This window comes from Pelodiscus sinensis, chromosome 22 (genome assembly GCF_052426305.1).
Source record: "Pelodiscus sinensis isolate ZL-2025 chromosome 22, ASM5242630v1, whole genome shotgun sequence".
In the NCBI taxonomy this organism is placed as follows: domain Eukaryota; kingdom Metazoa; phylum Chordata; order Testudines; family Trionychidae; genus Pelodiscus; species Pelodiscus sinensis.
In genome coordinates this window covers 19,866,903-19,937,626 of record NC_143073.1, presented here as the reverse complement: position 1 = coordinate 19,937,626, position 70,724 = coordinate 19,866,903, and the positions used below count along the sequence as shown (strand labels likewise).

The 70,724-nt window shown below is 50.8% G+C and overlaps 1 protein-coding gene and 1 long non-coding RNA gene across 3 annotated transcripts; one reads left to right on the top strand and one right to left on the bottom strand.

Moving 5' to 3' along the window:
* The first annotated feature begins 24,074 nt into the window (after positions 1-24,074).
* LOC102455943 (IgGFc-binding protein-like) lies at positions 24,075-64,860 on the top strand. The gene is made up of 15 exons (XM_075907488.2): positions 24,075-24,248; positions 29,405-29,481; positions 30,567-31,835; positions 37,904-38,232; positions 41,740-42,304; positions 43,392-43,990; positions 45,033-45,597; positions 48,020-48,615; positions 55,848-56,418; positions 57,246-57,445; positions 58,387-58,552; positions 61,133-61,263; positions 61,742-62,023; positions 62,707-62,844; positions 63,235-64,860. The coding sequence occupies exons 2-15, from the start codon at positions 29,427-29,429 to the stop codon at positions 63,430-63,432; spliced, it is 5,664 nt and encodes a 1,887-aa protein (XP_075763603.2). The 5' UTR covers positions 24,075-24,248; positions 29,405-29,426; the 3' UTR covers positions 63,433-64,860.
* Positions 41,066-51,552, bottom strand: LOC142819554 (uncharacterized). Of its 2 annotated transcripts, none has more exons than XR_016347756.1 (3): positions 51,147-51,552; positions 44,241-48,585; positions 41,066-44,206 (listed from the first exon to the last, which is right to left on the bottom strand). It is a non-coding gene; the product is annotated as an uncharacterized LOC142819554 (long non-coding RNA). The 2 variants fall into 2 exon arrangements; XR_012897459.2 differs by having other exon boundaries at positions 41,066-44,104; positions 45,019-48,585; positions 51,147-51,531.
* Positions 64,861-70,724: the final 5,864 nt, after the last annotated feature.

Genomic DNA, 70,724 nt, shown 5'->3' with positions numbered 1-70,724 from the left:
TGTGGGACAGTGGTCAGGATCTCAGGAGGGAGACTGACCCTGCCACACCTTATATTTAGAATCATAACCCCCTGTCCAAAGCAGGACCAACCCCAACTAAATCAACCCAGCCAGGGCTTTGTCAAGATGGGACTTAAACACCTCTAGGGATGGAGATTCCACCCCCTCTCTAGGGATACCATCCCAAAGCTTTCCCCACTCTCCTACAGAAACAGTTTTTCCTAATATCCAACCTAGACCTCCCCCGCCTCCCTCCCCTGTAACTTGAGACCATTGCTCCTTGTTCTGCTATCTGTCACCACTTAGAACAGCCTCTCTCCATCCTCTTTGGAACCGCCCTTTAGGAAGTTGAAGGCTGCTATCAAATTCCCCCCTAACTCTTCTCTTCTGCAGATTAAACAAGCTCAGATCCCTCAGTCTCTCCTCGTAGATCATGTTCTCCAGCCCCCTAATCATTTTGGTTGGCCTCCACTGGACCCTCTCCAATGTCTCCACATCCTTTCTGTAGTGTGTGTATGGGGGAAGAAGGGGGAGCAGAATGCAATACCCCAGATGTGACCTCACCAGTGCCAAATAAAGGGGAATAATCACTTCTCTAGATCTGCTGGCAATGTTCCTACTAATACACCCCAATATGCCGTTAGTCTTCTTGGTACATTAAATATTGATGGTACATAATGTATATGCAATGTGTAATGTATGAATAAATGTTTCATTCAGGCATCTGGGATCTGATGGAGCAGTTATTGCTTGCCCCTGCCTCCTCCTCAGATGAGTGTCACCATAGAACACTGGCTGCCTTCTCAAGCTGTTCCCTGTGTGCTTGGGCATTGGGCTAGCCAGGTGCGTGGGGCTGGTGAGCACAATCTTGTCCTTTCCCTATTGAAGCAAAGCTGCTTAGCTTGCAGGGTGATGGGAGTGTACAAATACCACAGCTACACAGGTGGTGTGGGGATGGGGAGATAGGTAGATAGAGGGGTATGAATGGGGATAGCTAGCTAGATAAATGTGACTGAAAATGGGTAGAAGGGTGTATTTGGTGATAGAATGTGTGTAGGGCACAGACAAATGTGACTGGAGATAAAGACGTGACCAGGGATGGATGGATGGATGGATGGATGGATAGATAGATGTGAGGATATGAGGATAGAAAGATGCTGTAAACAATACAGGTGTATTGGTCACAGGATATTAGAGACAAGGCAGGTGAGCTTGGTGGATGGGATCAGCAATTTTTTGGGGCTACATAGTTTGAAAGGTTGATTTTCACCCACAGAAATTGGTCCAGTAAAGGACTTCTTTCCCTCAGAGAGATGGATGCATCAATACCTACCATGCACAGCCTTCTGCTTTGCATAGGAGGCTGGATTTCAGACACAATAATCTAATGCTGGTTTGTTTCAAATTCTTCTCTTGTATTTATTCAGGAATGGTGTGAGGTTTACAGCAGGAAGGGCTGGAGTCAGGATTCCTTTATTCAGCACTGGTGAGGCCACATCTGCGTTGTCTCCAGTTTTGGACCCCACACTATAGAAAGGATGTGGATGCATTGGAGAGAGTCCAGCAGAGGAAAATGAAAATGAGTAGGGAGCGGGAACACATGACTGATAAGGAGAGACTGAGGGATATGGACTTGTTGATTTACCATAAGAGTGAGGGATGATTTGATAACAGCCCTCAACTACCTGAAAGAGTTCTCCAAAGAGGATGGAGAGAAGCTGTCCAGTGGTGACAATGGGCTCAAGTTGCAGTGAGGGAGGTCTAGGTTTGATATTAGGACAAACTGTTTCCGTGGTAGGGTGGGGAAGCACTGGGAAGGGTTCCCTAGGGAGTGGGTGGAATCTCCATTCCTGGAGGCTTTACCAAGTCTTGACTGGGATGATTTCATTGGGGTGGGGTCCTGCTTTAGGCAGGGAATTGGACTCGATGCTGTTACGCTTAAATGAAGCACACGAGACCTTTATAGGGGAAAAGGCAGTACACGACATTTATTGGGAATTCAACAGTTGCGTATGCTTTTAAAAAACAACAACAAACGGTCTGCTAGCACTTTATAGACTAACAAAACATGTAGACGGTATCATGAGCGGATTATAAAAACAGGGTACTTTACTCCGATATTTTGGGTTCGTCTTACCACCAACAAGAAAATATATACTTACCTAAGGGTATGTCTACACTACAACGCTAATTCGAACTCACTTAGTTCGAATTAGTTAATTCGAACTAAGCTAATTCGAACTAACGGATCTAGACTAAAAAACTAGTTTGAATTAGCATTTTGCTAATTCGAACTAGCATGTCCACATTAAGTGGACCCTGAACCGGGCTTAAGGATGGCCGGAAGCAGTGCCGGCAGGGCATCAGAGGAGGACTTAGAGCGTGGAGATGCTGTCTCAGGCTAGCTGAGGGCTGCGCTTAAAGGGTCCCGACCCCCACCCCGGACAGACAGTTCTCGGGGTGCCCCGCTTGCAAAGCAGTCCTGGCTTGGATTGCCCGGAGTACCCACACTGGGCACATCACACCACTCGGCCATCAGCCCGGCTGCACTTGCCGCAGGCTGCCATCTGGGGAGAGGGGGCAATTGGGGGGCTGCAGGAGAGCTTCCACCCTCAGAAGCCTGCAGAGCCAGCCCAGTCCTCCCCATCGGAGACTCGTACCCCATTCCTCCCTCACCTCCTTCCACTTACCCTTCCCTAGCCCCTTTTCTTGATGTACAAAATAAAGGACAATTGTGTTCAAAAATGGAATCTGTCTTAATTGAACAAAACTGGGGGAGACTGGGAAAAGGAGGTGGGAGAGGGGAAGAGAGGCTGGGAGAGGGGAGGGCAACTAAAATGATCAGGGGTTGGGAACAGGTCCCATATGAAGAGAGGCTACAGAGACTGGGACTTCTCAGCTTAGAAAAGAGGAGATGGAGGGGGGACAGGATAGAGGTCTCTAAAAGCAGGAGTTGGGTGGAGAGGGTGCATACAGAAAAGTTCTTCATTAGTTCCCATAAAGAAGGACTAGAGGACACCACAGGAAAGGAATGGGCAGCAGGCTTCAAACTAGTAACAGAAAGTTGTTCTTCACAAAGCAAAGAGTCAACCTGTGGAACTCCTTGCTGCAGGAGGCTGTGAAGGCTACAACTAGAACAGAGTTTAAAGGGAAGTGAGATCAAGTCATGGAGGCTGGGTCCATGGAGTGGTATTAGCCAGGGGGTAGGAGTGGTGTCCCTGCCCAAAGTTTGTGGGAGGCTGGAGAGGGATGGCACGAAACAAATGGCTTGGTCACTGTCTTCGGTCCATCCCCTCCAGGGTCCCTAGGGTTGGCCGCTGTCGGCAGACAGGCTACTGGGCTAGATGGACCTTTGGTCTGACCCAGGACGGCCATTGTAAGCTTAGGGTCGGGGGTCTCAGTGGACCCCCTTGATTCTCTTGCACACCTGCTCCTGGGTGGCCAGGCTGGCAGCTCTCCTGCTCTAGCCGGCCACTTTCCTGTGCCTAGTGCGGAGATCATGGACGAGGTCCATGATGTCCGCACTAGACCAGGCGGGTGCCCCCCTCTTGCGGTCCCTGGGCAAGCTCCCGGGAGCTGCCAGCCTGGTCCCGGGAAGAGGGGGAGGGCTGGGGGGCATCGGGTGGGTGGCTCGATCCGTGCAGGGTCTGCTGGCTGGGTGCTGGCAGGCTTGCACCTGGCACGGGCACCGTAGCCAGCCCGTGCCCCTTTAAGGAGTCCGGGGCCAGGAGGGGGGCAGAAGAGTTTCCCTGGTGTTGGCCAGAGTGGCCACCAGGGAAACCTGGAGAGGGCTAGCTTCCCACTAGTTCGAATTAAGGGTCCACACAGCCCTTAATTCGAACTAGTAATTTCGAACTAGGCTTAATCCTCGTACAATGAGGTTTACCTAGTTCGAACTAAGCGCTCCGTTAGTTCAAATTAAATTCGAACTAACGGAGCGCTAGTGTAGCGCCTATGAAAGTTAGTTCGAACTAATGTCCGTTAGTTCGAACTAACTTTGTAGTGTAGACATACCCTAAAGGATGTGAGTTAATACAGTATTAAATATGGTAATATATTACCTTACATTGCTACATTACCAAAACTAAAATACAAATATAAAAAGAATAAAACTTTCAATCCCAACATATCCCTCTTTTGCGCCTCAAGAACAATTCTTGAGTGGATCATCATATATATATATATAGTAGACCAGTGTCTGTGAGTCTGTAATGCTGAAATGCTGGCTGTTCCCTCTGAGCAGCCTGTGCTGCATGAGGAGCGCAGGGCCTAAATGGCCACTTGCTCCTCTGCGGCTGTTATGCGCAGAAGTGACGTGCGGCATGACAGCAGCTCCAGGCCCCGCCTCCTGGCCATGAACGTCACTGTCCCACCCCCCCTTTGCCTTCCACTGTGGCACTCAGCTGACTTCTGAGCCACTCAGCCAGGCCGCCGCGTGGGAGCAAATGGTGCAAGCAACCGTGGGAGGGGAGAGAGAGAGACCGACTGACCGACCCCGGAGAGAAGACCGACATGAAGGAGAGACCTGAAAATCCCATCTTATGACGGGCTAATTGTCTAGTATCTTATATAATTGTCTCATTGCTATATATTGGGAGGCAATCTGAGCTCGTGTTTGCAATTTAACAAACATTCTTTTTGTCCAGCAACACAAATATCATTCCAATTAGGGAAATGCAAGACAATATCAACATAATCATCAGTGGGTGAAGCACAAATGACAATATACTTTTAGACGTGGGAGACCACCCTGTAAAAACATCAAACCAGTGGTAAGCAGTAAGTTCTTTTTCAGCACCAGTAATTTTAATTGTCCCCATTTGCATGTGTTATTTCGAGAACTCACTTTCCCACATTCTTCTGAGTTCCTTGTAAGAACTGCATCACTGTTTTTGATTGTATCCCTTTGGTATATTTGGTCATGCCGCTTTTCTTTCACAATTTTATCTGAGGAAGTGGGTCTGGCCCATGACAGCTCATCACCTAATAAACCATCTTGTTAGTCTTTAAAGTGCTGCATAGTCCTGTCTTTTGTTTCAGCCAGACCAGACTAACACGGCTGCATCTCTATTACTCATTGAGATAGGCAAGCAAGCAGGGAAAGCTAACAACCGGCTGTCCGGGGGGAGGGGGGAGCAGTCCCTTTAAGCACAGGCCTCAGTCTCAGGCAGCAGCCACACAAAGTAACTCCTGACCTGATGCCCTCCTGTACCTGGTTCCAGCCAGCCTTAAGTACGATTCAGCGTCCACTCAGTGTGGCTATTTCAGAATGCAATTTGTGCATAGAGGTTTTATTTTGAAATAGTTAATTCAAAATAAGATATTTTGAAATAACGCTGTTGTGTAGATATACCCATCGTGATTTCCCTTTACTTAGCACTAAGTATTTACCAGTTACCATTTCAGCAAGCCTAGAAGGCTTTCTCTTTCTGAAAGAGTATACTAAAATTATAATGTTGCAGGGTTACTTAACACTAAATGTATTCCCATATTAAACAGTAACATTGACATCAAATCTCTTACAAGTGGGTACTTATAAATATCTCACTATATCCCAGGCCTTGTATTTGGACAATTTACTACAAAGGACAGTGCATGTTATACTCTCTTTAAATCTGTGAATAGCAGACTCCTTCTATTACAGCCAGGCCTGCATTCACACACAATTTTCTGGTTTCTTTCATATCTTTTCATTTTTAAGTTTTCTTTTTTAAAGATTACTCTAATAAGGAAGGCAAAGAAATCCAGAAACCATCCTTATTTGGGGGTTTTGGCCGTCCCAAATATTAGCTACAACTTGGTCTGTAACAAGATTTTTGAACCTTATAAAGCATTGAGGGTTAAATGCCAGATTCAAAAAGTTCAGCAACACTAGTCAACAACATCTGTCAAAAGTGTCTTGTCCGTTTTGCAACTCTAAATAAAAGGGCATTCTCCAAAACAAAACCAAATTAATTCAATTAAGCATGCAGAACAGAATTTCATAAACATCCAAAAACACTGGATAGCTCCTAGAAACCTCACATATGTACGCAATATATACAAATATGTACATGCACACACTCTTAACTTCTATTTACACTATTCCCTCATAGCTATACAAAACTAAATTCTCTTATGCTCTTTTAGAAAATTCCACTAAAGTGTCCATGGTTAAATTATTTAAATCAGATTATCTTTTTGCCTGGATTCTTTAGACATTCCTTTGGGAAAAGGACCCATTTTTCTTCCAGAAAGGCTGCAAAGAAACAAAGGATTCTTCTCCTAGGGGGGCTGTGTCTACATTGGCAAGATTTTGCTGCCTCTCTACACTGGCCATGAGTTTTTGCACAAGAACACTGACGTTCTAATGTAAGAAATCAGTGCTTCTTGCGCAAATACTCTGATGCTCCCACTCAGGAATGTGCAAGTGTTCTTGTGCAAGAGGCAAGTGTAGACAGGCTGTCATGGCTCCTTCCCCACTCTGGCATGATAAATGCAGAAGTGGGGGCCAGCAAGTGTACTCCAAAGCCTTATCTACCAGGCTTTGGTATAAAACTTCCCGCCAAGATCTTAAAAACCTAGATCTTGGGAATAAAACTTCCGCTGCCACCACCCAAATGTTGATAAAGAAATCAGGGGAAAGATCATTTGGGAAATCTTACCCCCAAAATAAAAATCAAGGCACACAATTAACCACTGCCAGGTTAATAAAAAGAAAAGAAAGAACTTTTATTATTACAACAATATTCCTGTTGCAAACATAATGACGAGATAGGGAGGTAACAAAATATACTCATGGAGAAACTCCATGGGCCTAGCACTTAGTTACAAAGAAAAGCCAAAACATCTTTTAAGCAGTGCCAGATCTCAGATCCCATACCCAATCCTTAAAACAATAAAACCTAACGAAACTGCCTAAACTTTACCCTACTTACAGAAAATGAAGAATGGTGTCTTGGAGAGAGAGAGAGACATGCTTGTCCCTCTCTGTAGTTGCAGAGAACTCTCTGTCAGAGAGACAAAAAGGAGAAAAGAAAAAACCCAAATTCCTTTGTCCCAGTTTGAAAAGTCCCACCTACATTCTTATTGGTCACTCCACCTGGCTAGGTGTAGTTAACCCCTTAATCCCCAGGCTGCTGGCTAACCCTCATAATCATGACACAGGCAGCCAAGATATTTTGTGCCAAAGCAGTCTAAACTAGTGGCTGCTTGGATGCTCCATCCCTGCAGGCAGCTCCGGACTTCCTGGTAACCTGAGCCCCCTTAAAAGCAGACGCAGCCTGCAGAGGCCACGAGGCACAAGCCTTTATTGCTGCCTCTGCCCAGAGCTCTGCCACGTGGCTCCTGGCATCCCCAACAGCCACCAGAGCAGGATGGCAGGACCAGGGGGGGAACAGCCACCTGCATCCCCAGCGCAGGAGGCCCCAAAATTGAAGGTGTCCATCCTGGTCTGCGACGGAGCTGGAGGCCCTACTGGACCTGTGGAAGGAGGAGGAGGCCCTCTACGACACCTGCTCCCATCGCTGCAACGCAGAGATCTTCGACCACATGGCCCAGGCGCTCTTGCACCAGGGACATCCAGCCCAGACCCTTGAGCAGGTCCAGGCTAAGGTGAAAGAGCTGCATCTGGGCTATGTCCAGGCCAGTGAGGGCCAGGGGGCAGGAGCCGATAACTGCCCCCACTACCAGCGGCTCCACTGCATCCTGGGCCATGCACCACCCCAGGGACCGTCTGTCCCTGTGGACACCTGCAGGCGCCCAACTCCCACTCCATCACGAGGACCAGTGAGGTGGGGGAGGAAGATGAGCAGCACTGCGACCCTCCAGGCAGAGACCCCTTCCGGCAGCCCTGATGTCTCCCGTGCATCCTTGGAGGCCGGGGAAGGATCCACCGGTGAGTGTTGCACTTTACACTCATAAGGATGGGGGGGAGCCAGATGCCCGGAGGGGGGAGTGCGTCACTCAGGCCGCGTGAGCTGCATGCTGTTTAGCATTAGCAGAATGCAAGACGTGCAACCACATGAGACTGGTGGGATGTGGGTTGCATCCAGGACTCCCCTGCAGTTGGGAGCAGGACATCATTGATGGTGTGGACGACCTGCAGAAGGGTGCAGAGAAACACAGGGGAACACATCACATAAGGCAGGGTGAGTGTGTGCTCAGTTGGCCCCCCCTCCCGTGACACCCTCTGTCCTCACAAACACACACACACACACACACACACACACACACACACACACCAGGGCTCCCTTGCCCCACGGACCCCCACCCCACCAGCAGGCCTGTGCAAGGGAGGGATGGCCCAAGCCCCTGGGTGACCCAGCCTGGAGTCTTGCCTGCCCCTGGACATGGAGTGCAGCACCCCCTCCCCCCCACACACACACACACTCCCCCTGGGACTTACCTGCATGACGACAGCACCGATGGTCGATCTGCCCACCCCGAACTGGTGTGCCACCGATCGGTATTTATCTGGGGTGGCCAGCTTCCATAGTGCGATGGCGACCCTCTTGTCCACGGGGATGGGTGCCCGCAGCCGGGTGGTGGTTCTCTGGAGCGCAGGGGCAAGCCAGGCACATAGCTCCAGGAATGTCTGCTTTCGCATGCGGAAGTTCTGGAGCCATTGCTGGTCGTCCCATTGCCCCAGGACCAGCCGGTTCCACCAGTCGGTACTGGTGTCCAGTCTCCACAATAGCCTCTCCATGGTGGGGTGGGGATGGCACAGGTGAGGGAATCCAGAGCGATCTGTGCCTCGAGGTCCTGGACGAGGAGTGCAGCAGTCTGGAGCAGCAGCTGCAGGAACTCCAAAATGGCTGGAAGGGGCCAGAGCAGGCACAAGGCCACTCCTGGCTCCATGGCACAAGAAACAAGCTGAGCTGAGCTACAAAAATCAGCCAAAGGCACTAAAAGGCACTAAAAGGCACTAAAAGGCAGTGGTGTCCAAAAAGGCAGAGGGCAACCACAAATAGAACTGCTATGGCTGTCAGTCCCTGCAAGAGGTCCTATAGCACACAGCAGGAGAGAAACGGCTGCCCAGGAAGATCCCTTTAAGCACGTGTCTCAAAGGAGCCCCAGCCCCTGCCCCCAAAAAGGGCTGGTGACCTTTTGCCCTCTTCAAAATGGTTCCGGGCTTCAGCTTCTGTGCAAAAGCGTCCCGCCAATGTAGACGCGCTTTTGCACAAAAGCGCATCGTTCTTACAATGAGTCCCGGACTCAGTTAGCAAGAAGGATGGGCTTCTTAATTAGCCATCATACCTTCTGATTCCTTTACTTGGGAAAAATCCAAATATTTATTTTTGCAGTCGGCTAATAATAATTTTTAAACTCTCAGTACAGGTTTTTCATAACAGCCAGACAACAGCAGTATTTTTTTATACATGATTAAAGGTTTTTAAACCAATAAATATTTCACCAATTTACTTATAAGGTTTTGGGCTTCTTTTGGGCTTGTCCCTCATATAATTGTGGTTGCAGTGCAGTGGACTCCATTTAATCTTTTAAATTTGCCAGGGCCACCTTTTCTATTTCTGTCCCCGCTCTTCAGGCACTGTAAAAGTGCTTGCAGAATGTTGTTTACAACAGGGGACAGTGCTTCATTCGTTTTCCAGGTTTTTAACAGTTTCCTTGTTTAATTTCTCATTTTCCTGCTTCACTTGTTCAAGCAAATCATATGTTTGGACAGACTGTTACTCTGCCTGCAAAGCAGCTTTCCAGTGCTTGACAGTCTGTGTTGTTTCCTCTATTTTTCTATTTCTTTTTCATGTATTTAGGAAGCTAGTATTGTGGAATGCTGTTTCAGCCATGTTATATTAATTGCAAATTCTAGCTTCTTTACTTTTATTCCTTTTTAAATCTCCGCTGGATCTTCTTTCCACCACCCTAGCACCAGGCAGGCAAGTCAGCATATGGTTCTCCTAGTCATCACAAACCCAGCTCTCTGTGTTTCTAATGATCGAATCCCCCATTACTAACACCTTCCTTTTCCTAATGACTGGAGTTCCCTCCCCTGGAGAGGTAGCCTCAGTGCAAGAAGATACCATAGTATCCTCTGGAAGGAGGGTCCCAACTGTGGGATCATTTCCCTCTGCTCCAGTTGGATGTTCTCCTGAGCCTTTCGCCTTCCTCTGACGGGATGTGGGATTGCAGCCCTGTATCCTGGAAACTCATCTATATACCTCTCTACCTTCCTTAGTTCCTCCAATTCAGCCGCCTTGGCCTCCAAAATCTAAAAAGGTCCATGGGAATTTGCATATTTTCTTCCAGAGCTTTCGAAATTGGAAGTCGTTTAGACATGGCTTTTTCAGCGAACCTCGCCCCCCTCTTTGTCGAAAAGCTGTGTAAACCTCATTTTTTGAGGAAGAGCTCCACTTCCGAAAGTGAGATCCTCTAGCGTAGTCTAGATGAACCCTTCACTGCAACCATGCACTTCCCTGGGCTACTTGTTTGAGGGCTAGCGGGAGGAGGAGCGGGGAAGATGGTCATATGGCCACTTGACTTTTGCTGCAAGGATGGTACATTCCCCAGTCTCCCTAGCTCCATCTCTGAGGACATCAATTGACAGGGGTCCGAGAACCCAGACCTCGTCTGCCAAACTTGCTCCCATGCAATGTGGGGATGTGTGCGCAAACATGGCTACAGCATCAATGGTGTGTGGCTCACATGGCTGTGTCTAGACTACATGCCTCTGTCGTCAGAGGCATGTAGATTAGACACATAGGCAAAGGCAAATGAAGCCGCGATTTAAATGATCGCGGCTTCATTTACATTTACATGGCTGCCGCGCTGAGCCGACAAACAGCTGATCAGCTGTTTGTCGGCTCAACGCTCTAGTCTGGACGCTCCCCTGCTGAAATCAAAGCCCTTTGTTGGCGGCCCCGTTATTCCTTGTGGGATGAGGTTTACCGGGGCTGCCGACAAAGGGCTTTGAGGTCGGCAGGGGAGCGTCCAGACTAGCCCGCTGAGCGGACAAACAGCCGATCAGCTGTTTGTCGGCTCAGCGCGGCAGCCATGTAAATGTAAATGAAGCCGCGATCATTTAAATCGCCACTTCATTTGCCTTTGCCAAAGCAACAAATCTACATGGCTCCGTTGACGGAGCCATGTAGTCTAGACGTACCCTCAGTGACAACAGTCGAAGCCATGTGCTCTACCTTGGGGAGGGAGTGTGCATAGTGCAGTGCAGACACACAAGAATGTAAGAATGACCAGACTGGGTCAGACCCAAGGTCCATCCAGCTCAATATCCTCTCTGCCAACAGGGGCCAGTACTAGGTACCTCAGAATCATAGAGCTGGAAGAGACCTCAGGAGGTCATCAAGGCCAGCCCCCTGCCTAAGGCAGGACCAATCCCAACTAAATCAACCCAGCCAGGGCTTTGTCAAGACAAGACTTGAAAACCTCTAGGGATGGAGATTCCATCCCCTCCCTAGGGAACCCATTCCAGTGCTTCATCACCCTCACAGGGTATGTCTAGACTACATGGGTCCATCGACGGAGCCCTGTAAACTAGTTTACCGGCATAGGCAAAGAAGCAGGGATTTAAATAATCCCCACTTCATTAAAATAAACATGGCCACCACGCTGTGCCGACGATCAGCTGACCTGGCACAGCGCAGTAGTCTAGACACAGATCGGCTGGCTGGGGAAGCCTTTGCCAATTGATCCTTATGCCTCCATGTTTATTTTAATGAAGTGGGGATTATTTAAATCCCTGCTTCTTTGCCTATGCCGGTAAACTAGTTTACAGGGCTCCATTGACGGAACCATGTCGTCTAGACATACCCGTAGGGAAATCGTTTTTCCTAATATCCAACCTAGACCTCCCACAACATAACTAGAGACCATTGCTCCTTGTTCTGCCTCCTGTCACTACTGTGGACAGCATCTCTCCAGCCTCTTAGCAGCCTTCAACTTCCTGAAGGGAGGTTCCAATCAAATCCCCCCTCACTCTTCTCTTCTGCAGACTAAACAAACCCAGATCCCTCAGTCTCTCCTCATAGGTCATGTGCGCCAGCCCCCTCATCAATTTGGTTGCCCTCCGCTGGACCCTCTCCATGTCCTTTCTATAGTGGGGTGCCCAGAACTGGAGGGTGTGGACCAAAGAGAATGATCAAGTGATTTGTCTCCTGCCATCTATCTCCAGCCTTTGACAAACAAGGGCTAGGGCCACCATTCCTACCCCCTGGCTAATAGCCTGTTATGGACCTCATCTCCATGAATTTATTTAGCTCCTCTTTACGCTCTGTTAATAGTCCTAAGCCTTCACAGTCTCCCCTGGCAAGGAGGGTCACTTTACTCTAGGGGGAGTCCTGTATGCAAATATACACACACAGGGGACCAAGCCATAGTAGTGTGTTGTCACCTGGGCTCAGGGCAGAGGGCATGGGGTGCAGGGACAATGTGGGCAGGACTGCCTGACTGCCTCATCATTTTATCTGTTCTCTTCATCAGGACCACCCAGGAGCAAGGGAACCTCCAGCCCTGTGGTGGCAGCACCACCAACCACTCAGGCACCAGTCCAGCGGGTGAGGCAGTGGGACCAGCTCCTACGGCGGCACGTGCAGGCCATGGAAAGAATTGAGGCGGCGGTCAGCAGGAAAATCAAGGCTGATCTGGAGTGGCGGCAGCAGGCATGGGGCAGTTTCTGCAATAGTGTGATCGCATGTGCAACGTCATTACCACCCTGACTTCGCACATCGGTCATGCCGTGCACTATGGCATGGCCTTGTCACATGCACCTGCCCTCCCTGCCCTGCCCATGCCCCCTCCTGCTGCCCCTCCAGCTGCCACCATGCTCCCACCTGCTGTACCCCATCCTGCCCACCTTTCCGTGCTGCCTGCCCTGACCCAGCCTGAAGGCCAGTGAGGCCTCCGCACCCACAGAGGCACTGGCAGGAGCCATCCCTCCCAGCAATAGCTCCCTCTCCCAGTTGAGAGCCCCCTTTCTCCTCCTCATCCCAGTTCAGAGGCTCCTCCCGCTACCCACCATTCTTCCCTATTGTACATACAAATAAACATTTTCTGTTGTTTTAAGAACAAAACGGTTTTGTTTATTGGGAGGTGGGGGGGGCAAGGAAGGGTTGGGGATGGGAGGGAGATGTAGATGGGAGACAGAAGCGACCCTACTGTGGGGCCTGGGAGAACATGTCCTTCAGGGCCTCCCGGATGCGCACGTCATGATGGTGCGCCTGGCAGATGGCGGCTGTGCTGGGCTGTTCAAATGCCCAGACCTCGGGTGCCATCCACGACGGGAGGAAGGCCTCCCCCTTCCACTCCACGATGTTGTGGAGCATGCAACACGTTGCCACAACTCACTCGAGATGGGTGAGCAGACAACAGAAGCACACCTTCAGCAGGCCAAAGGCGCACTCGACCTGGTTGCGGGCCCGGTTCAGGTGGTCATTGAAAAGTGCCCTGCCAGGGTCTGTCCATCCTGTGTAGGGCCACATTAACCAGAGCATGAGGGAGTAGGCCGCCTCGCCCACAACACAGAGAGGCATGTGGACGTCCCCAACTGTAAATTCCTGCTGGGGGAAGAAAGTGCCCGCCTCCATCCTGCGTTGCAGGCTGGAGTTCCGAAGGATGCAGTCATCATGTGCCCTGCCGGACCAACCCACATAAATGTCTGTGAAGCGGCAATGGTGGTCCATGAGGGCCTGGAGCATGACGGAGAAGTACTCCTTCTGGTTAATAAAATGGGCCGCTCAGTGTTCCGGGGCACGGAAGGGGATGTGGGTCACATCCAGGTCTCTCCTGCAGTTGGGGAACCCCAGAGCAGCGAAGCCAGACATGGTTGCATCCACTTTTCAAAAGTGGATGACTCTCTGGAGCAGGATGTCGTTGATGGCATGGACAACCTGGGCGCACAGAAGCTCAGGGAACACACTGAATGAGGCAGGGTAGGTGCATGATCCCTTGTGGGGGAGCCCACCCCCCTGTGATGTCCTCTGATGCCCTATGTCCCCAAACACACCATGGCCCCCTTGTCCCACAGCCCCCCCCCCCCCCCGCCCCACCAGCAGGCCTGTGTGAGGTAGGGATGGCACAAATCCCTGGGTCACTGGGCTTCCCTCACTCTCCCCCCACCCCGAGCCTGGAGTCTTCCCTTCCCCCAGGCAGGGAGTGAAGCATCATGGCGGCACCGACTGAGGACCTGCCTACCCTGAACTGGTGTCCCACTAAGCAGTAGCTATCCGAGGTGGCCAACTTCCAGAAGGCGATGGTGACCCTCTTGTTGACCGGGATGGCGGCCCGCATCCGGGTGGTACATCTCTGGAGAGCAGGGGCGAGCCAGGCACACAGCTCTAGAAACATCTGCTTTCGCATCCTGAAGTTCCAGAGCCACTGCCGGTCGTCACATTGCTCCAAGACCAGCCGGTCCCACCGGTTTGTACTGGTGTCCAGTCTCCAATATCGCCTCCCCACACTTGGGTGGGGATGCCTCAGGGACGCCACCGCATCCATGGACAGGGAGTCCAGCTCAAGCTCAGTCTTGAGCTCCTGTAGGAGTAGCGCAGCACCATGGAGCAGCAGCTGCAGGCGCTCCAAGATGGCCGTGTGAGGCCAGAGCAGGCACAGGACCATCCCTGCCTCCATGGCACAGCAGTGAGAACGCCAAAGGCACTAGGGCAGAAGCTGTGGGGTCCAAAGAGGCTGAGGGAAACCACAACTAGAACTGCTATGGCTGTCAGTCCCTGCAAGAGGTCCCAAAGCACGGAGCAGAAAAGAAACGGCTGTCCAGGGAGATCCCTTTAAGCATGTGTCTCAAAGGAGCTCCAGCCCCCACCCCCAGAAAGTCCTGGTGCCCTTTTGCCCTCTGCCAAGTAGTTCCGGGCTGAAGCTTTTGCGCAAGAGCATCCCGCCAGTGTGGACGCTCTCTTGAGCAAAAGCGCATGGCTCTTACAATGCGCTGTGACCAGTGTAGACACTCTCTTGCACAAAACAGTACTTGCGCAAGAAGCGTGCAGTGTAGACGTAGCCATAATGTTTTAGCATTGTCTTTATTTATGAAAGGGGCAGGGAACCTGCTTTGAGTTCAGGGTCACTGACCTGTGGAAAAGTTACAAGTGAGATGCAAAGTAACAACTCCTCCAAACCCTCTCCCCAAGCCTCAGTAACGTGGCCCCAACTGAAACACCTCACTCCCCTAGCACTCCTGCCCCAGATCAGATTAATTCTTCTGCGGTTCCAGGGTTAGTGGAACCTCCCCTTCTCCAGGCACCAAAGCACAAGGCCCCCTCTTTCCCCTCCCCTGGCACAAAAGCACAAGGCTCCCTCCCCCTCCCCTTCTCCAGGCACCAAAGCACAAGGCCCACACCAGCAACCAAAATCCAAGCCCTCCCTCCCCCTTGCCAGCAACCAACCCACCTTACCTAAGGCCACTGAACCAGGAGCCCTCGCCACTGCTCTGAAGCTTCTCCTGCGTGCCACCGCCTCTTCTGCCTTCTGCCGCCGCTTCTGCCTGCTTCACTGCTTCTTGAGCCCATGGCTGGCAAAGGCCGCTGCTGCTGCTACACGTGCAGGGTACTAGGGGCTGTGAGCACAACAGTGAGGGCCATGAGCACGTGTAGAAATGCGGCTCGCAGCAGGCCCAACTGTGGTTCTGGGTTCCAAACCGGTTCCTCAAGAGCTGAAATTTTTTCACTTGCGAGCTGCATGTGGCTCACGAGCCTCGGGTCGGCCACTTCTGCCCTAGCAAAATGCCCCCTCTCCCAACACCTTAGCTCACCTTTGTTTTTTATCCTTTGACTGGAGAATGCTTCTAGAGCATATTTTTTAAATCAAGTGGGTTTGGTTTTGGTTTTTAAAAGTTTAAAGAATGTTCAGTGTTGAATGTGTCTAGCCCCTATCAAACTCTGCCTCTCAACTCCCTAGCAAAATGCCCCCCCCCCCCAACACCTTAGCCCATCTTTTGTTTTTTATTCTTTGACTGGAGAACCTGACAGTGCTTTTGAGACATGTAATGATCACTTTAAGGACAAGCCTTTTGTGACTTAATCACCCTGCCTCTGTTCATAAAAACCTCCCTGTGGCAAAGGCCCTGCTGCTCCTAGCTTCCCACTGCATCAGTCCCACTCTGGCAGTGTTGCAGTAAACACTGCTGGAGCTGCCCCCCACCCTCTGTCCTGAATAGTCATCAGGGGCAGATGATAATTTTGCGGGGCCCAGGGCTGTGCCGTGGGGCCGGGGAGGCACAATTTCATGCATGCGCCTCGGCAGCAGCCGACCGGAAGTAGCATGCGTGGGGTGCGTGCGTGGGGCCTATTGAAGCGCGGGGCCCGGGGCAGCCGCCCTGCTCGCCCTGCCCTATATCCGCCACTGATAGTCATAGTGCCCCAGCACCACCTATGCTCTTTTGACAGGGTGGGAAAGGGTTTTCCCCCACACCAGATTGTCAGGGATGTTAGTGCATTTTTACCTTCCTCTGCAGTGCGGGAGGCAGGGCTCTTGCCGGGATTTTCTGTGTATATTTAATAATTTCCATGCCATTGCACAGGCCTTGGGCACTGGTGGTCTTCAGTCCCTCCGCTCCTCCACTAGTGGCATAATAGTTCTTCCTGTGTGGGTGAGTCTCATTTCAGTCCTTGCAGGGCCAGCTCTAGATTTTTTGCCTCCCAAGCAAAAAAATTTCGATGCCCTGCCCCCTTTTTTGTTGGCTTTGACACGTTTGCACTTTGCAATTTTTTTTTGATTGTTCAAAATTTTAAAAATGAAAACAGGAAATGTGTAGTAGTGAAATAAAACAATTTCCTACTAGGGTACTCATTTAATTTTAACAAAATCACAGTTACCAAAACCAAATTGATAGACGGGAGAGGGAGGTCCAAAAGCCATGCTTACAGAAAATAGGCTAAGAAGAAGAAGTCCTGTGGCACCTTACTAATAGATTTATTGGAGCACAAGCTTTTGCCCACGAAAGCTTATGCTTATGCTCCAATAAATCTGTTCATCATAAGGTGCCACAGGATTTCTGGTTGTTAATGCAGATTCAGATTAACAGGGCTACCCTTCTGAGTCTGAGCAAATAAGGATTATGAAGCCTATTGTGTTAAATGTATTGGTAAACTCCTCGGGCGAGACTATATGGATTTTCTATATCTGGTACATATTGTCAGTGCCCAGTAAAGAACACATCCATAGTTTATCAAACAGAACAATAACAGTGTGACGGACCGGGCCGTGTCTAGGCACAGCTGAGGGCGTCCGCTCAGGGCGAATTGCTCAAATCCGGGGCTCCTTACAGCCCCCAGACTGGTGACCTCTCCAAACAGGCCACAAACCAGTCCCACAGAGCGCTTCAGCAACCTGCCTGAAGCCTCGTGAGCAAAACCCCTCCGACACCCCAGCAATATCCGTGCCCCAGATGGCCCCGGGCCTCATACACAGGTGGGGGGGTCCTAGCACCCAATCCCACCTACCCCGAACAAGTCCTGTCCGGTTCCAAGAAACCAGCCACAGATTCCTGGTCAATTTACCCTCTGGATCTTACCCACAAATCACGCTGGGCCAATCCTTTAGAATCTATATCTAAAGGTTTATTATCACAAGAAAGAAAAGCATGAGAGTAAGGTTGTTAAAGATTAGTACGTTACATGCACTGAATCTCCCAGTCCTCGATGCAGACTCTAGCAGAGATGTTACAGCTGCTGTTTTAAAAGTCCTTGTTGCACATCCTAGCATCAGGATGGGTTCACAGGTCTTCTGGGCTCTTCGATCCCTGCAATGCTGCCTCTGGGATGAAGTGCTGAGCTGAGAACAAAATGGCATCGACCACATGGCCTCTTTATACCTCCTTCCTGGCCTCTTCTTGTATGCAGCAGGTCACCTGGTCCTCAGCCTCTCTCTGCTGGCCGCTCTTAGGTGTCCGCCCTCATGCTTTAGGTGTGTCCTTGACCCATTGAGTGCCATTGTCCCACAGGGCCTCGCTAATTAGCATGTCCACAGGCCTGAGCTCTGCCCAATGCTCAACCACATGCAGAGAAATATTTAGTATCCACATAGACTACAGATTCCTAACTACACACACAGACATTATACAACCACATAAATAGCTTACATAGGATTATCAGATAATAAGCTTCTATTCAGCACCCCACATTGCCCCCTTTTATACCATTTTCTGGGGCCAACACCCCCACCTATGGGTGCAGCATTGATCTGGCTGCTCCCCTCAAGATCCAGTAATGTGACAAACAGCAATCCATAATTGCCCATTAGAGGGCAATCAGTAAATCTACCCCCTACGTAGAGATGTTTGTAGGCACTGCTCAGGATGCATTCAGTGGTTATATAGCTGATTTATCTTCTTGTTTAAAAGAGTGTGTATCGGTTTTAGCTGGAAGGTTCCCTAGGCTGCGTAGGCGTTTCCTTCTAACCAGCTCTTAATCATTCGCAGCAGGAATGATTTTTTTTAAGGGAGGGAATAGATTTGCCTAGCAACCTTTTCCAGGTTGTGTAAGTCTGGAGAATATTTGGACTTTTATTTCCGAACTCCGAGTAGTGAAAGAAAAAGGAACTCAGGGGTCCCATGACCTGGGAGTGTCCTCAGAACCATAAATCTATGTGCATCAGAGCAGAAAGCTCCTCTCTCTCTCTCCTTTGCCCCCTACAAGGCTGGGGATTCACTTTCACCCAAAGCAGCTCTGTGTCCAATACAGAAGGAAGGGCTGGGAGGAAGGGGATGTTACTGCTGAGGCTGAGCACCCTGTATTTACAGGGGACTCTGACTTCTCTTGCATCCCACCCCAACTTCCCCGCCTTTGGCTAGGCAGTTGGAGAACCACCCGGGGAAGTAGGGGGTCGGGATTGCGTGTGTGCCTGACTGCTATTCACTGTCACCCTGCTCCGTAGCCGCTACGCAGTGGCAGGAACGGCTGTCGTTACTGCTCTGCTCGCTGGGGCTTCCCTCCGAATTATCGCGTTCACACTGTGCCTGTGCAGCGGTGAGAGGTGAACGGGTCCTTTTATAGCACGTTCTTTTGCCTCCCCCTGCTCTGGCTCCCCGGCCGCCTCATGTCACCATTGAAAAATGACTAGCCTGCCTCCAGAAGGGAGATCCCCGCAACTTTGAGCAGGCGGGCGGAATGGAGGGGCCGCAGCTCCCAGCTCCAGCCGACCGGCTTGGGACCGCGTGTGAGTGTGGGTGTGTGTGAGAGGGAAAGGGACTCACACACACACTGGAGAGAGTGAGCCAGACCCTGCCACCCCTGGAGCTTTGGCAGCGCCTGGGATTAGTCAGCTGCCTCACCCTCCCTCCAGCCAGAGCGGAGAGTTTGTAGAGGGCGCCGCGCATTGCAATCAGAGAACCACAGAGGGGAGCAGAGGTGGCTGCTGCTGCATGGGAACCCATTAGAAACTAGCAATTGCCCCCTCCCCAAAAATAAAACCGGCCCTCTCTTATCCCTCCCCCCCATTTTTCTCTGCTGCTGCTTTCCTGGCTGGAGGGAACCACGGTGGAGGGTGGCACAGCGGAGCAGCTGCAATCACAGCTCTCCCGTCGGAGCAGGCGATGGCTGTCTCCAGATGCTGATTGCTCAAGCACTTGGCGGGCACCGGGCAGGCACCTGTAGCATTGGTGGCAGCAATGGGAGCTGGCTGCTGAAGGGCGGCAGGGGGAATGTGCCTGCTGCCTGCCCCGAGCCGGAGCCCAGGCAGGGGGCACCCTCGGCAGGGGGCCATGCAGAGACAACGCCAGGCCGCTGGTGCCCCTTGGGTGCATTTGCGGCCGGAGAAGCTGGAGGAGGGTCTTGCTTGTCCCTGGCGCTCGGGGGATGGGGTCCCACTGGGGCTGAGCCCCAGAACCTCCTCTCCAATGAGCTGGGAGCCAGCTGCCAGGAGCAGCCACCATGGCCGTGACCTGCCCCACCGGACTCAGCATCATGAGCCGTGGCCACCCCTTGCCGCCCTCCAGGAAGTACCTCAGCAGGAGCCGTGCCTCAGGGCTGCCCACATAGAGCTCCCAGAGCCCCGGGGCCAGGTGCAGGCTCGGAGCAGCCGGCCGTGGGGCTCCCAGCTGGGGTGGCCTCCGCGGGACTCCCTGCCTGCTCCTTCTCCCACCCCTGGCAATGTGCCGCCCCAAGCACCTGCTTGTTTTGCTGGTGCCTAGAGCTGGCCCTGAGTCCTTGGGATTAGTGTTCAGGTTCTTGGTAGGTTTGGGGGTCTCTGGGTTCTCCCTTCTGGCCTGAAGTTCTATAACTGTGATTTTGATGATGGCAACATGGAACAGGTGCGTGTTTTCCAAATTAAACAGTTTTGATTTTTCATTTCATGTCAAAACAACCTTTGAAATGTGTTTTATTGGTGATTACACTTTTTGCACAAAATAAAGGCCTTCAAGATCAAAGTGAACCATTTCAATTTTTTGATTGGCTCAAGATAAAATTTCATGGGGGCAGGAATTGAGGTTTCCAACAATATTTTGGAATAACATAGCAAGTCATTATTTCAAAATAATGTTGAGGTGGAAGACTTCTTACGTCAACTCATGGTAACCCTCATTTCACAAGGAGCAAGGAAAATTGGGGGAAGAGTGTTCTTCCTTCGACTTCTTGTTGTATAGACAGCGCCAAAAGCTGAATTAAGATATTTTGATTTCAGCTATGCAATTGATGTAGCTGAAGTTGCATAGCTTAATTCGACTTTTGCCCTGCAGTGTAGATGTGCCCTTTCTGATTTGGAACAAAAAGAAATTTTGAAATCTCAGAATTTCCCATGGAATAAAATTTCCAAGTCTCACCTTTGGCACGTGGATTTGAAAATCGGCCCAACACCTGATAAATTATTGCTGCTATTTGATAGTTGTACTAGAGTACCATCTAGGCATCCCCATCATAGATCAGGACTTCATTGTGCCAGGGACTGTACAGGATTATTGCTATTGATTAGGTGTCCTGTTGTAGCACCTTGGCACTGCAGAGCCCTCGCGGTGTCAGTTGCTGTACATTATTTGTGCTGTTTAATAGATGTGCTACAGTTGCAATTAAAGTTTCATAACAGCTAAAACACAAGTTGTCAAACTCAGGTATCCAAACATCTACTATATATTTAAGAGCATTTGTCTATCAGTTTGTGTCGCTGTCTGTTCAAGAATTCCTCCGAAATGGTAAGAGCTGGGACCATCAAATTCAGTGCACAGCTTCCACTTATCACAACTTAAAGCAGCATAAGGGTTTGGTTGTGCCAGGAAAATGGAATGTGCCTGGAATGGGATTTTTTCTCATGAAATCCTACAGAAAAGAGACCGAATCACCAGACAGGTGAAAGGGGCTGGTTGGGGGGTGCCCCCCGGAACTGCCCCAGCCCCGAGCCTCCTGCCCCCAAGCCATCCTTTAAGGAGGGTTGGGGCTGAGGCTCCTCTCCATATGCCTACAGGGACATTGCTGGCTGTTCCCCTTTGCCAGGGAGCAAGGGGAAAGAGCACTGCTTCCTGCATTCCTCGCTCTGGCTGGGCAGCACAGGGAGCAGATGAGCTGTGCACTTTGCTTTTCTCCCCTGACAGGGACAGAAAGGGTAGCAAGCAGCTCTGGTATGAAACTCCTTACCCGTCATCATCCACACACACACATGGTATGTCTACACCTGCCCCCTTGTTCGGTATGAAGCATACCGAAGTTGCTAATGAAGTGCGGGATTTAAATATCCTGCACTTGTTTAGCATATTCGCGGCCCGTCACCATTTTAAAAAGCCTGGATTAATTTGCCACATGTAGTCTGATCCAAAGCCCTTCCCTCGAATTAACTGTTACTCCTTGTGCAATGAGTAAGAGCACGTCTTCACCCCCCCCCAACCCTGACTCCTGCACCCCCCTACACTCCCATCTCCCTGCCCTGAGCCCTTCCTTAAGTACCCGAGCAATACCAGGTAAATGTACTAGTACAAAATGAATCCTGAAATCAAATCCTAGTAAGTTCTCAAGCAGCATTTGTCTCACTTTGTCCATTTGTGTATTTTAATTACTACCAATGGAAATTAGTTTCTTGGTGTGTGCATGTACTGTGACATTTTTCAAGTAAAATATAATCCTTGCAAACCTGTCTGTCTGTCCATCAGTCTGTTCAAGAACTCAACAGTAAGAGCAAGGACCACCAAATCTGGTATATAGCTTCCTCTTCTCCTAACTCAGAGGTGGGGATCTTCAGGCCCAGGGGCCAGATGCAGCCCCGGGCTTGCCTGGATCCAGGGCCCTGAGGCTCAGAGCCTCCCCCCCGCCCCAAACACACACACATTTGGGATCCCATTTTAGTGCTCTAGCCCCTCCCCCACCACTGCACAGCTTCTCTCTCTGTGTCCGGGCAGCACACAGCTATCATCTCAGTGAGGCTTCAGGTGCTGCCATAACAATATAGGCTGTTTAAAAGCTGCAAAGAGTAAGTTCTGGGGGGGGGGAAGGGAAGGGTCAGAAAAGGGGCCTATGTCCCTGTGTATATTACAGATCCTGCAGTTAGAGGCCCATTCTCAGGGTACGTCTAGACTACATGCGTCTGGCGACAGAGGCATGTAGATTAGACTACCCGGCATAGGAAAATGAAGCGGTGATTTAAATAATCGCTGCTTCATTTAAATTTACATGGCTGCCGCGCTGAGCCGATCAGCTGTTTGTCGGCTCAGCACGGTAGTCTGGACCGTGGGGGTCAACATCAAAGGCATTTGTCGACCTCCCAGGTATGCCTCCTGGGATGAGGCATACCGGGGAGGTCGACAAATGCCTTTGATGTCTACCACGGAGCGTCCAGACTACCGCGCTGAGCCGACAAACAGCTGATCGGCTTAGCGCGGCAGCCATGTAAATTTAAATGAAGCGGCGATTATTTAAATTTTCCTATGCTGGGTAGTCTAATCTACATGCCTCTGTAGTCTAGACGTACCTTCAGTGTTGTGCCAAGTGAGAGAGAGGTCCAGAGGTTCTTAACAATCGACACAGACTAAGGGTGAGAGGAAAGTGAGGGGAACATCACACAACAGCAGATGTAGAAGTCCTACTCCAGTGTGTATCTATTAGGCCACACTGCCTCCCAGAAAGGGTGACTAGTATTCTCACTGGTCAGCCAGGGAAATTGAGTCACATAGAGATCTTTTATATGTCTTAGGCAGATATGGAGATAAAAGCACAACAGTCTATATGCTCAAAACCATGAATCCTCTAGACAGTCCTTATCTATTAGCTTTCTTGTAGCATCATTATTTCATTGTTTGTTATTTCTCTGGTTTTTCTTTTCCCATGCCTATTTTTTCTTTCTTTCCATTTTTCCCACTTTGTTTTCATTTGAATTTCTGATATTTTAAAATCTGTTACTATTGTTTCTATGACTTGGCTTTTCCCTGGGGACAGCATCTGTTTTCATTCCGTTTTCACAAGTAACCTTCAGACAGTCTTGGCTTTAGGCTACCCCAATGATAAACCGCACCCAGTTTTCCCTGCAAATGCAAGGGGAATCCTGACTTGTCCCATGAGCAGATTCCTGAAATTCTGACCAGTTTGTTAGCAAATTCCTTGCTCAGTTTCCTGGCCACTAACCTCCTCACGTGTTTTCAATCTAGGAAACTAGGCAGCTCTGTAAGTCCATCTGAATATCACGAGTTTGGCCACTGCTGGGCTAGTTAATGTGGTCTGAGTCCTGGCACCCAAAAAAGGAGAGGCAAGTTAAGTGAGGTCGTATCTTTTATCAGACCCACCACTGTTGGTGCAAGAGACAAGCTGTCGCAGACCTCAAGAGCTGGGTGAGAGCTCAAAAATTTGTCTCTTGCACCAACAGAGATATTGTCCAATAAAAGATATTGTCTTGTCCACCTTGTCTCCAATGGGCTACAACCAACATGGCTACAAGAACACCGCAAACCCCTTAAATAACTCATCCTCTGCAAGAGGCCTATTAATGATCAAATTGCTGGCATGGCTTGTATGATGGCAGTGGCCAGTTCCTTGGAACACCAGAAAAAAAGTCAACAAACCCATTGCCACCTCCCTCCCCACAACCTCCACACACCCACCTCCCGGTTAATGGCCAAACATGAGTCAGCCAAAGCCTTTCTGAATGAGAGGCGAGGTTGCTCCTTTCACTTCCCATTTGGGTCCAGCCAGTGTGGGATGGCAAAACTCCAGTCCGGATGGAGCCAATGGAATCTTCCCCAGTCAGTTCTTCATCACACGGGTTTGGCACACGGTCCCTATATAAAGGGGCAGCAGAAGCAGAGCTACGGACAGAAGGAGAAGAACAAAGTGAGCATCTCCCCAAGCTGCTGCATCTTGGCTCAGCCAGAGGGGCTGGAGGTAAGTGAGCCGGCCGGGTCCTTTTCTGGCTCAGCAGCTGCTGCTGTTTGCTGAGAGGCTGATTGTAACTAATCCATCCAACTGCTGATCTTGAGCAAAGCAGCACCTGGGCTTCAGGAACTGGGCTTCAGAAACTGACCTGCCTAGGGAGGACGTTCCCTCCTGTCAGAGGTGTAGCCAGAGGGTAATGTGCCCAGGGCAAAAGCAAGGCCCCAAACCTGGCACACGGCTGAGACCAACCCTGGGGTGAAGGGGGCTTTTACCACATCTTCCCCCGCCCCTTCCAGTTTGAGGCCAGGCCCCTGCACACACTAACCCATGGGCAGAGATGGAGGAGGTCGGGCTGGGGGCAGAGAGGCAGGGAGGAGACTCCAGGCAGCAGTGGTGGGCAAAGGAGGAACAGGCAAGCTGAGGGATGACAAGGGGAATAGAGGGGGACTAAATTGCTGCCCCCTTAGGGTATGTCTACACTACCCCCCTAGTTCAAACTAGGGGGGGTAATGTAGTCATACGGAGTTGCAAATGAAGCCCGGGATTTGAATTTCCCGGGCTTCATTTGCATAAAGCTGGCTGGTGCCATTTTTAAATGCCGGCTAGTTCGGGCCCCGTGCCGCGCGGCTACACGCGGCACGGACAAGCTAGTTCGGATTAGGCTTCCTAATCCGAACTAGCTGTACACCTCATTCCACGAGGCATACAGCTACCTAATCCGAACTAGCTAGTCCGTGCCGCGTGTAGCCGCGCGGCACGGGGTCCGACCTAGCCGGCATTTAAAAATGGTGCTGGCCATCTTTATGCAAATGAAGCCCGGGAAATTCAAATCCTGGGCTTCATTTGCAACTCCGTATGACTACATTACCCCCCCCAGTTCGAACTAGGGGGGTAGTGTAGACATACCCTTAGTGTAGTGCCCAGCGACAAATGCCCCCCACTCACCACACCCCTGCTGTGTTATGAGAGGCTGGCTGGTGTCCTGGACCGTGAGGCCCCCATTCCTACCCAGCATGACCTAGAGGGATTATTACCCCCAGCGTAAGTAGCATGGAGATTGTGATGTGCTTTGCTAATGGAAGGCCATGTAATTTGCAAGCTGACATCTGCTCACTATTGGATCTCAAAGCCCTTTACCAAGGGGGACAGTATTACTATCCCCCTGGTACAAATGGGAAAACCAAGGAAGGGCATGACATACCCGAGGTCACCTGACCAGTGGTAGGAATAGAAACTAGGATCCATGCCCCCTCGCCCAGCATGCTGCCCAGCAGGCAAAACTGGCTCTGTAAGAGGCAGTTAAGGCTAGGTCTACACAACAGAGTTTCTGCGCAAAAATTCGTGGCGTGTCCACACCTCAAGCATGTTTTTGCACGAGTAAAATGAAAGAACGGGGGGGAGGACAGTTTCCTTTGTAGATATTAGGGAAGGGCAGACAAATAAGCAAGCAGTGGCAAATTTTTAAAGTGCTTCTACACAAATGCTAGGAGTCTGACTAATAAGATGGGTGAACTAGAGGACCTCGTATTAAAGGAGAAGATTGACATAATAGGCATCACTGAAACCTGGTGGAATGAGGAAAATCTGTGGTACACAATCATACCGGGATATAAAATATATCAAAAGGATAGAGCAGGCTGGGTGGGTGGTGGAGTGGCACCGTATGTGAAAGATAATGTAGAATCAAATGAAATAAAAATATTAAATGAATCAACATGTTCCATATAATCGCTATGGATGATAATTATATGCTCCAATAATAAGAAATTAGCAATAGGGATATATTACTGACCACCTGACCAGGACAGCGATACTGACATTGAAATGCTGAGGGAGATTAGAGAGGCTACCAAAATAAAGAAATCTATAATAGTGGGGGATTTTTATTATCACCATATTGACTGGATACATGTCACCTCAGGAAGAGAAGCAGAGAGAAAATTTCTCAATGGCTTAAATGACTGCTTCTTGGAGCAGCTGGTGCAGGAACCCACAAAGGGAGAGGCAATTCTTGATTTAGTCCTGAGTGGAGCGCAGGATCAGGTCTGGGAGATAACCGTTACAGGACTGCTTGGGAATAGTGACCATAATAATATAATAACACATTCCTGTGGTGGGAAGAACACCTCAGCAGTCCAGCACCCTGGCATTTAATTTCAAAAAGGGGAATTACACAAAAATGACGACGTTAGTTAAACAGAAATTAAAAGGCACAATGACTAGAGCCAAATCCCTGCAAGCTGCATGGAAACTTTTTAAAGACACCATAACAGAAGCTCAACTTAAATGTATACCCCAAATTAAAAAACATAGCAAAAGACCTAAAAAAGAGTCACCGTGGCTTAACCACCATGTAAAAGAAGCAGTGAGGGACAAAAAGGTATCTTTTAAGAAGTGGAAGTCCAATCCAAGTGAGATAAATAGAAAGGAACATAAACACTGTCAAATCAAGTGTAAAAATGTAATAAGAAAAGCAAAAAAAAGATTTTGAGGAACAGCTAGACAAAAACTCAAAAAGAAATAACAAAATGTTTTTTAAGTACATTAGAAGCAGGAAGCCTGCTAAAAAACCTGTGGGTCCCCTAGATGATGGAGATATAAAAGGAGGAATCAAGGATGATAAAGCCATTGCGGATAAACTAAATGATTTCTTTGCTTCAGTCTTCACAGCTGAGGACGTTAGGGAGATTCCCAAATCTGCACGGTTCTTTGTGGGTGATGAATCTGAGAAACTGTCCCAGATTGAAGTGTCATTAGAGGAGGTTTTGGAACAAATAAAAAAACGTAATGTTAACAAATCTCCAGGACCAGATGGCATTCATCCAAGGGTTCTAAAAGAACTCAAATGGGAAATTGCTGAACTATTATCTGTGGTTTGTAACCTATCCTTTAAATCAGCTTCTGTACCGAAGACTGGAAGATAGCTAACATGACTCTAATATTTAAAAAGGGCTCTAGAGGCGATCCTGACAATTACAGACCGATAAGTCAAACTTCAGTACCGGGAAAATTAGTCAAAACAATAGTAAATAATAAAATTGTGAGGCATGTAGAAGAACATAATTTGTTGGACAAAAGTCTACATAGTTTCTGTAAAGGGAAATCATGTCTTACTAATCTATTAGGGTATGTCTACACTACCACCCTAGTTCGAACTAGGGTGGTAATGTAGGCATACCGCACTTGCAAATGAAGCCCGGCTAGACGCGGCACGGGCTAGATACTGCGGACTAGCAAGCCATTCCGCACTAACGGTACACCTCATTCCACGCGGCACGGGGTTCGAACGAGCTGGCATTTAAAAATGGCGGCGCCCGGCTTATGCAAATGAAGCCCGGGAAATTCAAATCCCGGGCTTCATTTGCAAGTGCGGTATGCCTACATTACCACCCTAGTTTGAACTAGGGTGGTAGTGTAGACATACCCCTCGAGTTCTTTGAAGGGTTTAACAAACATGCAGAGAAGGGGGATCCAGTAGATACAGTATACTTAGATTGTCAGAAAGCCTTTGACAAGGTCCCTCACCAAAGGCTCTTGTGTAAATTACATGGCTATGGGATAAGAGGGAAGGTCCTTTCTTGGATTGAGAACTGGTTAAAAGACAGGAAACAAAGGGTAGGAATAAATGGTAAATTTTCAGAATGGAGAGGGGTAACTAAAGGTGTCCCTCAAGGGTCAGTCCTGGGACCAATCCTTTTCAACATATTCCTAAATGATCTGGAGAAAGGGGTAAGCAGTGAGTAAAGTTTGCGGATGATACCAAACTGTTTAGGATAGTCAAGACAGAAGCAGACTGTGAGGGACTCCAAAAAGATTCCACCAAACTGAGTGATTGGGCAACAAAATGGCAAATTAAATGTAATGTGAATAAGTGTAAAGTAATGCACATCGGGAAAAATAACCCCAACTATACATACAGTATGATGGGGGCTAATTTGGCTACGACAAATCAGGAAAGAGATCTTGACGTTATCGTGGACAGTTCTCTGAAAACTTCCACACAGTGTGCAGCGGCGGTCAAAAAGGCAAATAGGATGCTAGGAATTATTAAGAAAGGGATAGAAAATAAGACCCAGAATATCTTACTGCCCCTGTATAAAACTATGGTACGCCCACATCTTGAATACTGTGTACAGATGTGGTCTCCTCACCTCAAAAAAGATATTTTGGTCTTGGAAAGGGTTCAGAAAAGGGCAACTAAAATGATTAGGGGTTTGGAACGGGTCCCATATGAGGAGAGGTTAAAGCAACTGGGACTTTTCAGTTTAGAAAAGAGGAGACTGAGGGGGGATATGATAGAGATATATAAAATCATGAGTGGTGTGGAGACGGCGGATAAAGAAAAGTTATTTATTAGTTCCCGTAATAGAAGAACTAGAGGACACCAAATGAAATTAATGGGTAGCAGGTTTAAAACTAATAAAAGAAAGTTCTTCTTCACACAGCGTGTAGTCAACCTGTGGAACTCCTTGCGAGAGGAGGCTGGGAAGGCTAGGACTATAATAGAGTTTAAAGAGACGCTAGATAATTTCCTGGAGGTTAGGTCCATAAAAGACTATTAACCAGGGGATAAAATTGGTGTCCCTGGCCTCTGTTTGTCAGAGGCTGGAAAGGGATGGCAGGAGACAAATCGCTTGATCATTGTCTTCGGTCCACCCTCTCTGGGGCACCTGGTGCTGGCCACTGTCGGCAGGCAGGATACTGGGCTAGATGGACCTTTGGTCTGACCCAGTACGGCCGTTCTTATGTTCTTATATTCTCCTTTTACGAGGAATATCTCCTTTTTGTGCAAGAGTTCTTGTGCCAGAAGGTGTATGTGGACAGGGAATAGGTTTTTTGCACTAAAAGAGACAATTTAAAAAAAAACAGGTGCCCTGGTGGCCATTCTGTACATAGCAATCAGAGTTTCCTTTCGAGAGAGCATCTGTGCAGTCTGGATGCTCTTTAGCGGAAAAGTGCATTGCTTTTTGATGTGCTTTGGCAGTGTGAACACACTTTTGCACAAGAAGCCTATAGTGTAGACATAGCCTAAGTCTGTGAAAAAAACCCAGCTCATGGGTGGACACTTCTTTCCAGCCTCCAGGGCCACAGCAGGAATCTTTGTCCAGGGCTGTTTCTGTGCAGCACGCCACGTGATCACCATTAATTCCAGATGTATCTTCCAGACGCTGAATCACGTGCTGAGCCATGGACCTCAGAAAAGCCAAGCTGCTCCTGTGGGCCAGGATGCTCGTGCTGTGGGGTGAGTGATCCTCTTTCTTCACAGCATGCGAAGTTCAGCACCTAACTATGGGTAACGCCGAGGACTTTGTCCCCCTTCCCATCCCTGATCTGGGACAGAAACCAGGAGCCCTGACGGGGTTATCATATGGCAGGGAGCAGGATGGAATGCTCACGGGGCGCGGGGCCGCAAGCTGCACTGAGTGGAGTCAGTGGAGGGTGCTGACCTGTGAAGAGTGGGCCAGGGGCTCAGCAGGGGGCGCTGGATGGCAGGGACTGTGGAGGGGGCTCAGCAGAAGGAGTTGTGCTTTGGGCAGCAGGCAGGGGCTCAGGGAGTGGGGTGGGAGCTCAGGAGCGGCACTGGACTGCAAGAAGTGAGGGGGTTCTCTGTAGGAGTCATTGTGCTTCTCGGAGCAGGGTGGGGGACTTATCTGGGGTTGCATTTCCCTTGCAGTCAGTGTTGATCCAAGCAGAATTGGAGCCCCTGAGCCCCTGTCCAGGGCCCTTATTTTTCTTTTGTCCTAAGACTCAGCAATAACAGACAGCATGAGCCAGCAGATCCTTGTGGTCTTAGTGCTTCAGTTCATGGCAATGGCCATGGCTCCCTTTATAACCCATGCACTCCCCAGCTGTTCACTGCACTGAGAGCTGCAATGCAGCTGGCACCAAATGACAACAATCTGTCTCATCACACGTGTGTTAGGCTCCCGGACCAACTTCCAAACAAGCCCTTTTGTTCCTTTCACCTCGCTGCCTGTACAGTCAGCAGCAGTGCCCCCCTCCTTCCGCCCCAGCCCTCACAAAGCCGCCTCATTCTCCACCTTCCAGTCCTCCTCAAAACTCTCCTTTGCCACGAGGACCACAAAAAACGGGACAGTGGTTACACCACTGGTTCATCTGACAACTCACCATGCTGAGCGCTGCTGTCTCACTGATTGCTGCCTTGTGTTCCCCCATCTGTCTGTGTCCATCTGTGATCACTTGTCTTAGACATAGTTCATAACCTCACCTTTTTGTACTGATTGCACAGTGCCTAGTGCCAGGGTCCATGGCTGGTAACGTGATTCCTCTAACAGCAGTTGTCTTCTCTTCTACCTGTTTCTCCAGGCATGTTTAACCTTCCTCTCCCTGTAGCGTCTGGAGAGATTCCAGGGTCTTCCCCTCCAAGCCTTCTTGGAAGTGAATTCATCACGGCCTTCATGCAGAACGACTTACAGCCCACGCTCAGCAGCGACTTCCGGCTGCTCATCACAGCCTATGACCCAGCCACGTTGATCACCATCTCCATGAAGAAGCCAGCACTCAAGGTGTCTGTCCAGGCGAGTGCTGGCCAGACTGTAACGGTGAAGATCCCACCCAATGCTGAGATGACAGGGTCCACAGTCTTCGACAACACGGTTGTTGTCTGGGCTGACAGTGACATCTCTGTCCTTTCGTTCAATTCCAAATCCAACTCAGCTGACACCACCCCAGTCTACCCGGTGCACAGCCTGGGAACAGAGTATTACGTCATCACGCCGACAGTGGGCACTGATCGCTATAGAGAGTTTGCCATTGTGGCCTGGGAGGGCCCCACCACAGTTGAGGTCTACCTGAAAGGGGCTGTCATTTTCCAAGGAAAGACACACGCTAGAGGGAGCAAACTCACCATCAAGCTGGAGGCGCATCAGGCTGCCCAGCTGCAGAGCCCAGTGGATGTATCTGGCACCAGAATTGTTTCCCAGAAGCCTGTGGCTGTCTACGTTGGACACACCTGTGTGACAAGAGCCACCCAGTGCGACCATGTGTCTGAGCAGCTCCTGCCTGTCTCCAGCTGGGGGACCAGCTTCATTGTGCCCTCATTGTCCTCTGAGAGGCAGCATGATTTCCTCTACGTCGCCACCTCCCAAACAACTCAGGTGGAAGTTCAATCTGGGAGGAGCAAGATCAGCAGAGCGCTGACAGCTGAGCAGGTTATGTTGTATGGAATCCCTGGCTCCACTGCCTTGTTCTTCTCTGCTAATGCCAGGGTCCAACTCATGTTCTTCTCCAATGGCGGGACCAAAGGAAACATCAGATACGATCCATTCTTCATGGCCATCCCGGCCATCTCAAGCTACTGCCAGTCCTATCACATCTACGGGTTCGATGACTTTGAGAACTACGCACTAATCATTGCCAAGACATCCGAGTCTGCAGGGGTAACCATTGATAAGAGACCACTGCACAACGTCCTGTGGAAGCCAGTTCTAGGCACAGAATACTCCTGGGCAGAATACAGCCTGGGCAAAGGGTCCCAGGCCCATAGCATGGAGCATGCCAGCTCCCGCTTTGGCCTGCTGAGCGTCGGGATTGGAAACCAAAAGGCGTATGGCTCCCCAGCCATTTGTGCCAGCAGTGAGTACAGTGTTGTGAATCCTCACCCCTCTGCTTAGCACCTTTCTTCTTTCCCTTGAGTCAGCCTCAGGATTGTTCTCTGTGACCACGACAGAGAGATACACACCATGGTGGGAGAGGAGTCATTTAAGGCCCAGTGCTGGTACAAGAACAAATGGATAGAACCTGGCCATGAATAAAGTTAGGGAAGGCATTAGATGAAGGTTTCTAACCCTCAGAGTAGTGTAGTTCTGGAACAGCCTCCCAAGTGGAGCAGCAGGGAAAGCCTGAACTTGTTTAAGACAGAACTTGGTACATTTATGGAGGTGGGATAAAGCTGCTACAAGGGCATGTTGGCCATTGGCAACTGCTGATAGCAAATATCTGTCACAGCCAATGATGGGAAACTCGATGAGGAGAGCTCTGAGGTTTTGTCTACACAGAAGCATTATTTTGACGTTATTCCAAAATAACAGAGTGGTCTGCACAATGACCCCAGTATTTCAAAATAACTTTGAAGTAACTGACTTCTTACTCTGACTCCTATAACACAGATTTCACCCAGCGTAAGGGAAGTAGGGGGAAGAGTGATCTTCCTTTGACTTCTTGCTGTGTAGACAGCACCAAAAGACGAATTAAGCTATTTCGACTTCAGCTACACAATTGACATAGCTCAGGTTACATAGCTTAGATTGATTTTTGTTCTGCTGCGTAGACGTGCCCTGAGTTAACATAGCAAATTTATCCCCGTGTGTCCAGCATATGATCAGAGTCTGATTGGCCACCAGATTTGGGGTCAGGAAGAAATAGCAGAGACTCAGGGGATGGGGGGTAGGCTTGATTTCCCCTGCAGAATGGGGTTTGGGGCACTTGCTGGTTTCAACTAGACTAAATGGTCACACTAGGGTACAAAATACATCACAGGGAAAGAACAGGTCATACTGGTGGGGGAGTGGAAATGTGAAATAAAATGTAGAATCAACGTAAAAATCTTAAATGAACCAAAATATTCCATAGAATCTGTATAGATAGTAATTCCTTGCTCTAATAATAAGAATATAGCAGTAGGGATATATTACTGACCATCTGATGAGGACAGTAAGGGTGTGTCTAAACTACATGGCTCCATTGATGGAGACATGTAGATTAGGCTGATTGGCAAAGGGAAATGAATTTAAATTTAAATGGCTGCCGCGCTGAGCCAACAAACAGCTGATCAGGTGTTTGTCGGCTCAGCACGCTAGTCTGGATGCTCCTGTGCCAACCTGAAAGCCCTTTATCAACCTCCCCGTTATGCCTCGTAGGATGAGGTTTACCAGGGAGGTCGATAAAGGGCTTTCATGTTGGCAGGGGAGTGTCCAGACTAGCACGCTGAGCCGACAAACAGCTGATCAGCTGTTTGTTGGCTCAGCGCGGCAGCCATTTAAATTTAAATGAAGCAGCGATTATTTAAATTGCGGCTTCATTTCCCTTTGCCGAACAAACAAATCTACATGGCTTCATCGATGGAGATTAGAAAATGCTAAGGGAAATTAGAAAAGTTGTTAAAATAAAAAACTGTTATAGTGGGGGATTTCAACTACCCCCATATTGACTGGGTGTACGTCACCTCAGGACAGGATGCAGAGATAAAATTTCTTGATACTTTAAATGACTGCTTCTTGGAGCAGCTGCTTCTGGAGCCCACAAGGGGAGAGGTTATTCTCAATTTAGTCTAAGTGGAGTGCAGGATCTGGTCCAAGAGGTAAATATAACTAGACTGGTTGGAAATAGTGACCATAATGTAATAAAATGTAACATTCCTGTGGTAGGGAAAACACCTCAGCAGCCCAACACTGTGGCAATTAATTTCAGAAAGGGGAACGACACAAAAATGAGGAGGTTAGTTAAACAAAATTAAAAGGTACGGTGCCAAAAGTAAAATCCCTGCAAACTTCATGAAACTTTTCAAAGACTCCATGATAGATGCCCAATTTAAATGTATATCCCAAATTAAAGAACACAGTAAGAGAACCAAAAAGTGCCACTGTGGCTTAATAAACAAGTAGAAGAAGGCATGAGAGATAAAAAGGCATTGTTTAAAAAGTGGAAGTCAAATCCTAGTGAGGAAAATGGAAAGGAGCATAAACTCTGTCAAATTAAGTGTAAAAATCATATATATAGTAGCCCAGTGTCTGTGAGTCTGTAATGCTGATGTACTCGGCCCCGCCCCCTAGCCATGTACGTCAGGGCCCCGCCCCCCTTCCCCTCCTTCCAGGGGCGGCTCGGCCGAGCACTGTGCCGCTCAGCTGGGCCATGGCAGGGGAGCAAGTGGTGGCAAGAGGCCCTTTGGGGTCCGCGCTTCTGGGGTCAGCTGAGCACCATGGCGGGTGGGGTAGGGGGGGCGGGATGGTGACGTACACGGCCAAGGGGGGTGTCGCTGTGTATGTCAGCATCCCACCCCCTTCTCCTCCCCCACGGCGGCCCGCTTCATTGTGGGGGGGACCGGCCAGGAAGGGAGCAGTGCTGGCCGGGAAGGGGGGGGGGCCTTGAAACACCTAACGGGAGAGGGCAACGGGGCTGGCTGGGAGAAATGGGAGGGCCAACGGGAAGCAGCGCTGGTCTGGGGGGGGTCAGGCAGAACAGGGCTGGCTGCAGGATATTGGGGGGACTGACTGGGAGGGGGCAGAGCTGGTCGGGAGTAAGGGGGGGCGGGAAGCACAGCTGGAGGGATCGGGGGCCGTAAGGGTGGCCAGGAGGAAGGGGGGTGGGAAACAGAGCTGGCGGGTGGTGCGGGGGGGGGGGGCTGTGCAACGGTGCTGGCCGGGGAGATCAGGAAGAGGAATGGGCCAGTGGGAAGCAGAGCTGGGGGAGGGGGTCGGGGGCCGTGAGGATGGCCAAGAGAAAGGGGTTGCGGGAAGCACAGCTGCTGGAGGGGGGTGTAGCAGAGCTGGTTGGGAGGAAGAGGGGGGCGGGAAGCAGAGCTGGCAGGGGTAGGGAGAGGTGCAGCAGCACTGTCTGGGGAGATCAGGAAATGGAACGAGCCGGCGGGAAGCAGAGCTTGGCGGAGTTCAGGGGGGCTGGCCGGGGAAGATCAGGAGGGGAAGTGGGGGAGAACTGGCCGGCCGGGAAGGTGGGAGAGTGAGCAAATTAGCTGGCGGGGAGCAGGACCGACCTGGGCACTTGCTGCCTGTCCCGCGCAGGGTCCCGGCAGTGCACGAGCGAGGAGGCTTCCCCTCCTCCTCACACTCAACTGACTGAGGGCTCCCAGCGGCAATCATGACCCCGCCTCCCAGCTGGGACTCCCAGCTGCTCCCCCCGCCCACTCCAGGCTTCCATCTGGTGCACCACTGGAAAAATCAGAAAATTCTGGATATTGCACGTCTGATATTTTCTGATTTTTTTTACCGGATAGAGCGCGCAAATACCGGACTGCCTGGGACAATGCCGGACACCTGGCAACCCTACCCGCCCCTCCTTCCCCGCGGCAGCCCAGCTGAGCGCACAACACGGCCCTTCCCCTCCTGCTGCGGTGTTCAGCTGAGTGCTGCACCCCTCATCCAGGCCGCTGCGGAGGATCCAGCAGCGCAAGGGGCTATTTGGGCTCCCCCACAGCAGGAGGGGAAGGGGGAGCGGGGCGGTGACGTACATGGCCCCACCCCCTAGCCGTGTATGTCACCGCCCCACCTCCCTCCCTCGCGACGGCCCGGCTGAGCAGGCAGCACTCAGCCGAGCACCACAGCGGGAGGAAAAGGGGAAGGGGAAGGGGAGAGATGGAGGGGAGTGAGAGGCAGGAGGAGGAGAAGAAGAGAAAGGGAGAGTGAGAGGGAGGAGGGAGAAGAGAAAGAAAGAGATGGAGAGAGAGGCAGAAGGTGAGAAGTGCTCCATGGGAAGTTCAGGGCCCAAACGGCCACTTGTTCCCCCGTGGCGGCCCGGCTGAGCGGCGCAGAACTCAGCTGAGTGCCACGCCGGGAGGCGAAGGGGGGCGGGGCAGTGACGTCCGGTGTGACAGCAGCTCCAGGCTTTGCCCCCTGGCCATGAACATCACCACCCTGCCCCCCTTGCTGAGCACCACAGTGGGAGGTGAAAGGTGGCGGGGCAGAGACGTAAACATCCAGGGGGTGAGGCCTGGACGAGTGTGCATCCCCAATGGAGACAGAGGAGAGCGGAGAGAGAGTGAGAGTGAGAGGCAGGAGGGGGAGAAGAGAAAGAGAGAGATGGAGAAAGAGGCAGAAGGCAGAGGAGAGCTGATAGAGGGGGGGAGGCAGTAGGAGGAGGAGAGAGAGAGAGATGGAGCGAGAGACCGGAGGCTCAGGAGAGAAGACCGACGTGGAGGAGATACCTGAAAATCCTGTCTTATGATGGGCTAATTGGTTAGTATAAAAAGAAAAGACAAAAAAGAGTTTGAAGAACAGCTAAACAAAAACTCAAAAATAGTTAAAAAAATTAATTACTTTAGATGCAGGAAGCCAGCTAAACTATCAGTGGGGCTACTGGACAATCGAGATGCTAAAGGCGCACTCAGAGATAATAAGGTCATTGCAGAGAAACCAAATGAATTATTTGCTTTGGTCTCCTTGGCTGAGGATATTGGGGAGATTCCCAAACGTGAGCCATTTTTTTTAGGTGACAAATCTCAGGAATTGTTCCAGTTTGAGGTGTCATAAGAGGAGGTTTATAACAAACTGATAAACTTAACAGTAACAAGTCATTGGGACCAGATGGCATTCGCCCGATAGCTCTGAAAGAACTCAAATGGGAAATTGTGAAACAATTAACTGTGGTTTGAAACCTACCCTTTAAATCAACATCTGTACCTAATGATGGGAAGAAAGTTAACATGACTCCAATATTTTAAAAGGGCTCTAGAGGTAATCCTGGCAATTACAGTCCGGTACATTTAATGTCAGTACTGGGCAAATTAGTTAAAACTACAGTAAAGAACAAAAATTGTCAGACACTTAGATGAACATAATTTGTTGGGGAAAAGTCAACGTGGTTTCTGGAAAAGGAAATCATGCCTTACTAATCTACTAGAGTTCTTTGAAGGGGACAAACAAATGTGAACAAGGGGGATCCAGTGGCTATAGTGTACTTAGATTTTCAGAAATCCTTTGACAAGGTCCCTCATCAAAAGCTCTTGAATTGTCACAAAGTAAGAGGGAAGGTCCTCCAGTGAAATGGTAAAATGAGATGGGGAAAAGGGTAGGAATAAATGGTCAGTTTTGAGAATAGTGAAATGCAACTAGTGGTGTCCCCGAAGGTCCATACGGAGACCAATCCTGTTTAACTTACTTATAAATGATCTGAAGAAAGGGCTAAACAGTGAGGTGGCAAATTTTGCAGATGATACTGAACTGCTCATGATAACTAAGACCAAAGCAGACTGTGAAGAGCTTCAGAAAGATCTCATCAAACTAAAACAAAAGGAAAAACTATGTAGCACTTCAAAGACTAACAAGATGGTTTAACAGGTGATGAGCTTTCATGGGCCAGACCCACTTCCTCAGATAATATTGGCCCATGAAAGATCATCACCTATTAAACCATCTTGTTAGTCTTTAAAGTGCTACATAGTTTTTCCTTTTGTTTTAGCAAGATCAGACTAACACGGCTACCTCTCTATTACTATTCATAAAACTAAGCGATTGGCAACAAAATTGCAGATGAAATGTAATGTTGGTAAATGTAAAGTAACGCCCATTGGAAAAAATAATCCCAACTGTACATACAAATGAGACCCCGGTTTAGTACCCGGTAGAGGGGTTAAAAGCAGGGTTACTGCTGGCCATGGTCAAATTTGTGTCTCCTCTTTGCACCTTCCCCTCCCTTTCTTCTCCTTGGTTACCATGGTGACCCCTGGCTCAATTAGCCCTTTATCTTCAGGATTTCCAGTAGGGGAAGTGGGGGCTATCAGTTTGTGCTTTCACTGACATTCAGCCTGTCTAAACTAAAGACCAGGTGGGGAGCAAGATCACTATTTAACATCCACCCTATTGACTCCACATTCACCTAACACCTGTCACGGCAGCCCCTCCTGTGAAACTCTGGGCTGGGCCAGGCCTCGCTCCCCAGCAAAATCCCTTGGGGGTGATTGTGGTTTTTTTCAGATCCCTGCAGAGCGCTGAGCTGCCGGGAGAAGGAATCATGCAGGATTAAGGATGGCCAGGCAGTATGTTTCCATGACTACATGGGAACCTGCCAGGGGTCCCTGGCCTCCCAGTACTACTCCTTTGATGGCCTGACCGTGGGCGTCCAAGACACCTGCACCTACACCATCGCCAAGTACTGTGGCCATGACCCCACCCTGGAGCCCTTCAGCATCGAGGAGAACAGCACCTCCATAGAGAAACAAGCCAGTCGCAGCCTTGGCGTGACCACCATCCATGCCTATGGCTACAACATTTCCATCTACAAGGGTGAGAATGGAGAAGTCAGGGTGAGTCGTCTTATTCTAGTCACTTTTCTATTTACAATTAGAGCTGGACACATTTATACACTTTATTCGACAAAAAAGGCAATTTCAGTCAATTCAAGACTAGTCGTAAATTTGACTCAAATGCTTTTAGCCAATGGCGAAAGGAGTTGCTGCATTGCCAGTTTTTATCCCACTCTTTAGGGCAATCAGCTAGGAAACAAAAGACCCGTGTTCAAATCCTACCTCTGGAGCGGGTCCCAAATGGACCCTGGGAATTTCCCCAAAATTCAAATTCGAAAGCACTTTTTCTTTTAATTGTTTGCAACCACCACCAAACTGAAAAGTTCATCCCAATCTACATAGAATCCTAGGGTTGATAGAGACCTTGGGAGGTCAGTTAGTCCAACCCCCTGCTCAAAGTAAGACCAACCACAACTAACTCATCCCAGCCAGGGCTGTGTCAAGCCAAGACTTGAAAACCTCTAGGGATGGAGATTCCACCACCTCCTGAGGGAACCCATCCCAGTGATTCCCCATTCTACAGTGTTGCTCTGTAAGGGTGTGTCTAAACTACATGGCTCCATCGATGGAGCCATGTAGATTAGGCTGATCAGCAAAGAAAAATGAAGCCGCGATTTAAATAATCACGGCTTCATTTAAATTTAAATGGCTGCAGTGCTGAGCCGACAAACAGCTGATCAGTTGTTTGTCGGCTCAGTGCGCTAGTCTAGATGCTCCCGCGCCGACCTGAAAGTCCTTTATCGACCTCCCCATTATGTCTCGTAGGATGAGGTTTACCAGGGAAGTCGATAAAGGGCTTTCATGTTGGCAGGGGAGCGTCCAGACTGCCCCGATCTGCCGACAAACAGCTGATCGGCAGAGCGCGGCAGCCATTTAAATTTAAATGAAGCCGTGATTATTTAAATCGCGGCTTCATTTACCCTTTGCCAAACAAACAAATGTACATGGCTCCGTCGACGGAGCCATGTAGTATAGACGTACCCTAAGGAGCCCTCCAGATGAACTGTAGGAGAGTGAAAACCTGTGGAAGAGGAGACATTCCAGTCACCTGAGGAAAGTCTGCATGTTTCAATGTGTGTTGTCATTGCAAATCAGGATGAAGTTGAAAATATCAAATTTTTTCATGCAATTAAAGTTCCTAAACATTTGGAAATGTCCCCTCTCTAATGTTTCAAAGTACTCTAGAATCCACGTGCATGCTCCAATTGTCTTGAAAATTCATGTGGTTCTTAGAGGCTGGATAGTTAATCGAGTCACTAGTGGCTTTCAATTTGGCCATACTGCATCAGATGCATCTCTGACAGTGACCAATGCCAGACGCTTCTGGAAGTTCAAGGGTTATAGACACTGGAGTGTAGGGCTGCATCCCTGACCAAAATGGCCAGCAGCCATGGATGGACCTGCCCTCTGTGAACTCATTACACTCTCTTATACTTTTGGCCTTCACAAGATCCCCTGGCAACCAGTGTGCTCTGTAAGTTGTGCACTTGTGCGGCTGCTCATGGGAAATTCAGTTGCCTCCAGGCTAATTAGCAGAATACCCACAGCTAAGTTTTGTGTATCTATGGGTAGTACATATTCACACATGCCTCTATGCACATAAAAAATTTATCCTGCACATGGGTGGAAAAAATCTGCACATGGACAAAACAGACGAGAGGGCAAGATTCCACAGGTTGACTATTGTGTGAAGAAGTACCTCCTCATATTTGCATTAAACCAGCAGCCTATTAATTCCATCAGGTGATCACCAGCCCTTAAGTTATAGGAAGTGCTATTAAACCCTTCATTACTCACTTTCTCCACACCAGTCAGGATTTTATACACCTCTGTCATATCCCCTTAGTCATCTCTTTTCTGAGCTGAATATTCCCAGTCTTCTTTAATCTTGCCTCGTGTAGAAGGTGTCCCCAAATCATCTGTTTCCCTTCTCTGTACCTTTCCCACTGTCAGTATATCTTGCTGGAGATGGGGCCACAGCTCTGTGCAGGGAGGTTCCAGAACAATGGGACTGGTCTCCATATTTTGCCTGTCCTTGTGTCACGTTTTCATGCACACCTGCAGCACAAACTCTGGCACCGAATGGCCCAAAATTGAACTTATCTGGTTGAATCTGACCTCAGGTGAAGTCCAGCTACTGTTCCAGGTTGGGCAGAGCAATGTGGCCTAGTGCCTAGAGCCTTCAAAAGCCTTTCATGCTGTTGCTGCCGGCACAGTGAGAGAGTCACTGCTCTGCTCTGCGATCCAGGTTTCCCTTCTGTAAAATGGCGGTTGTGGTACTGGACTCCTGAAATGTGCACCTGCAGCGCTACTGATGAAAGCGCCTTATGTAAGAACTAGACATTCTCATTCGCAAGTGACCATTGCTTTAACTTTGTGTTTCCTGGTTTCGAGATGTTTACATTTAGTCACAGTCTGGATTCTGGAAGGGTGTAAGGAAGCACAGGGCAATCTTACCCTGCTTTCCCAAAGGTTTTTGGCAGTGAAGTTTCCCTTGTTTTTTGTCTCATTTGGTTTTGGGAATATAACCCCCTTTTTCCTCCCCGGGTTACTGGGGAGCAGGTCACACTCACAGGTGTGCCTGGGCGCCTGATGTTTTAACCTAAAAGAAATCCTGAGCACCCCAATAGTGATGGTGTTTAGCTGGGGAAAGCCCTATCCACCCCCTTGCTGCAGTCCCTTGCTGGTAATGAATGTAAAGTGGCAGTGCCTCCACCTGGCTGGCCTTGTACACACACTGGTGCCTTGAGAGCCTCCAGGAACATACTCATTCCAACATAAATCTGGATCTGATTCCAAAACAACTACAAATCATATACATCTAATAGAACACTTCAAAATAAACAATCTTTACTTAACTTAAATAAACAGGGGTTAACAGAATTAGAAATGAAAACATTAACAAAACACATAATAATTGAAGCTTATACAGCTAACATTTGTACTACCAGTGACCCCACCCCAGAGTGTGCACCCCCCTAGACTCAGTCCCAGACACTTGCTTGCATTGGCGTGCTGATGTTGCAGCTGTAGTGAAGATTTGGTCCAGGCTAAACAGCAGCTCTGTCCAAGGCAGCACTTTTACAACAAGGCCCCAAAACTTACTGCCTCATGCTGTGCCTATAGGAAGCAGCCTGCTAACTCCCAGTTCCAACAGGTATCTAGTAGCTGCATCCAACAGCCCCTGCACTGGATCAGTGTCCTTCGCAGCAGCCTGGCTCCCCCTTTGGTTCCAAACTCCAAGGCAGAGTCCCAGACTGCTCGGCCTCTTTCACACTATCCTTCCTTCCTATTTTTCCCAAGGGCTCATGAGAATTGTAGTCTGGATTGCAGCACAGGGTCTTTCCAGGAAAAAAAACAGAGGCCCCTTTAGTAAGGGGACTACAGGGATATTTATGGCAAAGACTCATTATGATCAAAGGCCCAGGGAGCTCACAGTGGCAGGGAGAGTGGGTGTCGTGGAAAGAGCAATAACGGCTCCATTTCTTTCCCCTTCCCTTTCATTAGTTAAATGACAAGAGCGTCAGCCTGCCAGTCACCTTGGAGGCAGGGAAAATCAAGCTCTCCCACAGGGAGGGACGTCCCGTCCTGCAAACGGCCTTCGGGCTCCAGGTGTGGTTCGACAGCAACTGGGCTGTGATTGTGACGCTCTCCAGCAGCTATTTTGGGAGCATGTGTGGGCTGTGTGGGAACTTCAACGGTGACTCTGAGGACGAAGCGATGCTCTCCAACAGCACCAGAGCCTCTTCCTTCCAGGCCTGGGTTGGAAGCTGGAGAGTGGAGGACTCCTGCTGGGATTCCTGCGGTGGGGAATGCCCGGCGTGTGAGAAGAGCAAAAGGCAGCTCTACGGGAGCGAGGGGTACTGTGGGGGGATCAGCAAAGTGCCAGGAGGCCCCTTCAGAGAGTGCCACCCCCGAGTGAGCCCAGACAAGTTCTTCTACAGCTGCCTCAACAACATGTGTGTCAACGAGGGAGACAAGGGCACCCTGTGCCAAGCGCTGGGGGCCTACGCCCATGCCTGCCGGGAGCACGCGGTGACCCTCTATGACTGGAGGACGCCCTCTGGCTGCGGTGAGCATGGCAGCTGGTTGCTGCAGCAGGCAATAGACCTGTCCATGGGGGTGGGAGTGATGAGAGTCAGAGTGGGGAATAAGCAGGCTCCTGGGATGTTGGGGTCAGCACTGGTTCTGAGGGGAGAGCGCCCCCTGTTGGCCCCCTGCCCTACCACCTGGGGCCCAGTGCCTCCTGCTGGACCTCTGGCCCCTGCAGCCCACCCAAGCCCTGCTGAATTCCTAACCTGTTCCCAGCACCCCTTACTGGGCCCCCATCCTGCTCCCTGCAGCACAGCACCCCCTGCTGGGCCCCCTATTCCCTGCAGACTAGCACCCCCTGCTAGGTCCCCTGCTCTCTAAAGCCCAGCGCCCCCTGCTGGGCACCACCCTGCCACCTGGTGTGCTCCCTGCTGAGCCTATCCTGCTCCCTGACACACAGTGCCCCCTACTGAGCCCTCTGCCCTTGTAGCCCAGTGCCCCCGCTGTGCCTCTGACCTGCTTCCTGACACACAGCACCCCCTGCTGAGCCCTACGCAGCCCAGCTCCACCTGCTGAGCCCCCATCCTGCTCCCTACAGCCCAGCACCCCCTACCCCACCTTGCCCCACTCCCTGCAGCACTCTGCACACTGAGCCCTCTGCCCCATCCCCTGCAGTATGGAGCCCCAACTCAGCCCCACCACCTGCAGCACAGCGCCTCCTGCTGAATCTCTGCCTGGATCCCTGCAGCATGGTGCCCATTACTGAGCTCCTTGCCCCACGCCCTGCCCCCCACTGAATCTATCACAACTGTTTCCTGTGGCCCTAGCTCCTTCTACTGAGCCCCTTCCCTACACCAAATCTGTTTCTCCTTAGTTGTGAGATCTGCCTGGTCTCCAGTGCCAAGCGCTCTGGCTGCAGACAGGCAGAGACTAGAGCAGTGAATACTGTGCCCGGCCTTCCCTTGTCTGCAGCTGGGAATTCATTCCCTGGCCCATCCCTGGTGGCCCATACAGCATCCTGCAAGGTGCACAATGCACTGGGGGCTGCTCACATGCATGGATCTGTCAGTAGCTCTCACTGGCTCGAGGCAGGTTATTTAGTTCCCCCCTCTCTGTGCCCCTCCCAGCCCTGCCCTGCCCTGAGAACAGCCACTACGAGGCCTGCGGTGATGCCTGCCCAGCCAGCTGCTCCGACCGAACTGCCCCCTCCTCCTGCCCAGAGCCCTGCGTGGAGACCTGCCAGTGTAACGCCGGTTACGTCCTCAGCGCCGGGCAGTGCGTCCCCGTGGGGAGCTGTGGCTGCGACTACAACGGCCACTACTACCAACCCAGCGAGGAGTTCTGGGCCGATGAGAACTGCCGCTCTCGGTGCAGGTGTGATCCCAGCCTGGGCATGGTGCTTTGCCAGGAGACCAGCTGCAAGGCCAGTGAGAAATGTGCCGTGGTGAATGGTGCCTACCGCTGCAAGGCAACCACGTACTCCACCTGCATAGGTACTGGAGACCCCCACTACACCACCTTCGACGGAAAGAAGTATGATTTCCAAGGCACCTGCATCTACCAGTTCGCGGCTCTCTGCTCCCAGGACCCGACGCTCACCCCGTTCAACGTCAAGGTGGAGAATAACAATCGGGGCAACAAGGCCGTGTCCTTCACCAAAACTGTGACCTTAGAGGTTTACAACGTAACCATCAGCCTGAGCCAGGAGCATCCTCGCAAGATCCAGGTAGGGACGCAGAGTCTTGATTGGGATCATTTGTAGGGCTGAAATTTGGCTGCCCAGTCTATATCCAGGAAACATAATCCAGGGGGTTTCCATCTTCCCCAAGTAAAGTTTGTACTAGATGAAGATTTCATGTAAAAACATATTTGGTTGAAAAATGATCCATTTTCAGTGGGAGACATGCACGAAAATTATTAAATTTGGGGTGGAAGTATTTCTCTCTCTCTCTATACATATATATATACACACACACACACACACACACACACACACACAAAAATTTCCTGCAGGATGGAAGTGTGACATGCTCACATCACGCTGCATCCCGATGCCCCTTCGCCCACATCTGCTAGCCTCCTCCTTCTCTCCCCCTCTTTGGTGCCATGGGGTGGGCACAACTCGACCCCCTCCCCCTGGTGCTTCCGGGGGCAGAAGCCACGAACCACGTGGCCTCCTTCCTCCCCGGTGCTTCCTGCTGGCTGCACCTTCAGGTGGAAACCAGCATTCACAGGTGCTAGTTTCTCTCTCATGTCTGGCGGTTTACACGATAATAGGGGCTCACACTGCAAATATTGCCTTGCAGTATGGGACCCGGATTGGATGGCTGGGATTAAGGCAGGCAGCAAATGACAAGCAGTCAATAAAGCCTCGATACTAAACAGATCCTTAAAGTCTTAATGCCTCGTTACCGACACCAACGCTCTGGAGAGCCAGATTGATTCCAGCTACATGCCAACATGGGACCTTGGCATGAGCTGGCACCTGATCTGCCAGCGTCGTGCCTGCAATAAGGGGGCTCCAGGACCTCCCTTGGAAGCCTGGTCCAGAGCTTAGCTCAACTTCAAGTTAGAAAGTTTTTTCCTATATCCAGCTCTAATCTCCTGTGTTGCAGATCAAGCCCACTGTGTCCTATCCTGCCTTCAGTGCACATGGAGAACAATCAATCCCCATCTCCCTCCCTGTGCAGAGTTTTCTGTAACGCTGACTTCTGGAGCCAGGCTGTCTGCTCCATCTATGCTCCAGTGACTCACCGTGTCTTTTCCAGGTGGATGGTGTCTTTGTGGACCTGCCCTTCTCCCACCAGAACAAATTCAAGGCCTACATCAGTGGCGTCCATGGTTTCATCAAGACTGACTTTGACCTGAGAGTGAGCTTCGACTGGTACAGCTACGCCAGGGTCATCATACCCAGCAGCTACGCCGGCGCCGTCTGCGGGCTCTGCGGCAATGCCAATCAGGACCCCAGTGACGATCTGACCATGAAGGATGGAACTCGGACAGCTGATGAGGTTCAGTTCGCCGACAGCTGGAAGGTGGGGGAGGTCCCAGGCTGCTCGGCTAGCTGCACCGGGGACTGCTCAGTCTGCAGCGAGGCTCAGAGACAAACCTACAGGGGAGAGCAGTACTGCGGGGTCCTTGCCAGAGGGGACGGGCCGTTCAGTCAGTGCCATGGGGCTGTCGACCCCGCCCCCTACTTCGACGACTGCGTCTTTGACACCTGCCAGTACAAGGGTCACCGTGACACTCTGTGCAGCGCGATCAGCGCCTACGTGACGGCCTGCCAGGCCCAGGGCATCCCGACAGGGCAGTGGAGATCAGCCTCCTTCTGCAGTAAGTGTCGCTTCCTGAACATGTTGCTGTAAGTAGAACTCTGTGCAGATCCAAAAATTAGCCACAGAAATCCACAGCCACATCCATGGCTATGGCTACCCACAGATATAAAGCAAATAACTGTTGGTTTGCAGGGCTCTAACACTCACAAACCGTCCAGCAAGGCCATGTATCAGCACTGTCTCCTGAATGCTGTCAGAACTACTCACCCAAGTGTCATAGGCAGAAAAACAGGAGGCCTGGGGACATTTAGCCTAAATATATTCACGTTTGTTTGCATTTTGCAGGGCTCTCAACAATTCTGTTTTTTCCCATTTTCTTTGTGATTTTTATTAGCACATTGGACATTTCAAAATTCCATTTTTCCTTCTATTTTGGGCTATGTCTACACTACAGAGTTTTTAAAACTCTGCTGCATCCAATGAATGTATCTGCTCTTCCAAATTTTTTTCAGAAGAGCAGACACATTTTTTTGGCATCTCTGTAAACCTTACTTCATGAAATAGGAATGTGCCAAAAAAGAGGTTTTTCTGACATTTGGCCCCATGTAGACAGGCCATATGTCGGAAAAGCCTCTTCTAACAAAAGAAGCAGAAAAAAGTATGCAAATTGTGATTCGCAATTTGCGTACCTTTTTCCAGAAAAAAACCGCAGTCTAGACACAGCCTTGATCTCCTTTTTTTCAGTCTGTTTTTTGTTATGGGGTAATAAAACAAAAAAATGTTCAAGTTGTTTTTCTCTTGTCCACTTTTCTTTTTTTCTCCTTTTATTACTTTGAAAATTTCAGTACCTGACAAGTTACAGATTCCATTTTTTCTATTTGTTGAAAGTGGAAGAAGTTTGGAAAAGTGGACTATGGAAAAAATGAAAACAAATGGGGGGAAAAGACCTTGAGCCAGACATTATTCCTTAGACTGCATTCAAATATTTAACTATTTCATTTTTAACATTTTCAATTTTGATGAAACAACTGGAGACTTAAAAAAAATCAGAACTTTTTGTGAAAGCTTTTGGTTTACGAGAAAAACAACAACACTATTTCATCCAAAACAAATTTGAAATTAACAATTTTTACTTATTTATAAGAAAGTCTTTTAATTCTTAGACTTGCTCAATGCTTTAATCTCTTTTGCCAATATGGCAGTTTGACCTTGTGACTAAATCTAAACCTTCAGCCATGAGTTGAGAGCTAACCCAAGTCCAATAAAACCAAAATCTTCTTCCTGATAGTCCTTTACCTCATGGCGTCAAAAGAAGGGTGAAAAATAGAACTAGTCCAGAATTTTCCAAAAAAGAGTTTGGTTGCTAGAAAATTGATTTAAAAAACCCCAAACAAGCTGAGACAAAGAAAAGAAACAGAATGCTGAAATTATCAAAACATCTTGTTTTAACATTTTAAAATCAAAACTTTCTTATTTTCTGAGTCAAAATGATTTTTTGTGTCTGAAATCTCAGTTGATTTACACTGAGACATGTTTAATCTTTTTTAAAGTTCAGAATCTAAATGAAACATTTTGAAATGATCAAAGCAGAATCTTTCAAGGGACCCCATCAAAACAGGTTCTGAATATTGCACTGTGAAAATGCCAACGCTTTCAGCTTTTTGCACTATTTCAAAAAGGGACAAAATTCAGAATCTCAGACTCTTGCTGGGGGCATAAAATTGCCCAGAGTTAGAAAAAACATTGACTGTCTTCCAAAATCAGATATGTCTAATACAAGACCACAGCCGTGACAACAACTGGCTAGTCATGGTGTTGTGAAGTGGCCAGGTTAAAATACTTTGGTTGTCCTAGTTGTCGATGTTCCCTCTAATCTTTTCTGTCCATGTGCAGTTTTTTCCCCCCATCCACGGGTGGAATAATTTTTCACGTGCCTATGTGCACTACCAGTAGAAACACATTGGCATTCTGCTAATCAGCCAGGTGCACTTGAATGCCACCTGGGTAGACTCCTGAGCGCTCAGCTCACAGGGAACAGATCTAGTTGTTCATTTCTATGCCCCCATTGGATTGCTTTTCGGTTTAATTTTAACTCAGGTTACAGTGCCCGGTAGTAGGATCATTGCAGCACCTCTGTAACACTTCTTACCCTAAATTACTGCTGTGTATTCTCAGCCTTGACTTCATGTGCATGTTTTGTCTGGGAACTGATATGGTTATTATTGACTGCACTCTGCTCTATCAGGCTCTGCTCCAAGAGCTGGGAACAGAGCCCAGGCAGGGTGACCCCAAACCTCCGTCACTAACCAGCTAGATCCCACTTCCCTGCCAGAGCTGAAGAAACAACCCGGAAGTCCTGGCTCCCAACCCCCTGCTCTAACCAGCTAGACCCCCCTTCCCTCCCAGAGCTGGAGCCACTGCTTCTTTTCCCAAACTTTTTGGAGCTGACAGATCTGCATGTTCAATCCTGTTTCCTGCAGGCCCCACCTGCCCCCGCAACTCTCACTACGAGCTCTGTGGGAGCGGCTGCCCTGCCACCTGCCACAGCCCCTTGGGTCCGGACAGATGTGAGGAGCCCTGTGCAGAAGGGTGTTTCTGCGATGCTGGGTTCATCCTCAGCGGAGACCAGTGTGTCCCCGTCGCGCAGTGCGGCTGCGTGCACCACGGCAGGTACTACCGGAAGGGAGAGGAGTTCTACCCCAACCCCCCCTGCCGGGAGCGGTGCCGGTGCCAAGACAGCGGGGTTGTCGAGTGCCAGGAGGCCTCGTGCAGAGCCAGCGAGGAGTGCAGGGTGGAGAACGGAGTCCTGGGCTGCCACGCCATGGAGTACGGAACCTGCGAAGTATCTGGTGACCCTCATTACGTCTCCTTTGATGGACGGGCCTTTGATGTCCAGGGCTCGTGTGCTTACACTTTAACAAAGGTGTGCAGCAGTGATCCCCGGCTGGCCGAATTCTCCGTGATGGTGGAGAATGACAGCACTGGCAATGGCCGCGTGGCTCGGACAAGGGCGGTGGTGGTCTCTGTTCATGGCTACACCATCACCCTGAAAAGGGGGAGAAAGTGGCAAGTGGCGGTAAGTCCCTGCTTGAGATTAGTCTCCTTGAAGTCTAGTGAACACCTGTGACCCCGATATTTGTGTGCACGCTTCTCTGTGCGTGTGCGTGCGTGCGCTCATATGCATGTGTGACTCCTGGGGGAATTCTGCACCCCTGCGGATGTGTCAAATTCATGTCCCTTGCAGATTTCTTTGCTTCCCCACAGGAAAGATGACTTGCAAATCAGGAAGCAAAGGCAAGCTGCAAGAGCGGTCGTGTGCTGCTCCCTACTAGTGCTTGTGCATCGCTTCAAGCCCCTTCAGAGTAATAAATCAGTGGGGAGATGGGGAAGGGGCCACTAGCTCCTACCTGTGCCAGGCTCAGCTACTGATCCTGGCTGGGTAGCGAAGGGTGGGACTTCCTCTCCCCCTGCAAGGAGTGACCACAGAGTGTACGCCCTACCCCCCTACCAGCCATGGGGGAGAGAGGTCACTGTACAGGGAACTACTCCCCCATCTGCCCAAGCCCTGTGCACCCAGCGCACTTTATACCCTGTGGAGCTTCATTCCATGCGCCCAGAACCCCACACTGACCCCCTGCACTCCAAACCCCAGCAAGCCTCACCCGCCGCATCCAGTGATCCCTGCACTCAACCCTCCTCATCAAGCCCCACTCTCTGCATCTCATTTTCGCTCCTCTGCCCAGGCTGCTTTCCTGCACCTAGACCCCCACCCGAATCAGCTGCAATCCCACATGCATCTGGATCACCCTAACTAGCCTCCTGCACCCAGACACCCACCCCACTGAACCCTACAAAGCCAGCATCTGGATCCAAACCCCGCCAAGCGAGTACCTGCACCCTTTCTGTCTACCCCCAGAAACACCCTCACAAGACCTTGTTCATCTAGTTCTCCCCTGCACCCCCCGCCAAGCCACCCTGCACCCAAATTGCCCCACCCAGAATCCTATAACCCCTACCTTCATCTTTCTATACTAAGCCCCTTCACACCTGGGCTGTGTCTACATTGGCACGATCTTGCGCCAAAGCGGCTGCTTTTGCACAAAAACATGCTGCCTGTCTACACTGGTGGGGAGTTCTTGCGCAAGAACACTGACATTCTAATGTATGAAATCAGGGCTTCTTGCGCAAGAACTATGATGCTCCCACTCAGGAATAAGCCCTCTGGTGCAACTGTTCTTGCGCAAGAGGCCAGTGTAGACAGGCAACATGAATTTCTTGCGCAAGAAAGCCTGGTGGCTAAAATGGCCATCGGAGCTTTCTTGCACAAGAAAGCGTCTACACTGGCACAGATGCTCTTGCGCAAAAGCACATCTCTTGCGCAAAGGCACATGCTAGTGTAGACGCTCTCTTGTGCAAATACTTTAATGCAAGAACTCTTGTGTTAAAGAGTATTTATGCAAGATTATGCCAATGTAGATGTAGTCCTGGATCCTGCAGGTCTGAGCCTGCCTGCCTACATCTAGTATGATTGGCATGGGGGTGCAGGGCCCTGGGTGTTTCTGGGACAGTCCTAGTCCTTATTCTGTGTTGGTGTCAGGCAGAGGCATAGCGAAGGGAAAGTGGGAGGGGCAGTTGCTTCCAGGTGCCAGGCCAGGGAGGCACCAGGCTGGGCTGGGAGCGAAGCGCACTCTGCTCTGGCCCATGTGACGCTTTTGAACAGAGACCGGGAGTTGGCTAATTGCTCCTGGCTCTGTAAACACTGAGCGCTGAGGCAGCAGGGCCAGGTGGCAGCAGCAGCCACTTTAAAGGTTAGAATCCCTTACCCAGCTGTTCCATTCCTCCCATACCTGGCTCTGAGGGGGAGAAGGATTTTATGGGGGGCATTCCCGATGCTGCGGGGGGTCGTTCAGGGGAAGGGTGAGTGCATTTGGATGGAGGTGCTGGGGAAGTCTGGCTCAGGGGGAAGGGTGAGTGCTTTGGGATGGGGAACTGGAGGGCCTGGCTTCGGGGATGGTGAGTGCATTGGGATGGAGGGGCTGGCTCTGTGGGAGGCATGAGTGCATTGGGATGGGGGGATGCTGGTGAGGGGCTGGCTCTGGGGGGAGAGGTGGGTGTGTGGGGGTTCAGGGTGCAATCACACCCTCTCTGCCCAAGAGGGGGGGTCTGCAGACCCTCTTGCCCTCTCTTGGTCCCTCGTTGACTCTCGGGTCCCCGCTATGGGGCCCGCAATCTTGGGTGCGATCACCCCCTCCCAGGAGGAAGGGGGGGTCAGCGAACCCTACAATAGTTACCAGTCCCTGCAGGTGGAGCAAAGGCCCCTGGTCTGGGTTTTTCCCTTGTGGGGTTCCGCCTTGAATCTCTCCCTTGTTATGGTCGTTGGGAGCAGGATGCTCCTTTAGGGGAGGGAGGGGGACCCGGTCCCACCCTCTCTCCGGGTCCCAGCCCGGGGCCCTGAGCGTCGGGGCTTGCTAATGCCCCGGCGCGGTGGACGAGGGGGTCATTCCCTCCGAAACTCGTCCACCCATGGTCGCCAAAAGCGCCCTGCCCCGGGCTCCTTCCTCCCTCCGGGTGTCTCCTGCGGATCACGCCCGGCGTCCCTGAACCTACCCTGGTTCGGCGGCCCGTGGCGGCCCGTGCCCGGGTGAAGTCTCCGGGGGGGGGTTCTCTGGTCCCAGTTCGCCCCTGGCTGTCCCGTTCCCTCCTGGTCTGGCGCGGCGGACCTATCGACAGGGGCAGTGGCTGTCCCGGAGGCCTCGGGACCAGTGCCGGGCCGACAGCCCTGCGGTGCGGTGCTCAGGCTCCGTCCTGTGGCAGGGGCTGCTCTTCCACCGCTGCGAGGAGCCTGCGCCCTGCCCCGTTGGTGGCGGGCCCTTTTGAATCGGCCCGCCGCACCGGCCGCCGCCCGGGGCCCTGCCCCTTCCGGGCACGTCCCGGCGTGCGGCCCTGCCGAGCAGCCGCGTCCCTCCGCCCCGCCCTCGCCGTGCGGGGCCTCGGGGGACGGGCCATGCTTGCGCTGCCGGCGCAGGCGCGGGGGTAGTGCCCCAGTCCGCCGCCCCCTCTGGTTCACGTTGGGGGAGTGCTGGGGGACCCGAGCCTGGCCGTCAGCCCCCTGCCGGCGGGAGCTCCGGCCGCCCCGCCCCTGGGTCAGTGACAGCCCGTCACAGGGTGCATTGGGGTTACTTATAATTTTTTTAAATAAAAGATACTTTATAACAAAAGAAAAAACTTAAAAAATAATAATTTGGTTACATTTTAAAGACTAACAAACTTATAGATCAGGCATGTCAAACTTGAAGCCAACTGAGGGCCAGAAATGAAAACTGATAGTCAGTGGATGTGAAATACCTTGACTTTAGCAAGGCTTTTGATACGGTCTCCCACAATATTCTTGCCAGCAAGTTATGGGAATGTGGATTGGATAAATGGACGGTAAGATGGATAGAAAGCTGGCTAGAAGGCCGGGCACAGCGGGTAGTGATCAATGGTTGGATGTCAGGATGGTGGTCGGTTTCTAGTGGAGTGCCCCAAGGTTTGGTTCTAGGACCAGTTTTGTTCAATATCTTTATTAATGACCTGGATGAGGGGATGGATTGCACCCTCAGCAAGTTTGCAGATAACACTACGCTAGGGGGAGAGGTAGATACATTGGTGGGCAGGGATAGGGTCCAGAGTGACTTAGACAAATTGGAGGATTGGGCCACAAGAAATCTGATGAGGTTCAACAAGGACAAGTGCAGAGTCCTGCACTTGGGACGGAAGAATCCCAAGCATAGTTACAAGCTGGGGACCAACCAGTTATGTAGTAGTTCTGCAGAAAAGGACCTGGGGATTACAGTGGATGAGAAGCTGGATATGAGTCAACAGTGTGCCCTTGTAGCCAAGAAGGCTAATGGCATATTAGGTTGCATTAAGAGGAGCATTGCCAGCAGATCCAGAGATGTCATTATTCCCCTTTATTCGGCTCTGGTGAGGCCACATCTGGAGTATTGTGTCCAGTTCTGGGCCCCCCACTACAAAAAGGATGTGGACGCATTGGAGAGCGTCCAGCGGAGGGCAACCAAAATGATTAGGGGGGTGGAGCATATGACTTATAAGGAGAGGCTGAGGGAGTTGGGTCTGTTTAGTCTGCAGAAGCGAAGAGTGAGGGGGGATTTGATAGCAGCCTTCAACTTCCTGAAGGGAGGTTCCAAAGAGGATGGAGAGAGGCTGTTCTCAGTAGTGACAGATGGCAGAACAAGGAGCAATGGTCTCAAGTTGTGGTGGGAGAGGTCCAGGTTGGATATTAAGAAAAACTATTTCACTAGGAGGGTAGTGAAGTATTGGAAAGGGGTTACCTAGGGAAGTAGTGGAGTCTCCATCCCTAGCGGTGTTTAAGTCTCGGCTTGACAAAGCCCTGGCCGGGTTGATTTAGTTGGGATTGGTCCTGCCTAGAGCAGGGGGCTGGACTTGATGACCTTCTAAGGTCTCTTCCAGCTCTATGAGTCTATGATTCTAAAGTAACAAATCCAATTCTTTCAGCCTTCCTTCCTTGGTTAAATTGGAAAAGATAGGGATTAATATGAAAGTTGAGAGATGGATAAGCAACTGGTTAAAGGGGAGACTACAGCGGGTCATATTGAAAGGTGAACTGTCAGGTTGGAGGAAGGTTACTAGCGGAGTTCCTCAGGGATCAGTTTTTGCGGATGACACAAAGTTGGGAGGTATTGCCAGTTCAGAAAAGGATCGGGATATCATACAGGAAGATCTGGATGACCTTGTAAATTGGAGTGACAGCAATAGGATTAAATTTAATAGTGAGAAGTGTAAGGTTATGCATTTAGGGATTAATAACAAGAATGTTAGTTATAAGCTGGGGACACATCAGTTGGAAGTAACGGAGGAGGAGAAGGACCTCGAAGTCCTGGTTGATTATAGGATGACTATGAGCCGCCATTGTGACATGGCCGTGAAAAAGGCTAGTACGGTCTTGGGATGTATTAGGCGAGGTATTTCCAGTAGGGATAAAGAGGTGTTAGTGCCATTATACAGGGCATGGGTGAGACCCCATTTGGAATACTGTGTGCAATTCTGGTCTCCCATGTTTAAGAAGGATGAATTCAGACTGGAACAGGTACAAAGAAGGGCCACTAGGATGATCCAAGGAATGGAAAACCTGTCTTATGAAAAGAGACTCAAGGAGCTTGGCTTGTTTACCTTAACCAAAAGAAGGCTGAGGGGGGACATGATTGCACTCTTTAAATATATTACAGGGATAAATACCAGGGAGGGAGAGGAATTATTTAAGCTTAATACCAATGTGGACACAAGAACAAATGGATATAAGCTGGCTAGTAGGATGTTTAGATTTGAGATTAGACGAAGGTTTCTAACCATTAGAGGAGTGAGGTTCTGGAACTGCCTTCCAAGGGTAGTAGTGGGGGCAAAAGATCTATATGGTTTCTAGATGGGTTTATGAAGGGGATGGTTTGATGAGATAACATGATCTTGGTAACTAATTGACCTTTCACTATCAGAGGTAAATAGGTTAATGGAGGGATGATAGGAGTTTCTATAGAGAACTTTCTGGGTGTCTGGCTGGTGAGTCTTGCCCACATGCTCAGGGTTTAGCTGATCACCGTATTTGGGGTTGGGAAGGAATTTTCCTCCAGGGTAGATTGGCAGAGACCCTGGAGATTTTTCGCCTTCCTCTATAGCATGGGGCACAGATCACAGCTGGAGGATTCTCTGCATCTTGGGGTCTTCAAAGTATTTGAAGGCTTCAGTATCTGAGATATAGGTGAGAGGATTATTCTAGGAGGGGGTGGGTGAGATTCTGTGGCCTGCACTGTGCAGGGGGTCGGACTAGATGATCATAATGGTCCCTTCTGACCTTAAAGTCTATGAGTCTATGAGGTCATGTTCTCTAGACCTTTAATCATTCTTGTTGCTCTTCTCTGGACCCTCTCCAATTTCTCCACATCTTTCTTGAAATGCAGTGCCCAGAGCTGGACACAATACTCCAAGGGTATGTCTACACTACAAAGTTAATTCGAACTAACATCCGTTAGTTCGAATTAACTTTCATAGGCGCTACATAAGCAAACCGCTAGTTCAAACTTAATTCGGTCTAGCGGAGCGCTTAATTCAAACTAGGTAAACCTCATTCTACTAGGACTGACGCCTAGTTCGAATTAAGTAGTTTGAATTAAGGGCTGTGTAGCCACTTAATTCAAACTAGCTGGAGGCTAGCCCTTCCCAGCTTGCCCTGGTGGCCACTCTGGGCAAAACCAGGGAAACTCTTCTGCCTCCATCCTGGCCCCGGAGCCCTTAAAGGGGCACGGTCTGGCTACGGTGCCTGTGCCAGGTGCAAGCCTGCCAGCACCTAGCCAGCAGACCCTGCACCTGGCACGGCATGAGCCAGCCACCCGCTGCCACCCAGCCCTCCCCCTCTTCCCGGGACCAGCCTGGCGGCTCCCAGGAGCCTGCCCAGGGCCGTAAGAGGCGGGCGCCCGTCTGGTGTAGTGCGGAGATTGTGGACCTCATCTACGACCTCCGCACTAGGCACAGGAAAGTGGCCGTCTAGGGCAGGATAGCTGCCAGCCTGGCCACCAAAGGCCACATGCAAACCCAGGAGCAGGTTTGCATGAAAATCAGTGTGGTCCAGTAAGACCCCCGACCGTGAGCCCTGAGCTTAGAACATAAGAACAGCCGTACTGGGTCAGACCAAAGGTCCATCTAGCCCAGTAGCCTGTCTGCCGACAGCGGCCAACACTAGGTATCCTGGAGGGGATGGACCGAAGACAATGACCAAGTGATTTGTCTCGTGCCATCCATCTCCAGCCTTCCACAAACAGAGGCCAGGGACACCATTCCTACCCCCTGGCTAATAGCACTCCATGGACCCAACCTACATGAATTTATCTAACTTCTCTTTAAACTCTGTTATAGTTCTAGCCTTCACAGCCTCCTGTGGCAAGGGGTTCCTTTAAGCACAGCCCTTGGCTAGCCTGAGACAGCAGCTCCACGCTCTAAATCCTAACATGATGCCCTGCCGGCACTGCTTCTGGCCAGCCTTAACTTCGGTTCAGGGTCCACTCAATGTGGACATGCTAGTTCGAATTAGCAAAATGCTAATTCAAACTAGTTTTTAGGTCTAGATGCACTAGTTCGAATTAGCTTAGTTCGAATTACCTAATTCGAATTAAGTTAGTTCGAATTAGTGCTGTAATGTAGACATACCCCAACTGAGGCCTAACCAGCACATTCCAGGACATTGCTGAGTCCCCCCCCCCCCCTAGTAATGGGTGAATTTCTCTCTCCTTGGCACAGGTTGGCGGGGAGCTCTACACCCTCCCGCTGGCTACAGACGATGGGAAACTTCGGCTCAACCAGGAGGGGAACAACATCATTCTCCAGTCTGCCACTGGCCTGGGAGTCTTTTTTGACGCTGCCACCTACCTCCGAGTGTCTATTCCCAGCACCTACAGGGGACACCTGTGTGGTCTGGCTGGCAATTTCAATGGTGACAAGAATGACGACTTCCTGCTGCCCAATGGAACGAGCACGCAAAGTCTGAGCGAATTTATCGCTGCCTGGAAGGTGCCTGTTGAGGGTTCCACGTGCTCTGATGGCTGCAGTGACAGGTGCCCCATCTGCGATGCAACCCAGAGGGCACCGTACCAGGCGGAGACCTCCTGTGGGTTGATCAAAGCCACCTCAGGTCCCTTCAGAGACTGCCACTCAACGATCAGCCCTGCCAGGTACTTCAGCAACTGTCTTCACGACATGTGCACCGCCAACGGGACGGGAGAGACCCTCTGCCGGAGTCTGCAGGCCTACGCGGCCGCCTGCCAAGCTGCCGGAGCCAGGATCAGAGCCTGGAGAACGGCCTCCTTCTGCCGTGAGTGCAGAGCAACCTGCAGCCCTGATCTTCCCACTGGCTTCATTTCCAGCCCATAACCCCCCGCCTCCTGCCAAGTTGGGTTTTTTCTGATGGCAATTTGGGGTTTATTAAATCTTGGGGTGTTTCTGGCCCCACTGTAGCCATGTCATCTGTATCAACGGTGTGCAACCTGTGGGAGGGGGTCGCGGCTGTCTTCCTGGGGGAGTTGCAGCACTGTGATCTGGACTGGCCAGTGTTTTCTTTTCCCAGGTCAGCGCCCAATGTACATGCGGCGTGGGTGGGGGAGTGGCAGCGGAGCGGACCGACACTTTAAATTATAGGGGCCACAACAAAATGTTCTCAACAGGATTTTTTTTTCCCCTCGCGAATGAAAACAGGTTGAGCACCACTGGTCTATATCATGCCTCATTGCAAGTTATGCACCTTTGCTTTTGATTGATTTTGTCCAGCCAGACAGTCCTTGCGTTAGACAGCCAGACAGTCCTTGCTGGGCCAGGATTGGAGGAGTGTCAGTAGCCCACTGCAGGACATGCCAGCCTCTGGCTCTGACTCCAGTGTCCAGTGCTCTGGGACATTGCACTGTAGTAAATACTGTGGTGAAGCCATGTCTGAGGTGATCCCAACACTGAGCCAGCTCCCACCCCAGGGCCCAGGTGTGAGCAAGGTGGCCTGTGCGACAAGTGGTCACAGATGAGACAAAAAAGGGGGGTTCTGTGTGTTCATCGGGAAACAGACTACAGCAGAAAATGTGACTATGTCTCCAAGGGAAATTATTGTAAAAACCTTTTCTCCATCCTCATTCTCTCTTGCTTCTCTCTCTCCAGCTCTGGCCTGCCCGGCCAACAGCCACTACGAGCTGTGCACCAGGTCCTGTGATTTCACCTGCGCTAGCTTGTCCGCCCCTGCCCAGTGCACCGGGAAGTGCTTTGAGGGCTGCCAGTGTGACGCCGGCTCCATGTTCGATGGGGAGGAGTGCGTGTCCATGGACAGGTGTGGCTGCATGCACAGTGGACGTTACATCAAGGTAGGTTCTGGCTGTTCTGTGTAGTTGGTGCCTCAGGAGTCTTAAAATAACAGAGCTGAAGTGGTCAAAAGTATGAGTCACCTAAGAGTTTCCAGGGGATTCCACCACGTAGAACACAGCCTGTGAGTATAACAGATCGAGGTTTAATTTTTCCCTCTTCATCCCCTGATCTTTGATTTTCACTCATGTTTCTCCTTCTCTTCAGATGTCATTTCCATGTCCCATCATCATGATCTGTCACCCCGACCTTCCTTCTTGCCTGTGATTGATCAGCATCTTCTTCCACTGTGTTTTTCTTCTTTCTTTGGTCACCACTCTTATCCTCTCTATGTTCCCCTCTCCTTGGCCTGCCTTGTCTTGTTGGATGTTAAGCTCTTTGGGGCATGGGCTGTCTCTTGAAGTGTTTACAGAGTGTCTCTGGCACACTGTGGTGTCATTCTTGACTGGCACCTAGGCACTGCCATAGAAAAATAGAAAAAGAACTGTCCTTGTTTCTTGGGTCATGACCATTGTCTTTTGTCTTTTCCTTCTTTCTTGGTCAGCACTGACATCCTTCGTCTCTTCCTTCTTTCTGTCCCTGTCCTTGTCATCCTGGAGTTGATTGTTTCCTTAATCTGCCCAGTCATCCTTTATCTTTTCTTTCTTTCTTTGATTGGTATCCTCTTTGATTGGCACCATCATCCTTCAAAGTTTCTGTTTCTTTGGTCATCATCACTGTCCTTTGTCATCTTCGCCTTGTTTCTTGGGTCTTCCTGTTCTTTTTGGTCATTACCGCTATCATTTGTATTTCCTATTCTGGTCTTTAGTCCCCTTACGGGGAGACTTCCCGTGGGCATTTTGACATTGTTGCAGTTGCTGTTGGTCTTTGGAAGTTAATATCGGACCTGACTGAAAGTTTGGAACACTGGTTATTTTATTGTTTATTTTGGAATTTCCCTCAGTCCCGGGAGAGTGTCATTTCCAGTGACTGCTCAGAGAAATGCACTTGCCACCCATCAGGGGGGCTCATCTGTGAGAAAACCAGCTGCCTCGTGGATGAGACCTGTGTCCTCAGGGATGGGATGCATGGCTTCGTGAAGCAGGAAGGCCGGTGCATAATCTCTCCAGGTGCCTACTTCACGACCTTTGATGGCGCCAAAGGGAAACTCCTCTACAGTGGGATGTACAAAGTGGCCTCTCTCTGTGACGAGAGCTCCCCTTCCTGGTTCAAGGTGGTGGTAGACGTCAGTGAATGTGCCAATGATGGAATACCAGCTTGTGCGGGCATCTTTGTTTTTTTCCGAGAAGCTATTCTCCATCCCCACAGTGCTAACCCATAGGGCCCCACTGCCCCCGCTGGGACAGGACCCAGGAGTCCTGACTCCCCACCCCCACAACTCTAACCTATAGGACCCCACTGCCCCACTGGGCAGGGGACAGACCCAGCCAGGACCTAACTAGAAATCTGGCCCTTCTAGATTTGTCGGCAAAAAGCAGCAGTCTAGCAGAGGATCTGTGGAGAAAGAAAGCCTTTTTCGACAGATTCCTTATGCCTCCTGCAAGTGCTGAGTCGACAAAACGCGGCGGCCATTTTTATGCAAATTAGGTATGGGATATTTAAATCCCTGCCTCATTTGCAATGTTGACCTGCCTAATCTGCATCCCTCTGCCAACAGAGGGATGCAGTCTAGACATACCCATAGACATGCGCGCGCGTGCGCGCACGTGCGCGCACACACACACACACACACACACACACACACACACACACACACACAGAGCAGCAGCAGCAAGAGCCGGGCTAATGCCAGAACCACATGGGGAGGGAGGGAGGCGGGGGCTCCTGGTTCCCAGCCCTGGCCAGGTGACATAAAAAGAAGCAGCGGGCTGAGGGGAGGGGACTGTAGCAGGGATGCCATTTTTGGGTGGGGAGCAGCAGCCGTGTGCTCAGGGATTCAGTATCCTTTTCACTCTGTTCCCTGCTTTTTCGGGGACGTGGGAAAGCGCTTGCGTTCCATGCAGGCCTCTCATAAGAACATAAGAATGGCCATACAGGGTCAGACCAAAATCCATCCAGCCCAGTATCCTGTCTGCCGACAGTGGCCAATACCAGGTGTCCCAGAGGGATTGAATTGAACAGGTAATGATCAAGCGATCTGTCTCCTGCCATCCATCTCTACCCTCTGACAAACAGAGGCTAGGGACACCATTCCTTACTCATACTGGCTAATAGAAATTAATGGACTTAACCTCCCTGAATTTATCTAGTTCTCTTTTAAATCCTGTTATAGTCCTAGACTTCACAACCTCTCCAGGCAAGATTAACTATGCGCTGTGTGAAGAAGAACTTCCTTTTATTTGTTTTAAACCTGTTTCTGATTAGTTTCATTTGGTGGCCCCTAGCTCTTATATTATGGGAACAAGTAAATAACTTTTCCTTATTCACTTTCTCCACACCACTCATGACTTTATAGACCTCTATTATATCCCCCCTTAGTCTCCTCTTTTCCAAGCTGAAAAGTCCCAGTATCTTTAATCTTTCCTCATATGGGACACGTTCCAAAACCCTCAACCTTTTTGGTTTCCCTTCTCTGAACCTTTTCTAATGCCAGTATATCTTTTTTGAGATGAGGAGACCACATCTGTACGCAGTATTCCAGGTATGGGCATACCATGGATTTATATAAAGGAAATAAGATATTCTCCATCTTATTCTCTATCCCTTTTTTAATTATTCCTAACATCCTGTTTGCTTTTTTGACCTCTACTGGACACTGTGTGGATGTCTTCAGAGAAAAATCCATGATGACTCCAAGATCTCTTTCCTGATTAGTTGTAGCTAAATTAGCCCCCATCATATTGTAGTATTGTGTCCAGTTCTTGGCCCTCAGTTACAGGAAGGATGTAGATGCATTGGAGAGGATTCAACGGAGGTCAACCAAAATGATTAGGGGGCTGGAGCACATGACCTACGAGGAGAGTCTGAGGGAGTTGGGTCTATTTAGTCTGCAGAAGAGAAGGGTGGAGGAGGGGGGATTTGATAGCAGCCTTCAAATTCCTGAAGGGAGTTTCCAAAGAGGATGGAGAAAGGCTGTTCTCAGTAGTGACAGATGGCAGAACAAGGAGCAATGGTCTCAAGTTGTGGTGGGAGGGTCCAGGTTGGATATTAGGAAAACGATTTCACTAGGGGTGTGTCTAAACTATATGGCTCCGTTGACGGAGCCATGTAGATTAGTCACGATGGCAAAGGGAAATGAAGCCACAATTTAAATAATCGCAACTTCCTTTAAATCAAAATGGCCGCCGTGCTGTACCGATCAGCTGATTGTTGGCTCAGCACCGCAGTCTAGACCCTTTCGTCGACAGATCCTTTATGCCTCATGAAATCAGAGGGGGGTTATATTATGGATGACATGGGGATTGGGGCAGGGGGCTGGGTGAGAGGGGTAGGTGGAGAATCAGGATGGGAGGTAGGGGCCTGTGTTGGGGTGGGGTAACAATTGGGCTGGAGGGCTCGGGGAGGATTGTGGGAACTTGTTTTGCTTCAGTGTGGCTCTGGAATGTAAAGGCCAATGGGGAGCTCCTGACACCGGGTGGGGGCATCGCCGATGCCAAAGGCCATCGGGCTGGGCTGGGAAGTGGCTCTCCAAGGGCCAATGGAGAGGGAGTTGCTCCAGGCTCTCACAAGGCACCTTCTCCCCACCTCAGAGTCTTTGCTGTATCCCTACGGCCCAGCCCAGAGTGACCGGCAGAATCCCAAAGATGACGACGGGGCGTCACCGGAGATCCCCATCTCCATGAGCTTCACCTTTTATGGCAAGGACCATCACTTCCTCTATGTACGTACGGCAGGGCTGAGCCCGCTGTCGACCCCACAGCACATGTGTTACAGGCAGCCAGTGACAGGGTGCCACACAGAGCTTTCTACCATCCCTGCCCATAGACACCCCTCTATCTAATCTAATCTAATCACCAGACAGGGCACAGTAAGGTGGGCTGTGCTGTGAGGTACAGAGCAGGGGGCACAGAAGGGGGTGCTGTGCTGTGGGGTACAGAGCGGGGAGCACAGTAGGGGGTGCTGTGCTGTGAGGTACAGAGCAGGGAGCACAGCAGGGGGCGCTGTGCTGTGAGGTACAGAGCAGGGGGCACAGCAGGGGGCGCTGTGCTGTGAGGTACAGAGCAGGGGGCACAGCAGGGGGCGCTGTGCTGTGAGGTGCAGAGCAGGGGGCACAGCAGGGGGTGCTGTGCTGCAAGGAGGGGATAGCCATGCTCTGCTGTGCTCCTACAGACACCTCTCTGCTCCCCTCCCCCCCACAGGTGAACAATAATGGCGTGGTGTCCTTCGGCGTGACCGTTTCCCAGTACACCCCCGACCCCTTCCCCTTGGCTGATGGCCGCCCCTTTGTGGCCCCCTACTGGGGTGATGTGAGCAATATACTGGGTGGGGACGTCTACTACCGGGAGAGCCAGGACCCTGGGCTGCTGCGTCGCCTCACCAGAGACATGAACCAGTACTTCCCAGCAATCCCTTTCACAGCCACGTGGGCCTTTGTGGCCACCTGGGACCGCGTGGCCTACTACGGCTCCACCTCCCAGAAGGTATGTGACACCTCACTCCCCACGGCTCCAGCTGAGCACCTGGGGAGGGGAGAGGCAGGAGGGAGACTAGCTGGTGGGGCTGCTAGACCCAGGTTATGTCTATACTGCAGAGCTTTTCTGAAAAAACTGCACTTACATCCACTCTACAGTCGCCTTCTTTTGAAAGAAAATCAAAAGAGCAGATGGTTTTTTCCAACATCGGTAAACCTCTTTCTACAAGGAAGAAGCCTTTTTGCGAAAGAGCTCTTTGGAAAAAGGTGTGTGTGGATGGGGAAGAGGGAGTTCTTTTAGAAGAAGAGGAAAGAGGAAAAAGCACAGGTGCCCTGGTGGTCACTCTGCCTGTAGTAACCACAGCTTATGTGCGAGAGAGCGTCCATTCAGTGTGGAAAAAGCAGATTGCTTTTTCGATGCACTTTGGCAGTGTGGACGCTCTCTTTTGGACAAAGTTTTTCCTGAAGATCTCTTCCAGAAAAGCTTCTTCCGAAAGAAGCCTGCAGTCTAGACAAAGCCCCAGACAGGACCCTTGTGTTCCCACAACTGTGCAACTGCTGGGCTTCACTGCCATAGTCACCAATCAGGGGCTTTCCAGGGGAATGGCTAGCGGGGTGCTGGACCCTGTGGTTCCCATGTCTATGTAGCTCCCATGGTCCCCCTCACCTGGGTCTCCTCCCTCTCTGCTACAGGTGAACACGTTCCAGGCCGTGCTGGCAAACGACGGCCAAGTCACCTTCATCATGCTGAACTATGGAATGATCCAGTGGACCACAGGCACGGCGAGTGGCGGAAACGCCACCACCGGCCTAGGGGGTAAACCCGCCCAGGTAGGTCCCGTTACACAGCTCACATGAGAACGTGGGGTGCTGGGCTGTGGGGAGCAGGGTGGGAGGAGCCCAGCAGGGAGTGCTGGGCCAAGGGGGAGCAGAGAGGGGGATCATCAGGATCACTGTGCAGTGGGGATCAGTTGGCGACTCAGCAGGGGGTGCTGGGCTGCAGGTAGCTGGGTGAGGGCTCATCCGGGGGTGCTGGGCTATGCAAAGCAGAGTGGGGGCTCAGCAGGGGGTGCTGGGCTGCAGGGAGTGGTGGGGGGACTCAGATGGGGCACTGGGCTGCATGGAAAGATACGGGGACTCTGCTCAGTCAGTGCTGCCCCCACTACCCCAGTGACAGGCAAGTGCACTAACTTCATTTGCTCCCCGTGTCTCCGCCGTCAGGCCGGGTTGAACAGCGGCGACAACAAAAACTTCTACAACATCCCGGGTTCCCGCACGGAGGCTGTCCTCCGCATCGGGCAGACGAGCAACGTCGGGGTTCCAGGGCGCTGGGTCTTCCAAGTGAATGATTTCAAGGTGACGGGGGTCCCCACCGAGAGCAGCAGCAACACCGAGAGCAGCAGCGACTCCTGGCTGTAAGCCCCCAGCTCAGGAGTCATGTGCCCCGTTTGCAAACCTCAGATCTCTGCCCCCACCCTACCTGAGCCCCCTCCCGAGGCCCATCCCCACCAAGCACCACAGCCAGGCTCCCTGCTCGGGCCACCCCGTGTCTTCTCCACATGACCCCCTGCCTGGCTTGGAGGGGCCCTTCCTCAACCCTGCTGGGCATCATGCGACCCATTCCAGCTGCTGGAAGGATCCAGGCTGCTGCCCCAACCAGCAGGTGCCCCCGCAGCCAGCGCGGAGTGTAGTGTAGCAATAAAGGATCCTCTGTGAACTGCGGCTTGACTGTCTGTTCCCTGAAGGGCGGGGGACACCTGAGGCAGCGTCTCTAGGGGTAGCAGGGGGGGATCTGTATTAAGGATGTTACATTGCAGTTAATTGACTAGACACGTAGTTGATGGAATTTCCATGGACTGCTCAATTAGTCGATAGGCACTTCCGCGTTCCTCCTTTCAAATGTACAAGAGTCCCCAGCGGGACCCATTTTGGAAAAAACAAGGAGACTGTCCCTTTAAAAATGGGACCTCTGGCCATCCTAGCGGTGGGGTTCAGTCACCCCTCTCATCCATGGCAGGTCACCCCGGCAGCTCAGTGCCCCATGGGATCCACCGACTCATCAGCACCATCTGAGCACAATGGGAGACTCTAACCCAAGCACTGGCCAGGCAGGACCCTCTTTGGTTCGCCCAGCCCTCGGAGAGGAGTCTAGCAAACGCCCTGAGCCCGGCCCTGTTGGTGGCATGGCTGGTGCCTCTGGTGTGGTGGTTCCTTGAGTGTTGGGTCTGGGCTGAATCTCCACCGGTGCCGGATCTGGTTTCCTATTGCTGCTTGTGCACGTGTCCTTCCTGGCTCACCACGGCAGGGTAGAAGGATGATCGGGGCTGCACCGGGAAAGTCTGGAACTTGTGGCAAGATCCGACAGATGGTGCTGCCGTTCTCGCAGTGGGGAGAAACAGTCCAGTCTCCACAAGTGGCTGTCGAGGTTGCCAAGGGCCTGCGTGGCGCAGAGAATGAACGCCGGGAATGGGCAGGTGGTATCCCCTGCGCTGAAGGCTTCACAGAGGAGCCCTTGAACTAAGTGATCCCCCGTAAATCACCAGAGAGATGGGATGTTTCTTTCCCATTGCACAGACATAGAAGCGGTGGGATTAGGATCACACTGGGAGTTTGGCAGAGCTGGGGATTGAGCCCAGATCTTGGGTTTGGAGGCTGGACTCCTTCCTCTGCCCTGGCAGGGTAACAAAGGAGCACCTGGTCCCTGAGTCTGGACAGACTAACTAGTGGTAAAAGGCCCAGTCCCAGTTGCTTTGACACCTAGATTAGAAGCTCTGCAGGGCAGGGTCACTCCCTGGGAATGAGGGCACGGTAGGGGATCACTGAGGGTATGTCTACACTACAATGTTAGTTCGAACTAACGGACGTTACACTAGCGCTCTGCTAGTTCGAATTTAAATCGAACTAGCGGAGCGCTTAGTTCGAACTAGGAAAACCTCATTTTACGAGGATTAAGCCTAGTTCGAATTTACTAGTTCGAATTAAGGGGTGTGTAGCCCCTTAATTCAAACTAGTGGGAGGCTAGCCCTCCCCAGCTTTCCCTGATGGCCACTCTGTCCAACACCAGGGAAACTCTATGCCCCCCTCCCGACCCCGGACCCCTTAAAGGGGCACGGACTGGCTATGGTGCCCATGCCAGGTGCAAGCCTGCCAGCACCCAGCCAGCAGACCCTGCACCTGGCACAGCTCGAGCCAGCCACCCGATGCCTCCCAGCCCACCCCCTCTTCCCGGGACCAGGCTGGCGGCTCCCGGGAACTTGCCCGGGACCGCAAGAGGCGGGCAGCCGCCTGGGCTAGTGCAGACATCATGGACCTCATCCACAATCTCCGCACTAGGCACAGGAAAGTGGCCATCTAGGGCAGGAGAGCTGCCAGCCTGGACACCCAGGAGCAGGAGTGCATGAAAATCAAGGGGGTCCACTGAGACCCCCGACCCTGAGCCCTGAGCTTACAATGGCCGTCCTGGGTCAGACCAAAGGTCCATCTAGCCCAGTAGCCTGTCTGCCGACAGCGGCCAACCCTAGGGACCCTGGAGGGGATGGACCGAAGACAGTGACCAAGCCATTTGTCTCGTGCCATCCCTCTCCAGCCTTCCACAAACTTTGGGCAGGGACACCACTCCTACCTCCTGGCTAAGACTACTCCATGGACCCAACCTCCATGACTTGATCTCACTTCCCTTTAAACTCTGTTCTAGTTGTAGCCTTCACAGCCTCCTGCAGCAAGGAGTTTCACAGGTTGACTCTTTGCTTTGTGAAGAACAACTTTCTCTTACTAGTTTGAAGCCTGCTATCCATTCCTTTCCTTTGGTGTCCTCTAGTCCTTCTTTATGGGAACTCATGAAGAACTTTTCTGAATGCACCCATCTCCTGCACCCAACTCCTGCTTTTAGAGACCTCTATCCTGTCCCCCCTCCGTCTCCTCTTGTCTAAGCTGAACAGTCCCAGTCTCTGTAGCCTCTCTTCATATGGGACCTGTTCCCAACCCCTGATCATGTTAGTTGCCCTCCCCTCTCCCAGCCTTTCTCTTCCCCTCTCACACCTCCTTTTCCCAGTCTCCCCCAGTTTTGTTCAATAAAGACAGAGTCAATGTTGGAAGAAACGTTATCTTTATTTTGTACATCAGGAAGGGGGGCTAGGGAAGGGTAAGTGGACGGAGGTGAGGGAGGAATGGGGCACGAGCCCCCGATGGGGAGGACTGGGTTGGCTCTGCGGGTTCTGAGGGTGGAAGCTCTCCTGCAGCCCCCCAATTGCCCCCTCTCCCCAGATGGCAGCCTGCGGCAAGTGCAGCCGGTCTGATGGCCGAGTGCTGTGATGTGCCCAGTGTGGGCACTCCGGGCACTCCAAGCCAGGACTGGTTTTCAAGCTGAGAATTGTCTGTCCGGGGTGGGGGTCGGGTCCCTTTAAGCGCAGCCCTCGGCTAGCCTGAGACAGCATCTCCACGCTCTAAGTCCTCCTCTGATGCCCTGCCGGCACTGCTTCTGGCCATCCTTAAGCCCTGTTCAGGGTCCACTCAATGTGGACATGCTAGTTCAAATTAGCAAAATGCTAATTCGAACTAGTTTTTAGTTCTAGACGCCTTAGTTCGAATTAGCTTAGTTCGAATTAACTAATTCGAACTAAGTTAGTTCGAACTAACTCTGTGGTGTAGACATACACTGAGGTAGAAGGTCAGGAGCGGACATGTTTAGCTCCCAGCGCCTTACTGCACCGGCTGCATGCGCCAGACTCAGGCTGCAAGCAAGGAGCTGGCAGAGGGTTTGGGGCTGGCTGTGTTGCTGGTCCCCGAACTCAACTGTTGTACGAGAAGGCAGCTGCATGCTCCCAAGGCAGCAAATTGAGCAAGAGCATCAGTTGTCCCTGTTCCACCCAGTGAAGCCCCTAGAGAATTCACTCTGACAGCAGCCACATGACTCCAAAAATACCAGGTGTCTTCAACAAATGCTAAAGGAGAATCACCATTAGCTGGTTACAGTCTGAGGTCTGACACACACAGACAGTCCGTTCCGATAGCATCCTGTAGACGGCAGTGGCACATTAGCCCAGATGTTACAGGGCAGCAGACAGCTAAGAGCTGCTTCAGAGGTCCTGGGGAAACACTCGCTGATGGCAGACACAGCCTGTCCTGGTGCTCAGAGCTCAGCACTTGGGACAGATCAGGGGCCTGGCAGTGCAGGAAGCCAGATTTCAGGGCAACTTTCCGATGGAGACAGCATCTATATTACACCACCGGCCTACACGGCTCACTAGGCTCACACTCTGAGGTGCTCAGAATTCCCTGACAGTTACCCAGCTTGTAATGGATTGAATGTGGGCCTGCTGCATCTTCATCTTTCTAGATTTGTACTAAAAAGGCCTCAGTATTGCAATAGTTTTGCAGCATCACTATGGCCTTTCACAGTCAAAGTTACTACCTCACCAAAAAAGATATCAGTGTAGTTTTGCAGGGGTGATCTCCCATAAACCCACATTGATTGGCATTGGTTACATTCCTCTCCTTTAATTCTTTATTAAATGGGTTCTGTGACAGCTACTCCATTCTCTTGCGGGACTGAGCTTAGAGCGGCAGGCCTAGAGTTACAGCCCAGGTCAGACTGTTTACCCCTCTTGAACACTGGCACAGCAATAGCTTCCTGCCGGGCTTCTGGAACAGTCCTAGCATTCCAGGACTTATTGAAATCAGTGCTTATTGACCTTGGCCAGCTCTTTTACAACTCTTGAGTATAAGTTACTCCTTCTGTTCCTGCTATGATTTGATCATCTTATTTTCCCCAGAAATTCATAGTTCTGGTTTGCATTTCTTACCGTCTGCATTGTTTGATATACAATGCACACAGTCCCAGTGCAGATGGGGGCAGGCTCTGCAGAGCAGGATTCCCCAGGACAGGCCATGAAAGCCAGGGTCTCTGCCCCATGGGTGACACTGGAACTCCCCCACTACCATGACTCCTTCAGGAGAGATGGTTTAAGCCCTATGGAAAGTTTCCTTGCTGAGTGGAGAGAACTTCAGAGCATCGTACTAGCCATGGGGAGCATAAGCTCCATGATAACAATCCCACAACTGCCATGCCTCACAGAATGATAACAGCCCTCCCCAACATGCCTTCCTCATGGCTGTGTCCCAGCTGGGCCCAGCAGATTGCAGACAAACCGAGGTGCAAAGTGCCTGGTGCAATAAAGCAAGATGGAAAGTGCTGCGCACAACATGGAGAGCAGAGGAACTTGAGCCTGACTTCACTAGCAAGCTGCTGCAGAGCCACCAGGTCACTCCTGCCCAGCATGAAGCTAACTGCTCACCAGCACCATAAGGCACATGCTACACCCTGGCCACAGCAGACACACCCATTCGCCCTCCGTTTTTATTATCCACCCTCCTGTGAGTCAGGCAGGAGGACCCAGCCTAGTACTTACCCATGTTCACACACAAGCGTAAGCTTGTGATGGGAAATGATGAGCCTCACAAGGGACACAGCCCAGTCCTGTAAGGCCACATTTAACACCACTTGCTTCTTACACAGCTCTGGGCATCAGCAGATCTCAAAGGGCCTTGCAAAGCAGGGCAGGGTCATTCTTTTCATTTTACAGCTGGGCCAAATGAGGCCAGGGAGGGGAAACGACAGGAAGAGAGCTCAGGTCTCTGAGGGCCCATTCTGTGCCCCACTGAACCATTTCCAGCACCCACCATGTTTCCAGGAAACCTTTAAAAGAACAAATTCCATGAGACTCCTTCAAATAACCTAGCCTCACCCACACCTGTTGACACTCCTGCCTTTGGCTAGTCCCTGGACACCAGGGCTATGTCTACACTGGTGGGTTCTTGCGCAAGAAGAGTTGTTCTTGCACAAGAACCTGCAGAGCGTCCACACGGCCCATCCGTTCTTGTGCAAGAAGATTTACAGTAAAGTATGGGAAGCGAGGGCTTCTTGCGCAAGAACTACGCTCTTTTCTAACAAGTGTAAGCTCTCTTGTATAAGAGCTCTTGCACAAGAGGGCAGTGTGGACGCGCGGCAGGGGTTTCTTGTGCAAGAAAGCTCTATGGCTAAAATGGCCATCAGAGCTTTCTTGTGCAGGAGAGCGTCCACACTGCCATGGGAGCTCTTGCCCAAAAGCACATGGCCGTGTGGCCATGTTCTTGTGCAAGAGTTCTTGCGCAGGAATATCTTGTGCAAGAACCCGCCAGTGTAGACATAGCCCAAGACATGAACCTGACCAGAAACTGATTAAACCCCTCTCACCCGCAGAATGGGATCAAGGCAAAGAGCAAACAAAGGGCACCAGTGGGAAAAAGGTTTTAAGTGTCACCAGTTCTGAAAACGAGCTGCTGTGTCAGTGAGGCCGTGAGGGCTTTATAAATGTCTGGGGACAGATTTAGTGGCGGGTCCCCCCTCTCCTCAGTGTCTCAAAGGGTACGTCTACACTACAGAGTTAGTTCGAACTAACTTAGTTCGAATTAGTTAATTTGAACTAAGCTAATTCGAACTAACGCGTCTAGAACTAAAAACTAGTTCGAATTAGTGTTTTGCTAATTCGAACTAGCATGTCCACATTAAGTGGACCCTGAACAGGGCTTAAGGATGGCTGGAAGCAGTGCCGGCAGGGCATCAAAGGAGGACTTAGAGCGTGGAAATGCTGTCTCAGGCTAGCCGAGGGTTGTGCTTAAAGGGACCCGACCCCCACCCTGGACAGACAGTTCTCAGGGGTGCCCCGCTTGAAAACCAGTCCTGGCTTGGAGTGCCCGGAGTACCCACACTGGGCACATCACAGCACTCGGCCATCAGACCGGCTGCACTTGCCACAGGCTGCCATCTGCGGAGAGGGGGCAATTAGGGGGCTGCAGGAGAGCTTCCACCCCCAGAAGCCCACAGAGCCAACCCAGTCCTCCCCATCGGGGGCTCGTACCCCATTCCTCCCTCACCTCCTTCCACTTACCCTTCCCTAGCCCCTTTTCTTGATGTACAAAATAAAGGACAATTGTGTTCAAAAATGGAATCTGTCTTTATTGAACAAAACTGGGGGAGACTGGGAAAAGGAGGTGGGAGAGGGGAAGAGAGAGGCTGGGAGAGGGGAGGGCAAGTACAATGATCAGGGGTTGGGAACAGGTCCCATATGAAGAGAGGCTAAAGAGACTGGGACTTCTCAGCTTAGAAAAGAAGAGACGGAGGGGGGATAGGATAGAGGTCTCTAAAAGCAGGAGTTGGGTGCAGGAGATGGGTGCATTCAGAAAAGTTCTTCATTAGTTCCCATAAAGAAGGACTAGAGGACACCAAAGGAAAGGAATGGGTAGCAGACTTCAAACTAGTAAGAGAAAGTTGTTCTTCACAAAGCAAAGAGTCAACCTGTGGAACTCCTTGCTGCAGGAGGCTGTGAAGGCTACAACTAGAACAGAGTTTAAAGGGAAGTGAGATCAAGTCATGGAGGTTGGATCCATGGAGTGGTATTAGCCAGGGGGTAGGAGTGGTGTCCCTGCCCAAGGTTTGTGGAAGGCTGGAGAGGGATGGCATGAGACAAATGGCTTGGTCACTGTCTTCGGTCCATCCCCTCCAGGGTCCCTAGGGTTGGCCGCTGTCAGCAGACAGGCTAATGGGCTAGATGGACCTTTGGTCTGACCCAGGACGGCCATTGTAAGTACAGGGCTCAGGGTCGGGGGTCTCAGTGGACCCCCTTGATTTTCATGCACACCTGCTCCTGGGTGGCCAGGCTGGTAGCTCTCCTGCC

What these genes read in the sequence shown, in the direction of transcription:
- LOC102455943 (XM_075907488.2), top strand. Translation starts at nt 29,427, where the DNA reads ATGGACCTCAGAAAAGCCAAGCTGCTCCTGTGGGCCAGGATGCTCGTG. An exon ending in GTGAGAATGGAGAAGTCAGG is followed by an intron (nt 38,233 to 41,739) that starts GTGAGTCGTCTT and finishes CCCTTTCATTAG; the next exon opens with TTAAATGACAAGAGCGTCAG. An exon ending in TAGGGGGTAAACCCGCCCAG is followed by an intron (nt 62,845 to 63,234) that starts GTAGGTCCCGTT and finishes CTCCGCCGTCAG; the next exon opens with GCCGGGTTGAACAGCGGCGA.